We start from the raw sequence: 72,089 nt of genomic DNA, 5'->3' as shown, positions 1-72,089 counted from the left end.
ATTATCTGGCACACGTTCAGATGTTTACAAGTGCTGAATAGTGTTCAGTTATACTTAGCAGCATTAATAATCTGGAGTTTAGGAGAGTCAGGCGGTAGCACAGTGGGTTAAGCACATGTGGCGCAAAGCTCAAGGACCGACATAAGGATCCTGGTTTGAGGCCCCAGCTCCCCACCTGCAGGGGAGTAACTTCACAGGCGGTGAAGCAGGTCTGCAGGTGTCTGTCTTTCTCTTCCCCCTCTCTGTCTTCCCCTCTTCTCTCCATGTCTCTCTGTCCTATCCAAAAATGATGACATCAATAACAACAACAATAACTACAACAACAATAAAACAACAAGGGCAACAAAAGGGGAGGAAAGCAAATTGAAAAAATTAAAAAATAATCTGGAGCTTATTTCAAAATGTGAAACATAAACGCTGCTCCAGAGTGCTTACTTTTTGACCGTCCACAGAATTGGAAGGGTTGTAATTTTCCTATTATTGGTAATTTAATTTAGTTGACATCTTGAAGTTACAATTAAACTTTCAGTTACCCTTCAACAAATAGGCTTATCTCTGACCTCTCAGAGAAGAAATAAAGAAGAACTGATAACAGATGTGCACCTGCTTCACAAAGTCCTAGCATCTACGGTCGTGCTGAACACCCAAGGGGGATGCCTGCCTTCTCATCCACGTTCTGGAAGAGTGTTTCTTGGCATACCATCTACTTGACTTTTTAATTTAATGTTGCAGAGCAATCAGCAGGCCTAGATGCTAAATTTCTAAAAGAGAGAACAGCTTTAGGCCCTATGTCTGCTAACACTGAGCTTCCTCACCAACCTTACCTAGAAGAAGACAGGATCAAGGACAAGCCATCATACAGCCTGCAGGACTGGCCCATTCTGACTTAGGCACTAGCAGGCCTGCTAAGCTAAAGGAGCCTCCCGCTCCTACACTCTTAGGAGCCATGACTCTTCCTTAGGTGAATACCTCTTGAGCCACAGCTGGGCTAAGCTCCCTGAGAACATGGTTCTCTTTACTATGCAATGCATCTCTTGTAATCTCTACAGGTAAAAAGAAAGGTGGCAGACAGCAATGGGTCACAATGAATTCACTCCCAAATTCAGAAATACATAAATGCAGGCTCCACATCAGGAGCCCAGAATGGCAGGAGAATAATTTCTGTCCAGGAAGATGATCTTGGGTCAGGCAGCGGTGCCACTGCAGAAAGAACTGAGGCAAAGCTGGAAGACACTGTGATAACATCCACATTAGTGGGCCCACTGCCACCCATGGGCAATTCAAGGCCTTGGGCATGTAGACAGCTGGGCCTGCACCTCCCAAGTGCCTCCTCCAGTCTGTCCAGTTCAACTAAAGGTACTGCAGCAGCAAAGCCCAACATCCACAGTGGGGTGTGCAGCAGGGGTCAGAGCAGGTCCTCCTGGCACTCGAGCTTCCTGAGGTGAAGCTCCCACTTCTGACTAGACACCTGCCTCAGTAGCATTGTGGCCCCATCTGGGCTTCCCTGAAACCCACTGAGGGTTTTAAAACTTGGGTCTATCATGAATTCCATGGATGGAAGAGGAGATGGAACTGAGCATCTTCTGGTATAAAAGTTTCTGTGGGCTCTAACGTGCCACTAAGGATGGGGTCTCCTGCTTGAGGACCACTATGTGGTCCTAGGGTAGTCTGAAAACTTCAGGGATTGCCATGAAAAAAAAACACCTCAAAAATTTGATAAACTAAAGCACAGATTATTTTCTTTTTAAAAGACTTTATTTATTTATTTATTTATTTATTTATTTATTTATTTATGAGAAAGGAAGAGAGAGAAAGAACCACCAGACATCACTCTGATATTATGTGCTGCTGGGGATCAAACTCAGGACCTCATGCTTGAGAGTCCAGTGCTTTGTCCATTGTGCCACCTCCTGGACCACACACATATTATTTATTAAAGGATGCCCCCCAAAGGGCAGTTTATTCATTTTATTTCATGATAGTTTCACAGAAGACAGAACCTGAGAGAGTAAGAAAAGCCACAGCACCACTCTGGCACAGGGATCAAGCCAGGCCACTTGGGGCATGCAGGGCCTGCACTCTGTCAGCTGAGTTATTTCTCCAGGTGCTGCACCGACACTTTTGTTTTTAATTGCACCAGGATTATCACTGAGGCTCAGTGTCAGCACTATGAATCTACTGCTCCCATTTCCCCTCCCTCTTTCTATTTTATTGTACAGAACAGAGAGAAATTGAGAGGGGAAGGGGAAATAGAGAGGGAGAGAAAGAGACACCTGCAGACCTGCTTCACCACTTGTGAAGCTTCCCCCCTGCAGGTGGGGGCTGGGGGCTGGAACCCAGGTCCTTGTACGTAGTGATGTGTGCACTTAACTGGGTGCGCCATCACTTAGCCCCCTACACCAGCACTTTTAAGGTACTTCTGACAGTTATCTAAAACACCCAGAATTGGAGACATGGCCCAGGGGCCATGGGGCGGGGGGCAGCTGTGTGATTTCTCACCAATGCCTATGCACACACCTTCCCCACACAGTGAAGCAGGCTCATGGATCCTCCTTGAAAGGGTGCACAGAGGGCAGTGGATACAAGTCTGAAAAAATTCTGTTGTCTCCCCAAAATAATGAATAACATTTCAGCAGCCTGTTTGGCTGGTCTCAGGAAGATGCTCTTTTGAAAGAAGCCGTGTCTTGTGCCCTCAGTAATAAGGGTTCATCATATTCACAATAGAAAAAGTCTGGAAACAACCAAAATGCCCTTTGACAGATGACTGGATAAAAAAGTTATGGGAGGGGGCTGGGTGGTAGCGCAGAGGGTTAAGTGCACATGACGCACAGCGCAGGCATAAGGATCCTGATTCAAGCCCCTGGCTCTCCACCTGCAGGGGGTTTGCTTCATAGGCAGTGAAGCAGGTCTACAGGTGTCTATCTTTCTCTCCTCTTCTCTGTCTTCCCCTCCGCTCTCCATTTCTCTCTGGCCTATCCAACAACGACATCAACAACAACAATAATAATCAAAACAATAAAACAACCAGGGCAACAAAAAAAAGTTAAGTGACATCTACTCAACAGAGTATTGTTCAGCAATAAAGGAAAGATGATATTGTGTACTTTGGGATGAAACAGATGGAACTGGAGAAGATGATGCTTAGTGGAGCCAGTCAGGAGGTGAAGGACAACTACAGAATGGTTTTACTCATATGCGGAATATAGACAACTGAATATATGAACATGAAAAAGAATGTCAACCTCTAAGGCTGTGGGAGACCTATAGTAGTTATCTAGGAAAATGGGTATGGGGACACAGACCTTCGGTGATGGAAGTGGTGAAAAGTAAAAAAAAAAAAATTTAAGTACTGAGGATTCAGTAATTCTATAATATTTTGCATATAATATTAAGACCTGACTCAAAATTTTATACAGGGTTGTGTACTTTGCACTCTTCCTACAAGTCTATTCTAGCTCATACTCACTCCTTTCCCTAGAGCTGTACACAACACTCTTGTTAGTGAATGAATATAGCCGTGTGTTGACTCCTAGTTTACACACAAGGGCACTCCTCCATCTCCCCCCAGCAGCAAGAGCACACTGCTGAAGTTTGATTTGCTTTTACAAAGGACAAATTTGAATTCTGCCCACAGCCTTCAAAAGGGAGCTAGGCTCAATAAATACTGGTGAAAAGAACTTTAAAATAAATGAATTTACAAAGTGGAAAGAAAGAAACAAAATAGAAGACTTTTTTTTTATGAAAGCAGAAATATAGGAAATGACTGGAAATTCCACATCAATCAATGGAATAAAAACAAAGGGATAGATGTGTAAGGTACAGAGCAAGAGTCGATGAAACACTTTCCTTTATTAAACAGGCCATGACCTACAGTCTAGCAAGAAAGATGAAAGAGTGAGACCTGGGGGGGGGGGGTCCTCCAGAGGTCCTGCACAGTGTCCTGCCCAGGCTGCACAGCAGAAAGCATGGTCTAAGGAAGGGCAATTCTGCAGCCTCCCTAGACAGCCCTTACTTACCCCATACTCACACAATTCTGAGCAGGGAAGGAAGCAGCCACAGGGAGAGTGTGACCACTAAGTGCTTATTTAAAACTAGTTTCTCTTTTCTCTATCATCATGTCAATAAATCCATACTCAAATGCCTATCTCTGGTATTTCATATAAAAAATATCACCAACTCAGCACCAGCCACATTTAAGACTCACAGAGATGCCAGTCCAACCCAGAAACACTGGAGCTGCCATTTGTCACTGGTCCTGGAACCCAGATCCTATTTTGGTGCGCCTGCCTCCTCAACTGCCAAGTCTGAGAAGTCCTCTGAGTCCAGAGAACAGGGCCAGAAGTAGAGTATCCAGTACCCAGTTGTGTGAACATGTTATCATATACAAGGACCAGGTTCAACCCCCCACCCCCAACCTCCAGACAGGAAGCTTCAAAAGCTGGTGTCTCTCTCCCTTTCTGCCTTCCCCTCCCTTCTCAATTTCTTTCTGTCCTAGATTATCTAATAAATAAAGAAAGAGAAAAATGGGAAAGTAACAGATAGCTGCTGGGAGCAGTGAATTCATTGTGCTGAAGTAGAGTTCTAGTGATAATTCAGATGGCAAAAGAAGGTGAAAAAAAGGAGGGTGGAAAGGAAGAAGCAGCAGAATCATAGTAGTCCACATAACCAAACCTGCCAGTCCTCCCCCTAATAGTGACTCTCAGGGTCTTCCAGGGGAAGTGCTCTGAGCCACAGTACTGGCTGTGTGATATGAGGGCATGGCATGTGGTGAAGGAGCTAAGCCAAAAGCCCTGGGAAGAAAGATGTGAATCAGCATAGCCCAAACCAAACATCACAAAGTGTTCAACAGTCACAGCAATACATACAGGAGGGCACATCTTCCTTTAACTCAGGGGTGGGGGACCTTTTTTTTGCCAAGGGCCAACTGATAATTACATATCTGCCAATCATGCAAAATTATCAACTTATAAATTAGCATTCAACGTTGCTATGAAAAGAAGCTCCAGTTGCCTTCATAGGATCAGACCAAATGACTCTGTGGACCAGAAGCTCCCCACCTCCGCTTTAACTGTTTAACACTAGCACATAGATGGGGTCTGGTGGGGACTGTTGGGGGATTCTTATCTGTAGGGAAGTACTGGCTGCAGACATGTCCTCCCCTCTGGACTGCAGGATCCATTTAAAAATTTTCCTCCAGCCCCGGTGCTTCTTACAATCATTTCATCAATAGCCTTTCCCCAGCAATGGAGGAAATCAATGGAATGAACTGGCCTACCCGATCCCATCCAAGCATCCCTCTCTGAAATCCAGGGAAGGTTCCACGGAAAAAAAAGCAGATGACCCAATAGTGTCCTCTCACTCCCCTTTAGGAGAAGATGCATCCACCTGCCAACTGTGCCCCACAGGGCACCAAATAGCCAGATACAACTCCACAGGCAGGTAAGGTCTATGTGCTGTACCTCTCTGGTCTGTGGACAAACAGAATAGCACAGCCCAGCAATGGGGGGCACCACAGGCCCAGCAGAAACCTGAGCACTCTCTCCTGCTGGAAACACCTGCTTCCTTCTATTACGCATGCATATGGGCCCTGCGGACCTATGAACAAAGCAAGGGAATTCACCCAGAGCCCAAGGCAGTGCCACATCCCACAGAGCCAGCAAAAGAGCACTATCTGGGCAAAGCAGGTGAGCATAGGTACTGCCTGCTCCTCTGGGGGATGATGTCAGTTCAGTTGTAATTGCTAGTGAACAACAGGCTGGGTTCTGACTGTCAGAACCCAGCAAATAAATGCAGTGTGGAACAGGGGGAGGGCCATCACTGGGCAGCAAACACTGGCAGTGGACTTGGCCCTGCAGCCAGCAGGTGGACAGGAGCCAGCCCAGCAGCTGAGCAGTCCTGACTCAGAGCCAGGCCTCTGTGTGGATCCCTCTGTGACCTAGACATGAAGGCATCATAGCTAGATGGCTCTGGAACTTTCTCTGCCCAGCTCACTGTGCATGCAAGCTGAGCAGCCTCCATGGAGAAGAGTCCCTCTCTAAGAGCAGCTCCTGCGCTTCTCAGACAGCTCCTCAGCATGCTGTGCTATAAGCCCTCCCCCAGCCACCCCGCTGGAAAAAAAAAAAAAAAGAGCACATCAAAGCGCCAAGTTATTATGCATTTTTGCTTTGTCTCTTGGCGCCCTGGTTTTCTTCGCTGTTCTTTATTCTCTCACTGCTCAACCGCTCCAATTTAGGAATAAGAACTAAAAAAAAAAAAAAAAAAAAAAAAAGGCAGGCACAGTCAGCTCTGTGCAATTTCCAGGATTCTGCAAAATCTCAGCCTCTCCGTTGCTCCCCTGCTGCTCTGCCCACTCTTCCTTGTCCCTAGTCAGAACAGCCCTGGGGAGAGCAGGAGTCTGCCAGGCCAGAAGAACAGGGGCTCCCAGCTGGACACTGCCTAGTGGTCTGGGTTCCCATTCCTGGATGGCAGTCGCCGCCTAGCCAGCACTGGGCCCAGCAGTGCCGCCGGTGGTCCCGCTGTCATTGTGGGCCGCCAGCATGACTGGGCGCCGGGCCGGCCACAAAGCCAGAACAGCCCTGGAAGACTGCATGCCCCTCCACCGCTGGAAAGCGGCGCGGGCCTCTGATGAAACCGCGGCGCAGGGAAGGCAGCGGTGCCGGTGGCCTGGAGGGTCTGGGCTCTTTTCTCTGTTCATGTGCATCCCAGCACTCCCAAGGACCCGCCAAAGGGATGGACCCCCTCTCCGCCCCGCCCGGTCTTGGGAGCCGGGCTGCCGCACATCTGACACTTCAGCAGGAGCTGGATCCAACTTGTAAGCAAACCGGGAGTCGGGCAGCGAGGGGCCAGGGCCGGGACGCTGCCAGCCCGCTTTGCGCCTCCAGCCCAGCTTCAGTAACTCGAGAGTGGAGACCACCTCCAGCCCCGGGGTGGGAGAAGGCCCTCCCTCCCGGGTCCAAGGCCACGTCGCCCGCCCGCGCCCAGACACTGGGGGCCTGGGAGGCCTCTCCCAGCACCTACCCCGCCCCGCACCCGGGAGGACCCTGTGCACACCTGTCCCCGCGTTCAGCACGCAGATGCCGCCGGGGGATGCCTTCACCCCCAGGCCCCCGGGCGCCCCCATCCTGGCCCGAGAGGGGCAGGCAGGGCGGACAATGAAAGTTGGTGTCTTGGCGCGGAGCGTGGTGGCAGCTGGGAGCCCGAGGCTCTGGCTCGCCATTGCGCGGCCCGGAGACCCCCAGCGGGTCAGACCCCGGTCCGCCCCACCTGCTCGCTGCGCCGGGAAGCGGCCCTGGCGCGGAGCCCGCCGCCGCCCGCATAGCTGGAGGCCTCGAGCCAGGGCGCCGATCCGAGCGAGGCCGGCAGCCCGCAGCGCCCGCCAGACGCGGCGGCTCCCGCAGCCCGGCCCGGTCCCCGGCCCCGGTGCCCCCATTTCTAGTGCCTGGCTCTGGTCCCCGGCTCCTGGTCCCTGTCCTCCCGCCCGCCATGGTCCCCGCTCCAGCCCCTGCCCCTGGCTCCTGGCCCTCCGCCCCCTCCCCCCGCCATGGTCCCCTGGTCCCCGGCCATAATCCCCTGGTCCCCCGGTCATGGTCCCTGGTCCCCGGCCATGGTGCCCTGGTCCCCAGGCCATAGCCCCCTGGAACCCAGCCCTCGCCCCCGCCAAAGTGCCGGCCCCCACCCCCGGCGAGACGGCCCCTCACCTCGCGGCTAGAGCCTCCGGCGGCCGAGGTCGGGGTCATCTGCTCACCCCCCCCCCAAAGCCCCCGAGCCCGGCGGGCAGGGAAGCCCAGTCCCGGAGGGCACCATCCACCTGCGGGTTGGGCTGGCGAGCCAGGAGCCCCTTCCCTGCCCTCCGCCCCAAACTTGCCCAACTCTCGCCGCGCTAGGACCACCAGCGGCAGGTGGCCTCTGTCCCTCGTTCGCGCCTCCGCCTCCGTCCTCAGGGTGCGGGAGAAAGTTGTCCTGCGGCTGCCGCTCCTCCCCGTCCGTCCCGCGCTCCGCGAGTCCGCGCTCCACCGCAGAGCTGAGGCCGGAGGCGGGAGGCAGGAGGCGGGAGGCGGGAGGCGGGAGGCGGGAGGCAGGAGCCGGCGGTCGGTCCCGAAGCAGATGCCGAAGCCGATGCGATGCCTACGCGCCTCCCGCCAGCCGCACAGCGCAGCCTGCCGGGAGCCCCCGCCCGCCTCCTCCTCTGCTGCCGCCTCCGCCGCGCAGCGGGCAGGGATCTCCGCGGGGGCGGGGCGGGCGTCCAGGACACGCGGCTGCCCAGCGCGGGGAACCAGGGCTGCACCCCCCACCGGGGCTGCGGGAGGCGGGCCCTTTACATGTGCGCTCCCCGAGAACCCCGGGCCCTGTGGGGGGCGGGGGGAGCGGGAAGGGAAGGGGCTTTCTCATCCTGGTCGCCCATACGCAGGAAACTCAGCCCCAAGAGCCAACTGCCCCTGGGAGAGCCGCCTGAGCGCCTGTCTCCTATGCTGTGCCCACTCCACTTGGCCCAGCAGGCTCCTCGTCCTCAGTGGGCTGCACACACCACGGGGAGGCGACCTGCACCCCGGGTCACACCCACCCGCAGTGTCCCCCCCAACACAGAACCACCCGGTCACATACTCGCATACACTGACACACACAGCAGGCACACTCACAGGTAGGCCACCTGCCTGCTCACACTCACACTGAGCACACAAACATGCACACTCACCTCATAAATGCACTGGCACACATCGCACACACACCCACAGGAACACTCAGCGCACACACTCAGTCTTGCACACCTGCTTTTGAGCATTCATACACCTACACATTGACTCGAAAACTCGCTTGTGTCACACTTGTACATGCACACCACCACACGCATGCAGGGGACAGGCTGCTCCTGGGCTGCTTCCTGGACCGCTGCTCCAGCCCTGCCATCGGCAGGGAGACTGGGGCCTCTAGGGCAGCTGCAGACATTGGCCCCTCTGGGGCAGTGGGCAGACGTGTGAGGGGTATGGTGCTGGGTCACTGGAAGCCCCTGGGCTCAGGCCTGCACCCCAGGAGGCAGCCGCACAAGGGGCTCCAGCAGCAGCTCCTGAGAGCACCCACAGCCATGCCCTGATGGCCCTTAAGTACCAGAGCCAGTTATGAACACCAGTGGCTTCTGTGCCCAGCAGTCCCTCAGGCCTCACTACCACCACTCCATCCTGACTTTCCTTATAATGCAGCAGTTTCCTAAGGCACTGAAAAGCACATCCCTGTATTCACACTCCACCTACCACCCCCCCCCCCAGGACATTTCTGTGGGACCTACACCTGCAGCTTACTCCATATCAAAGGCCTGATGAATCAGGGCCTCTCTGAGCAAGCACTTGTGTGGGGGTGTGTCGGAGGCTGTGTGGCCTCTGGAATGCCCCAGGAGATGTGCTGGCAGAGGTGGGCCACCATCCTGCCTGGGAAGGTGGCCTGAAGAGGCCATATGGTATCTGCTGTCCAGCTGTGATGCTGCCTCCCTAGCCAGGACCTGCCTTTCCCCCTGCTGGCCCTTCCAATCAGGCAGGGAAGCTAAGCCTGGCCTCCTCCAGCAGAGAAAGGATAGAGCAGCAGAAGTTAGCCAGCATAGCCATGGGGAAGAACCATTACTGGTGACCAACGGGGACACTCCTCTGCTTGTCCTTACTGGTTATAAGTGGCAGACAATTCTGACTCTTTATGAAGTGTCTGCTGTGTGCCCACACAGTGGCAGGCATAGAGTGGGTGAAGCAGAGCACTTCATGGCGGCAGAGGTCTGGGGGTCTTACCTGCATCTCTGTGCCAGTTCCCCACACAAGGACTCATACACACAGTGGATGTTAGTGATGACTCCATGAACATTCAAAGAACAAGAAGAGATCCAAAGCTGGAGAATTCACTGGACAGAGTGGTGGGTTTTAATGTTCCCACAGGAAAGGGAGCCAAGGAAGGGACACTGTGACTAGCTGAAGTGTGTCTGTCTCATTGGAACCTTCCAGACACATTCAACAATATGCTGTCACAGTAGGCCACTAAGGAAAGCAGTGGGATTTCCTTTACTGGAAGTATTTAATTAAGAATAGGTGTTTAGCAACTCAGAACAGAAGTGGATTTGTGGAGAAACTCGGGTAATATGCATTTTTGGAAGCAGATAGAGTCAAGTGGTATTAAGAAAGGGACTGTGGGGAGGTGGGCGGTAGCGCAGTGAGTTAAGTGCAGGTGGTACAAAGCGCAAGGACCGGCACAAGGATCCCGGTTCAAGTCCCTGGCTCCCCACCTGCAAAGGAGTCGCTTCACAGGCGGTGAAGCAGGTCTGCAGGTGTCTGTCCTCTCCCCTTCTCTCTCTTCCCCTCCTCTCTCTATTTCTAATCTAACAACGATGACAATAACAATAAAAAAAAACAAGGGCAACAAAAGGAAAAACAAATAAATAAAATTAAAAAAAAAAGAAAGGGGCTGTGTTGGGTGGTGGCTGGTATCACAGACTCTAGAGGGAGCTGGGTTGGCCTAGAACTTCACCTTCCACATCAAAAGGTATTAACTACTTGGCCATGTCACAATTCTACTAAGTTCCTTCTTATGTGCTATTAGCCCTGCACATGACGTATATGACGTATATCTGATAAAATTATCATGAGAACCTCTCAGAGGTGGGGAGACAGCATAATGGTTATGCAAAAAGACCTTCATGCCTGAGTCCCTGGTTCAGTCCCCAGCATAAACTAGAGCTGAGTAGTGCTATGATAAAAACAAAGCACAATTTAGACATATATATATATATATATATATATATATATATATACACACACACACACACACATATATATATATGGGTTTCAAATTCACCTTTTTGCAAAACTGTGTAAAAATATACATATTTATTTAATAACTTTTAAACATACACACATAATACATATTTACACAGAGAGCTGACTCAGCACTGCACTGGGAAGCCCCTGAGAACTATTCAATGTGCTGGCAGATTAGGAATATATGTGCACACATACATACACATATATATGTTTTTATTTTTACCATAGCACTGCTCAGCTCTGGATTATGATGGTGTGGGGGACTGAATCTGGGACTCTGGAACCTCTGGCATGAAAGTCTATGCATAACCAACCATTAGGCAATCCTCCCCACCCTGGGTAGTTACTTTATATTCTTTGAACTTCAAGTTAGTGCTGCAAACCAGAACAGAATTCAGAATCCAGCACTATCTGTCCCATGCTAAAATTCTGTAATTCTAGCTTAGAACCTGGGAAGACCTCTCGCTACCCACACAGCTGCTGAAGGGAAGCTTTTCTATAGATATAGCAAATGATGTTCCAGATAGCACCCTCCAGCCTATAAAAAGTGTGTGTATAATGGGGTGGGAGACACTAACATGTATATTCTTTTTTTCTCATGTTATACATAAAAATCCTGAGATTTCAAATTCACCTTTTTTGCAAAGTTGTGTAAAAATGACATATATGCTTCACGTTGACTATAGCTCAAATAACTTTATAGAAGCATACTTCCTCACTCTAGTCTCTGTGTTATAAAACCTGGACACACTGCATCCCTCCAGCTCTTTAAGCTTTCCGGGTCACAGAACCCTTTGGCTAAACAGATGGAATATCTTCCTATAACACACACAGGCATACATGTGCACACACATTCTGCATTCTATTTCAGTAATTTCAGACAAATCCTCCCATGGAGCTAAGATTTAAAAAAAAAATGTGTGGAGAATACCTAGTTCGAACTAAAGTTCCTCCTCCTCCTCCTCTTTCTAGTTCTCCTCCTCCCAAGTTTCTGTGACTACGCTGGCTTTACTTTACTAAGTCAGCTGTTTAAAGAAAGGTGTCTGGCCCCTAAGGAACTGAGGCACAACATACCCAAAGTGAAGCTGGGCAATTCCAAACTCTGGAGAGCACACATCACAGCCATGTGTGGGCACATGCCACATACTCCAAGTTCTCTGAATTGACCTCCACTTAGACAATGAGGCTTATAAAGGATCAGTAATTAAAATGTGCTAATTTGGAGCTTACAAACTCCAAATTAAAACTCAACAGTAACTAAATTAAAACAGCGGTAACTGTGGGATTTTCTTTATTTTTTTTTCTTTTCTTTTTAGCAATGTAGACCAAAAATATCATGTTGCAAGGTGACACTTTATCACTTGTGTGTGCTAGGATTGTAGGCATGATGGAGAGTACACCAGCTTTTCCTTTTTAATTCTCAACAGATGGTGCTTTCACCCACCCTATTACTGAACCACTGTCAGAACTCTCCAGCCCAAGTCACTGACTGCAGTTGCAGGGGATCTTTTTTGGACAAAGCTGAAAACTTGATTTGTACCAAATGAACTGTCCTAACAATTGTTCTTATTGTTGGAAAGTATGTCTTTATTCCCTAGTCTCTGGCCATGACTTCCCTTTTTGACTACACAGAAATAAATAATAAAAGCAATTTCAGTCTTTCATTTTTAATGCAACCTCAATGGCCTGTTCTTTTAGGATGTTACACCTTTTCTTTTTTAGTTTGTTTGCTCACTAAAAAAGAAATCCACCTGAGCACTAAATACTGTGCTCTCCACTATGTGGGGGTGGGCTAGACTGGTCAGTGAAGGCCTCTGTGTACCTGCCCATCGTGTCTTTAGGTCATGGATGCACAGTCCCCACCTACCAAGTCCCCACCTACCAAGACCACCTGAAGAGCCTTTACAGTGAGAAGGGCTACACAGGAGCTATCTATGTCATTTCATGACTATTCCACAGCAGGGGTCTTTAATCATTACTTGAGATGCTGAGCGTGCATGCAAGTGAAAAAAAGATTTGTAGCCATACATTTTGGACCTAAAGTTGTAGGTGGTAGGTACATCTATTAAGTTCTACTAGTGTGGGCTCTCTTCATCATCACCACCAGAAGTTTTCATCTGCCCTCCTTATCAGCAAGTGAACCCACCCCATAGTTTCCCATTTAAAACCTCTGTTCAAACAAATGCTTTTGAGTCCTGGGTATTTATTTTCTGCCCCATATTGTAGTAGAGTTCATCAATTCTACTGTTATTTAAATGAATCATTTATGAAGGAGTCTACTTAGACCACCTTCTCTGATCCACTACTGTGATAAGAAAAAAAAAATTCAGTTTAAAAACAAGCAGTCCCCAGACTTAGAGAGCATGGCTTGTTTCTAAATGAATATAATCAAAGGAAAAGTCAGAGGGCCAGGCAGTGGCAAACCTGGTTAAGTGCACACACTGCAGTGTGCAAGGACCCTGGTTCAAGCCCCTGGTCCCCACCCACAGGGGAGAAAACTTCATGTGTGGTGAAGCACTGCTTCAAGGGTTTCTCTGTTTCTTTCCTTTTCTACCTCCCCCTCCCCTCTCAACTTCTCTTTGACTTTATCTAGTAACAAATAATTTTTAAACAGATTTTTAAAAAAGCAAAAGTCAGAAGAATTCTCACTTAATGTACAAGTCAGGCAACTGTTTGCATGTGTTGAATGACATCTCAATGTTGAAAAAGCAGAGTGCACTCTCCTGGAGGTGTTCACCTGGCCCAGTGTCTTAGCTGGTTGTGCTCACTCTTCTGCCTAGTGAAGCTGCATAGCTCTCCAGGCCTGCTGGGGAGACTTGGGAACACTCACTGTAAGAGGAGTTACATTACTCACTGACTAATGCAGCAAGAAAGGGGAGAAAATAAAATCCTACTAAACTTAGAAACCCCAAAACCAAAGAGAAAAAGAAAATCTTTCTATGACAGAAGTAAAGCCGATTTTTTAAAACTCAAACCTTAACTGAACTGGGAAAGTATTACAAATAAAGGCTAGTATATTATCTTAAATTTATAAATATAGACCCCCTATTCATTTTGAGTTCATAAATACATGTTTAAGCCTTATCTTTGGAATATGTTGACTACACAAGTTAATATCCATGTCAATTCATCAAACCAAATGTTACCAAAAATTACATTGAATGTCAATGTAATTTGTCAAAAGCAAACTGTATCGAACCATTTGCATAACAAAAATGTCACTGAACCAACACCTTTCTGCCCTGAGCTGTTGTCAAATGAAGGTGAAAAAGCAACATCTGTTTTCCTATTTGATAACTATGGTTTTTTTTTTTTTACTCAAAAATTATGACCTACCTAATACAGTTGACTTTCAGTAAAAGAAAAGAAAACAGTACTGATTATAAGGAAGTGACAGATTCGGAATTTAATAATAGGATATGGTTTTTCATTTTCAAAGCAGTCCAAATTCAAACCAGATTCTTGGTGAATGAAAATTCTTCCTCTGGCTCTGCTTCAAGCATCAATTTAAAACTAGCTACTTCCATCTGTGTTTGCCGCTTGGTGAATGGGATCACCATGCAGTTCTACTAATCCTAGGAAGGGTTTAGTTAGCATCCTTGAAGCCCTACTGTGAGTGCATACAGAAGCTGCAACTGGAGAAGTCTGCAGCAGAAGTGATCCCTGGCAGGAAGACAGCCACTCCAATGGAGTCCTGCCCTGGCACTCAGGAACTCTGACCTCTCTGCTAAAGACCTTGCCTCTCAGTGCTTTGCTGTGGCACTCACCTGTCCCTTTTCCTGATGCCCTCAGGTCCAGTGCTGTGTCTGTGTAGTGGTGGCACCAGATTTCTGTGTGATGGCCTCCTAGTCTGTCTCATCCTCCTGGTTACCAGCTTTGGTATCTGTCTGTGCTCCCCCAGCTGGGCTCCTCCGGAGAGAAAGATTCTGTCTATTCTGAGGTCAATGTCACATGGTGGGCACAATGAGAGATTCACCTGCTGGGGGAACAAAGACATATCAGTCTCATTGCCTTGAGGTTGCATGAAATGGGAGCTGATAAGACAGCTGGAGGAGGGAGTCAGGCAGTAGCACAGTGGGTTAAGCACAGCTGGCACAAAGCACAAGGACCAACGTAAGAATCCCAGTTCAAGCCCTCAGCTCTCCACCTGCAGGGGAATCGCTTCACAGGAAATGAAGCAGGTCTGCAGGTATCTGTCTTTCTCTCCCCCTCTCTGTCTTCCCCTCCTCTCTCCATTTCTCCCTGTCCTATCCAACAACAATGACATCAATAACAACAACACTTATAACTACAACAATTAAAAAAAAAACAAAGACAACAAAAGGGAATAAATAAATAAATATTTTTTAAAAAGAATGGCTGGAGGAAGCCTCACACTCTGTTAATGTACCTGACCAACAGAAGCTAAATCAGTGGTTCTCACATGTGTTTTCTGCAGGGGCAGGATTCTGGAAATTTGGAGCTTGTGAGAAAGGCCCATTCCTTGCCCAGAGTCAGACCCAGACCAGCACTGCAAATCAACTGCTCCTGCAGCCATTTTATAATTTTTTTTTCATAGGACAGAGAGAAATTTAGAGAGGAGGGGGAAGACAGAAGGGAAAAGATGGACACCTGCAGACCTGCTTCACCGCTTTCGAGGCGACACTCCCTACAGGTGACAAGCTGGGGCTTTGAACCAGAATCCTTGCACTTTGCACTGTGTGTGCTTAACCTAGTTCACTACCACCTGGTCCCCAGGATTTTTCTCTTAAGAGGAGGCTGGGCTTTCCCTCACAATGCCAGGTCTAAGGGCACACTTCCAGTGAGGTTCAGAGTTTAAACAGGAGGTGTCCCCGCCACCCTACAGCTCCCACAGCTTTCAACAGAATACACTCTTCCTGTTTGTGAACTGGCATCAGGTCTCTGGCTATCTGAATAGCACTGCACAGTCCAGAGCCACCTTGAGATAGGAACTTGGAGGCAAGTAACCATAATCAACTTTGCTTAAAAACATTCATTTAATAATGAGTGAGGGAAACAGAACATCACTCTTAACATATGTAACACTGTTTTTTTTTTTAAATATTTATTTTCCCTTTTGTTGCCCTTGTTTTTTACTGTTGTTGTAATTATTATTGTTGTTATTGATGTCATTGTTGTTGTATAGGACAGAGAGAAATGGAGAGAGGACAGGAAGACAGAGAGGGGGAGAGGAAGATAGACACCTGGAAACCTGCTTCACCACCTGTGAAGCGGCTCAAACCAGGATCCTTGTGCCGGTCCTTGTGCTTCATGTCACATACCCTTAAATCGCTGTGCTACCAACTGACTCCTGAACACCGGTTTTTTAACTCAGGACCTCATGCTTGAAAGTCCTGAGTTCTACCAATGAAATCTATCTTCGGTTCTAAGCTTTGGTTTTAAAAAATCAAACCACAAGCCTGGATTCGAAATTTTAGAAAAAGACATGTTTGAGGAGTGCCACAGGAAGTCTTTTTCATTTTCTTCAGTTATGCCTAATTTTTAAAGCTGTTCTGTAAGCATTGCTTTCCAGGAGGTATGTGAAACCTGGGGCTAGTAAATTTGTGTTTGCCCTGAAGATAAAGCTGGCTCACTTGGCAGTCTTCTGCCTCAGGCCAGAGGTCTCCATGTGGAAGTGTTTCAGGGACGTTTGCTTCTCAATGTCTGTTTCTGAGCTGGTGCAGGGCACACTCAGGCATGTGGGCATAGCAATGACCAGGTGCTATGTGGAAGCAGGTGTGGAGCCTTCTGCACCTCCGTGGTCTTCTCAGATCTTGGAGAGAACAGTATCCCTGTCCTGTGTCCTGACAGGGGCAGAGATACAGAGAGCACATCCCAGGCTTTGTCTAGTAATGTTTCAGTGGAAACAAAGCATTTTCCAACATTCTGAGAACTGGCTATCATGAATGGAATATGTGGAAGTGACAGAAAGCAGGAGACACTGGTTTTAACTACTATAACTTGGTTGGTATAGATACGAGTGTTGTGGTGAAGGTTTTTTGATGGCATGCTGGTAATTTTGCACTGAAGAACTCAATAAAAACCAAGACAGAAGAACACTGCTTGTCATTCCTCCTTAGCCCATTTATTTACTAGTGCAAGCGCAAATGCATCCCATAATTGTCCCTGAGCATCTGTGATGTTCCCAAGCTGAGGGTCCAGAACAGACATGACATGTCTCCTGCCTTAGTGCTCCTGTACTGCTCTAACCTGCCAACCTTCCTAAGCAGACAGTCCAGAAGAAAGTCAGAGGGAATCACAGGGCTCAGCCATTATAGTACAGAGGAAAGAGAAGCAACACTTTAAGTGAACAACTACTTGAAAAGCCCCCAGAGCCACCTCTCTTGCCTTTCAGGTCTGTCTCTGCCATGCAGAGGCCCTAGGGGGTTCCTGAAGCTTCTCAATGTTCCCAGTAGTATTGTCTGGAGATAACTGTTTCTTCTGAGAACAGCTGCTGATGAGATACAGCTCAGCACAGACCAAGCTCTTGGCCCAAAAGTAAAGAAATAGCCTAGGATCTGTTTCCTCACAGAGACTTGGGTCATGGGTCAGCTATTCAGTGCCCTCCTTCCACCAGACACAATGAGGTTGAAGCTTCAGGCTGTTCTCTGTGCTCTGCCACAGCAGGAGGCTTCCTCCAAAGTTTTGCCCTTGAGCTGAGTACCAAGACTGCTATCACCAGCTGGCTGACCCAAAGAAGAATTTGGTGTCTGTGATATTCTCCTAGGCAAAGCCAGCAAAGCCCAGGGCCATGTCTTCTCTGACACACTTGTACTGTGTCTGCCCTGAGTCCACTCTGTAGAATATTCAGGGTGTGTGGTGTCCATTGTTGGGTCTACTCTGTGGAATATTCAGGGTGTGTGGTGTCCACAGCAGAGGATGGGGCTCTGTGTGTGTGTCGGGGGGGAGCCTCAACATTCACACCCCATGGCACACAGTCTAGGGAACATCACTAGACATGGCAGGGAGCAAGTTCTGCCCTAGCTGAAAGTGACCCTGATATGATTATATTCACCATGAGAGCCAGTAGTGTGACACGACTACCCTTCATGGAGCCAGTATGTGCTGTGCAGAGAGTAAGAGCCCTTCAGGTACCCTGCTGTCCTCAGCACAGCCACTGAGGGTTGTCAGCACCAGTCTTTTATTCTGCTGTATCACTCATTGATCTATTGGTATTATTGCAAATCTATCACTGTATTAATATTTGTGTGGATTATAAAACAAACACAGCACAAGAGATTAAAGCAAAGAGGCTAGGGACACAGCATGATATTTATACAAACAGACTCTCCTGCTTGAAGCTCTGAAGTCCCAGGTTCAATCTCCCACCACCATAAGCCAGAGCTGGGCAGTGCTGAATTACTATTATCTCCTTCCAGTTACTCAATGGATAGTATTTGTGTAACTTAGCTTGTTAACATTTTTTTAACCAAATCAATTTTTGATGAAATTTCAATTTAAAGGATTGTTGTCATCACAGGGGAACAACTGAGCAAATTCACGTCTCCTCCAAGTAAGTGCCAGCATACCTCACTCTCTACCAAATCATCCTTTCCCTCCACTAAAAGGTACTGGGTCACCCCAGCCCCTCCTGCTTCCCCTCTGAGTCCTTGGAGTCTTCTTTTCTACATCAGTGAGGTGAGACCTAGAACTCCACCCCCATGCACCTCCTATGGAGGCCACACCTTTCCTAACCCAGAGCCTAGGCTGACCCTCCATGCCTAGGGCTGTCTATAGCAGGGCACTGTCAGTGTGCATAGAGTAGTGCTGTGAGATTGTGAATATGTGAAATGCCTGCTCTCAAGGGTGAGGCCTGGGATGCCCTGGGCTGTGTCTGGCTGAGTCCTGCTGGCCCTACAGTGTCCACAGGGCCTTTGTTTAGTGGTCACCTCCTCCAAGCCTTTCTTTCTGTGGGTCCCATGAACCCCATGTCCTGGGAAATGCCCAGATATTCTCTTTACAGAATGGAGCTTTGCTTTTTTTTTTTTACAGGTTGGAATAAAGGGTTCCAGCTAGAAGAGACTATTAAAAATCACTTGTCACTTGCGAGTGTATCCTTTATACAAAAAACTGAGCACTCAGAGGAGGAATGTTTACTCTGCTTGACTGAGGACCCTTCTCATACCACTGTAGGGACTGCAGAATGAGAAGAAAAAGTAACTGCTCAGGGTTCCAGCAAGCTGTCCTGACTCCCAGAGCTTTGGAGAAAGGGAAGGCAGTGGTTGCCCTGGGGTCTGACACACCCAACCCTCTCCTCTGGGTTTTATTTCTTCTCTGGTCTCCTAACATATATCTGTCTTTAAATGTTTGGTCTTGCTCTTTGTTTTAAATCACCATGAAGACATGGCCTCTGTGTGACTACAGAGCTAGCTTTTCCCTCCGGCTGCTGGGCTGGTGCCCCAGTCCTGAGCCAGAGCAATGCTCCTATGCAGGTGAGGTTAGGGTTAACCCTAACCCTAACCCTCCTTTGGATGACTTCGAGACCTGGGCAGCACAATGTGCTGAATGGCACAGTGCAAAGTGAAGAGGCTTTCTGTATGCACTTCTCCCTCCCCTCATTGCTCTGGACTGGTCCCCAGCCTTGGACCATTCTCCTCATAAGCTCACTAGCTCAGTTCTGGGATTGACAAACACTGAGAACAGGACAGCAGCTTACCCACAGCTACCTCTGAACATAGTCTCTACTGTTTAATCACAATGCTAAACACAACAGCAAGACACCTAGGACTGACAACTACCAGTCAACTTTGTCAACTACTGCAAGGGCATGAAAATCTCATTTCTTAAGAATATACTGTGGTAATGATCTGGGTTGGTGCATATAATATTAAAGATAAATAGAAAGTAGGTCATCCAGATTCTCTATGTTCTAATTTTATATGAAATATGCATTTATGTATCATAAGAGTGACATGAAGGAGGAACACTGCCTTTTCACTGCTTATTTCTGGAAGGTGTCATTATAGAGTACTTATCTATTCTTTCATCTTTCTGTAACTTTCCTTATTGTCGGCTCTTAAAATCAGAGAAAAATTCTGGTCATTAGAAGTTAATCTAAAGAATCCATTCACTCAGTGTGTTAGTGTTTTCCCCCCACAAAAGCAAAGTGTGTTTCTGCCAGAAGCTGACCCTGTCTTTTACAGATGAAGCTGGGGTAGTTTGTGCTATGAGTCAATGCAATCAGGAGGTCCTGGAGGGCTTCAAGCCCAGGTGTATGGGAGGTACCCTGAAGGTGAGTGGGGCAGGACACCCAAGGGACAGGAGCAGTGAAGACAATAAAGCTGGGGAGCACCCAGAATGCCCCAGCACAGAGTTGATGGTAGCACTGAGAGGCGGCCTGGCCTCAAGTCTAGATAAGGCATCCTGGAAACTCAGAGGTGGGGACTAACCAGGAGGAGCAGATGTACTCCCCCTGCACTTCCCTGTGCCTGTGGTTAAGTAGGTGCTGCCAAGGAGGCCAGGGGTGACAGTGTCAATCCCCTAAGTCTCCAAAAACCCCTAAAATCTACCTAATGCTCTACCTAATGCTTTCTCCTGACTGGCAAGCAGGTGAGAGAGCCCCCACTGCAGGCCTGGGAGGCATTATACACTGTCAGTCTTTATCATCATATGCCAAACACTTTTCTTCTTCAACAATGAATTAAGAGGACAAGGAGTACAGAATTCCACTGCAAGCCAACCTGTTACCTATTAACAGAGTCAAGGGCTATGCACCAGCTACCAAGATAATCTTAACAACTGTCTATCATCTATCTGCTACCTAACTATGTATCTATACCAGTCCCTCACCCATCTCCCTACTCTCTTACTCATCCAACCATCCATCCATCCAGGATCCATCCCTATCACCCTTGCACCTACACATCCCTCCCTCCCTTAGGTGTCTGACTGCCATTCTCACTCTCCCTGTATCTCTTCCCCAGTCATGTGATGTTACAGTTGTTCTCTACTTTGAACTCAGCAAGAGTCTTGGCAGTGATGCATGAACAGAAGTGATAGCCCTGGCTGATTTATATTTGCTCCCTTGCTCTTCTCCACTGTCAGAAAAACAGCCCCCTAGCTCCTGCACCAAGAATGATGGGAGGTGCTTGGAGCAGAGCCTCCCAACAATGCAAACTGGACCAGCTGGCCCACAGCTGACCCTGAGATATAAAATCACAATTAGGGATTCTATTTTGAGCCATCAAGTTTGGAGTGATTAATTACAGAGCAATGGCTGAGTGACACATGCACTTTCTGTTTCTACCGCCAAAATTCACGTGTTACAGCCCAGACAACTTTGAGCAGAAGGTTTTTCCTCTAGCACAATGGCTGGCACATGATACATGGGCAGTGATATCAGGTGAATGAGTAAGTCCTTGTGGTTGTTACCACCAATCATGTCACCCCTCCCACCCAAGAAGACAGGTTAAAGCCCTTTTCTATTATAGTAAATAAGAATGCAAGTGTATCTGGCAACAGGTTCTTTACAGTTGTAGCAGGTCAAAACAAGGTCTTCAAGGTGGGCCCCATGCTAACAAAACATAAGTCGTCATCAAAGGGGAGATTAGAACACAGGCATTTCCAGAATGAAATGGAGAAGGGGAGCTAGGACTTCAAAGTTTGCACACTCACCGAGGACCACTAGGGCCTCTGTCCATTTCTGGCTGATCTAGGTCCAAGTGGACACCTGACGGGTGGGGGGTTTCCAGAAGTTTCCTCTGTGAGGAAAGACCTGAGAGGTGGTCAAGGGACCCAGGATGGTGCCTGATACATAGCAGTGACTATGGGGAGTCAATGGGGAGCCACAGGGTGGCTGCCCAGCTCCAGGGCCAATCCAACTTCCTCACAAAAAGCAGAGTCATCCTTATCTTGGACCTGGAGTCCACAATGAGCATCTGCTCACCAGCACAGGGCTCATGACTAGGAGGGGAAACATGGAAACTATTCTGGTCTTTCTGCAGAGAAACAACCATGTGCAGGAGTCTGGAGCAGAGCCTAGCATCTCCCTCCATGAGGTAGCCAGGGGATGCTGGGGTGCTAGCCACACCTCTCAGCCTGCATCCTCACTCTTACACACAAAAGCGATGCCTGCTTCCCAAGGGAAGTGAGGACCAAAGAGCTAGCACTTTCTGAGGGGCTGGAGCATGGGAGGTATTCTGAAGTGCCAGCTTTCCTGCCTGAACCCTAATCTAATAATGGTACAACCTGTATCACTGGGACAAGAACATTCCACCTTCAGAGCACACTACCTTCTAAGTGGTAATCACATGCAGTTGTGAGAACCATGAAAGGGCAGAAAAATCTGGGGCAAACTCTCCAGCTCTGAAAAATGTATGTCAGGCTCAGTTCTCTATGTGGTGTTGTAGATGAAAACCTACAAAAATCAGGGTTAAATGAAAGTGGACAGACTCTTAACTGCACGAGATGTCTCCTTTTGTAATGATTTAAGTCCAATAATTCTCATTCACATTTTGTCAGGGTTCATAGTTTTTAACTCCTGGGTAAGAATCACAGTGTTGTACCTGCACTCAGGAGAAAATGTAAACAGTGTATTTATGCATGCCAGCAGTGTTGTGGTCTCATTTTATGTCACCTCCCATTAGGATATATATCTTTCTGTGGTTATTCAAAAATACCAACCATCCTTCTGTCTGTAGAAGTGCTTCAATTTCCATCACTGAAGCCTGTTTGGAGATAATTTTTGTTCTTGAAAATCGTAGTTTATGAAAGCTATCTTTAGATACAGTAAAATTATTTCCACAGCAGCTAGTTTCTTAAAGTCTGTATTTATTTTTACATATTAGAAGAGAGTTTCTGTAGCCATATATCAACTCAGCAACAGGTTGGCAGGCAGAGGGCTCTGGGCACAGCTGTTTTTCCACCAGTTCAGTCCTGTATGGTGGTTCCCCCAAGGAACTTCCCAGATAGAGCTATTGCTCAGACTTAGAGAGGGAGGAGAGGAGACAGCTCTACCCTGAGCACAAATGGGCTGCAAAGAGTTACCCCAAGGCTTGAGTTTTACTGTGTGTAAAAAAGGGAATGTGAGCTTTAATGTCTCTCCTAGCCAAATTCTCCTATTAAACTCTTTAAATTACATGAGGAAAATAAAAGAGGCAGTATAAAAAACTAAATTGTAGAGTATATATAATAAACACCTTTAAATCAGAGGAGCTCATAAAAATAGTATTCTGAAGCTTTTATTAATAATATAAAAACAAAATCACTTAAAATTAATATGCACAGAGCTGTCCTGGTTTCCTTTGCAGTTCTCTGAGCCAAGCTTTAGTTCAAGTGCAGGCATGGAGCACAAACCCAGTTCTCCTGGTCTGAGGAGGGACGCCAGGCATTAAAGGCACCTTAGAGAAACAGAAGCATGTGTCTGAATCTCTCACAGGGCAGCTTATCCCATCTCTGCCCACAGCTCAGAAGGCAACTTTGCTTCCGAGAGTCAGGCCCCTTCCCCAAAGACCAGAGCAGCTGCCATTGAGGACCAGGGCCCAGCATACCCTGGGGGTGCTCCTCCTGAGTCCCTTCCAGGTGGTAGTACCCCACTATTTGTGGGGGAGCCATGTTCATCAAGGAAATCAGAGGCCTGTGCAGATATGTGCTGGGTTTTGTGTTTTTCTATATGATTATAATGTATTACATATGATATAGGAGCAGTGGATGCCATTTATTTAAAAAAATAATAAAATAAAACAGCGATTCATCATGACCTCACTTCAAATGTGGCTTACTGATGGAACACTCACCCATGCAAGTGAACATCACACCTGATGGGTAGAAATGGTGGTGGAGGGAGGAGGCTCACCAAGTGGAAGGGGTCATGGCTGAGGGCAGAGGACAGAGAGCCTTCTCCAGACTTGGGTGAGCTCCAGCAGGGTACACCCACTCACAATGGGAGACTCCCAACTAAGAGTTTTCCACCAACACTGGAAACTCCAACAGGGAGGACAGAGACACCCAGAAAGAGCAGGAAGAAACTGAACCCCAACACATATGGTAAGGAGACACCAGGAAAGAGCAGGTCCCCAAATCAGAGTGGCAAATGCAGCCAGCCAAGAACTTACCCACTGATGTGAATGGCAGAGAGTAAGTACAGGGTTGCACGGTCCACTGAGTCTCAGGTACCATACTCCAGGCTCTATCTCCAGCTTTCTCCACTGAGGGATGCATGGTGGACACATGCCAGGTTCAAGGCCCTGGAGAAGTATCTCTGGTTTCCCAGTAGGTCCAGATTCCTGGGCAGCCGTGTTGTCACATTCAGGATGACTCCACAGAGTAGCACGGTAGGTACAGATGGACCCACATCCATGGTGCAGGAGTAGTTGATGGGCTCATCTAGGCCTTCTACACCATATTTCAGTATTTCCTTTCGGGTCTTGGGAAGCAAGAGAACATTCAGGTTGAAGCACACATAAAAAGCAGAGTTTTGAGAACCAGGCAGCCAGAGTTGGGAGTCCAAACAGTGCCACTTGCCCTGTGATCTGTGGCTTTCTTTTTATAACCACCTGTCCTTCATCTCTGAATGATGATAATCTATCCTAAGGGACCTAATATATAGACGTGAGGAGAGCACAGGACCTGTATGCCGGAGGCTCCAGAGACTAAAGACTCAAGTCTCCAGTGCCATCACATTCTAGAGCTGAACAGTACTCTGATTTCTCTCATAAAAAATATAAAATAAACATTATCAAAGGCTGAACTTCAGTCTACATGGGAACTAGTCTCAATGGCTATACTTTAAAAAAATCAGCACCTAAAATTTAGTATCTAAAGAATAGCACCTCAGGTAATAAGACCTCCTATAGCAACACTATAGGTCCTGAAGCACCTAAATCATAACCTTCTCTGAGGCCACCATGCTCTACCTAGCACTGAAAGGGGCTGTCCGACAGTGGGGACACGAACTCCTGGGGGCCTGTAATGGCAACACCCTGCCTTGGATGGGGAGGGAGGACAGTATTCCCTCCAGGAGAAGTCCTATACCGAGTGCACAGTCCTTGTGCTCCTGCTTGGCCAGTTACTGAAACCTGGTTTGGGGCACATTACTTAATCTCCCCAAACCTCAACTTGTCTAGAGGACAGAAGACAAATGCTTGCTGTACAGAAAGAATGGAGTGCCATGTTTGGGCACTAGATCAGCTTTACCAGGGAGCAACCTTGACCTGCATCTACCACACTGCTGGGTTCTCCTGCAAGTAATAGTAATAGGACAGAGGAGATGGCTCAGGGCTTTGCACAGACTCCTGCAATAATAATAATAAAATAATAATAATAATGCAGGGGAGACAGGACTCTGCACAGACCCCTGCAATAATAATAATAAATAGTAATAATAATAATGGGGCAGGGGAGATGGACAGGGCTCTACAGACTCCTGCTTTGCTTCAAGTGAGAAAATTACTCTAGACCTTAACTGTCCTCACTGCTGGTGACTAGACCATAGGTGATTCCTCTCTACCCCATGTTGGCCCCCATCCACCATAGACTGGAAGGACAGTGCTCTAGTGCAGTAATTCCCTGTATCAGTTGAGTGGCCCTGATGGTGGGAAACAGGAGGCAGGAGGAATCGGCAACAGCACAAAGGCCCCATGGCTCACATGTAACTGGTATGGAAGATTAAAAAAAATGTAATGGGGACTTTGCAATGCTGTCCCCAATTTCCAGTGAGAACCTTAACTTCCTATCTGTAAGGTTCCTCTCATTATTCCATAATTCTAAAGCAGTTGCCTGCTTCTTATAGAAATACACCACATAGAATAATATCTTATCAATATATTTATTATTAGGAAGATTGGACAAAGAAACAAAATGAGGAAAAGTATGTTAGGAAAAACGTTCTCTGGGTGATTAGAAGACAGCCCCACTCTATGCTCTGGGCTTCATCATACACTAAATGCACACAGCCTGGGAGGCCTCCAGTGGACAGTGGACGCACCCCCTCAGTTCTTATGAGGAGACCATGACCCGGGGAAGTCCAGAAAGAGCAGAGAGAAAGATCAGAGAAAGCAACTGGCTAAGGAAGATGAGCCCATGAGGGGGAGAGGGTGGGTACTGCAGCTGGTTAAGTACACATAGTGAGAAGCACAAGGACCTGCACAAGGATCCAGGTTTGAGTCTCCAGATCTCTACCTGTAGAGGGGTCACTTTGCAAGTGGTGAAGCAGGTCTGGGTATCTATCTTTTTCTCCCCTCTCTCTTCCCCTCCTCTTTCTATCCTATCCAACAACAGGAGCAGTAACAACAACAATGGAAAAAATGGCCACCAGGAGCACTGGATTCATAGTGCAGGCACTGAGCCCCAGTGATAACGCTGGAGGAAAAAAAAATGAGCCCACAGTAGTGAGATGGATGGTGGGATCTACTTGGGGAAGCACCAGGGCAAAGACAGAGCCTGAAAGCAGCTCCCCACAGCAGTGTACTTAACAAAAGGGAAGAGTAATAGCCACCACAGTGTAGCAGCATACCCACAGTTGCATGTGCTCCTGTTACACATGGTGGGAGCTTCACATGAGCCATTGAGTTAGGATGTTGCACTGTTCTCACCTAAGGTCAATCAGAAGTTGCAAAAATAGAGGGAAAAGACATACCATGTCACTCCTAAGTGAGCTGCAACTTCTTTTACCTATAGAAACCCCTATTTTCAAACAGTAGTTAAATACTGCCATTACTTTGTTATACATAAATTTGTGTATGAGAAATTATGGATGTCCACAGCAGACTCCTCCCAGAACCATGTGATCTGGAGTTTGCTTGCTACCTTTGGCCTTGTAAAATGAACAACTTTACATCTCCATTGCTACTGCATGTGAAACATTTGATTTATAAGGTTGCCAAGTAGAGAAACAGAGAGCTCTTTCTATAATTAACAACCTCATTAGAATGTGCTTCTTACTTTTCTAAGTTAATGGCAGAGATGTCACTTGGGAAGATTCATGAAGGGCTGTGTGAATCACAGTTATTTCAAAGCATCAGATTCAATACAGGACGTCAGCTCACCACCAAGGAATCCTGGTAGATTTAGGTGTGACTCAGTTTTACCTGTAGCTTTTCTATAATACAAGGTTCTCTGCTCTGTCCCAGTCTCTCGGAAACCATGGTGACAAAGAGCTGTGTTCCAGGCTCCTCACAGCTGCCTGGCAGTTAGGCTGCTACTCACACCTCAAAGGCCAGAAGCACCCTCTGCAAGACTGGCATATGCAGCCACATTGGCTACCAGCTGCCAGCCAGGCTTCACACCTCTGAATCTGAAAATGTTTACAAATCTCTTTGAGTCAGCTAGGCACCACATCTGGCAAAGCACACAGGTTAAAGTGAGCAAAGACCTAGGTTCCAGCCCCAGCAGGAAAGAAGCTTCATGAGTGGTGGAGCAGGGCTGCAGGTGTCTGTCTCTCCCTCTCTGTCCCCCTCCCCTTTCTCGATTTATGTCTCCATCCAATAAACAAATCTATTTTTAAATATATTTTTATTTTTATTTATTTTATTTTAATGAGAGAGTGAGAAAGACACAGAGAACCCAGCACCCTGCTGAACCCATGGCTGCTGGTGGTGCTGGGGGTTGAACCAGGAGCCTTGGAGCCTCAGACAGGAGAGACTTTTACAAAACCCCTGTACTGTCTCCCCAGTCCCATCATTATTATTATATCTTCATCATCATCATCTCACCCAGTGCCCTGCTGAGCTCTGGCTGATGGTGGTAGGGGTTGAATCTGCAGCCTTAGAGCCTCAGGCAGGAGTCTATGCAGTGCCCTGTGCAGTCTCCCCAGCCTTATCATCATCATCACTATTATTATTGTCTCTCCCAACACCCTGCAGGAGTCTGTGCAGAGACTTGAGCCATCTCCCCAGCCCCATCATCATTAGTATTATTATTACTATGATTATTATTATTGCAGGAATCTGTGCAGATCCATGAATCATCTCCCCAGCCCCAATATCATTGTCATCATAATTTCACCCAGTGCCCTGCAGGACTCTGTGAAGAGTCTCCCCTGCTCCATTATTATTATAGGAGTCTGCAGAGGTCTGAGCCATCTCCTCTGCTGTATTATTATTATTGCTGTTGTTGCTGTAGAAGTCTGTGCAGAGCCTTGTCTCCTCAGCCCCACTACTATCGCTATTGTTATGATTATTATTATCATTATTATTGCAGGATTCAGTGCAGAGAGTCCTGTCCATTTCCCCTGCCCCATTGTTATTATTATTATTATTAGTAGTAGTAATAGTAGCACTGCAGAAGTCTGTGTGGAGCCCTGTCCATCTTCCCTGCCCCATTATTATTATTGATATTGTTATTATTATTGCAGGGCTCTGTGCAGAGCCCTGTCTCCTCCGCCTTATTATTATTATTATTATTGCAGGGGTCTGTACAGAGCCCTGAGCCATCTCCTCTGTCCCATTACTATTACTATTACTGCTGTTGTTGCTACAGGAGTCTGTGCAGAGCCATTTGTCTCCCCAGCCTTAGTATTAGTAATATTAGTATTAGTATTACAGGCGTCTGCAGAGCCCTGAGCTGTCCGTCTCCCATGCCCCATTACTATTACTGCTCTCTTTGTTGTTGATGCAGAGCTGGTCTGTCCATACTGCAAGCACACGCATAGCTGGAGCTCACGGAGCCAAATCTCAAGGGCCGAGCCCCGGAGCCCTCAGTCTTGGGCCGGTGGGCCCTCAGTCTCGGGCTCTGCCTCTGTGGGCTGCACTGCGCCCAGCTGAGCCCTGGCCCTGACCCCGGCCCTGACCCTGACTCCGGTCCCGACCCTGGTCCTGACCCACTCCTGCCCCGACCCTGGTCCTGACCCTGACTCGGGCCCCAACCCCGGCCCAAACCCTGAACCCAGCCCTGACCCCGACCTCAGCCCTGACCCCGGTCCTGACCCTGACTCTGGCCCCGACCCCGGCCCAAACCCTGAACCCAGCACTGACCCCAAGCCCAGCCCTGACCCCGGTCCTGACCCTGACTCTGGCCCCGACCCCGGCCCAAACCCTGACCCCGGTCCTGACCCTGACTCTGGCCCCGACCCCGGCCCAAACAGTGAACCCAGCACTGACCCCAAGCCCAGCCCTGACCCCCGTCCTGACCCTGACTCTGGCCCCGACCCCGACCCAAACCCTGAACCCAGCCCAGACCCGGACCCCAGCCCTGACCCCGACTCCGGCCCGACCCTGGTCCTGACCCTGACTCGGCCTGACCCCAGCCCAAACCCTGAACCCAGCCCTGACCCCGACCCCAGCCCTGACCCCGCCTGCGGCCCCATCCCCGGTCCTGACCCTGACTCTGGCCCTGACCCCAGCCCGGACTCGGGCCCTGACCCCGGCCCTGACCCTGACTGGCCCTGACCCCGGCACTGACCCCAGTCCTGACCCCGGCCCTGACCCTGACTGGCCCTGACCCCGGCACTGACCCCAGTCCTGACCCCGGCCCTGACCCTGACTGGCCCTGACTGGCCCTGACCCCAGTCCTGACCCCGGCCCCGACCCCAGCCCTGACCCTGGCCCCGACCCCAGCCCTGACCCTGGCCCTGACCCCGACTCCGGCCCTGACCCCGGCCCCGACCCCAGCCCTGACCCCGTCTCTGTCCCTGACCCGGCCCCCCATCCGCACCCTGGCGGCGCCCTGTGCTGCAGGGAAGCCAAGCCGGCCTGGGCCATGCGGGGACAGCTCACCGCCGCCCGCCCGCCTGGCCCCGCCTCACCGCTGCCCGCCTGTGACTCCTGACCCGGTGCCTCACCTCGCCGCTCGCCTCTAGGCGTCCTCCCCGCCTGGCCTGGAGCGCCACGCCTCCCTGCTGGCTCCTCAGTCCACCCGGCCGCATGGCCTCCGGGCGCGTTCCTCTCCACAGACACCGCGACTCAGGGCGCGCTGACGCTCACGCACTTTTACGACACTTTACGGCAGGCAGGTAACCGCGTGACGAAGGCTTCCGGCCTTCTCCGTGGGCGCCTCGGGTGTGACTATAGGTGTGAGGCACGTGAGCGGCTGTGACAGCTGGTGTCATAGCAGTTGTGAGGAGGGACTGACGGTGAGTGTGAGGCAGCTGTGACAGCGGTGTGACAGCGGGTGTGAGGAGACCTTGACTGCGGCTGTGAGGCGGGAGTGACAGCGTCTGTGACAACGGGTGTGACAGCGGGTGTGAGGAGGCTGTGACGGCAGGTGTGAGGAGGCCGTGACAGCAAGTGTGAGGAGGCCGTGACGGCAGGTGTGAGGAGGCCGTGACGGCAGGTGTGAGGAGGCCGTGAGGCGGGTCTGAGGAGGCCGTGACGGCAAGTGTGAGGAGGCCGTGAGGGGGTTCTGAGGAGGCCATGAAGCAGGTCTGAGGTGGCCGTGAGGCAGGTGTGAGGAGGCCCTGACAGCAGGCCTGAGGGCAGGTGTGAGGTGGCAGGGGCAGGTGTTGGGGCTGGGTTGAGTCCCAGGCACTGAGGGCAGGTGTGCGGCTGTGGAGATGATGGTGCCTGTACCACTGCCCCGGGAGTAAAAGGCACCTGACTTATGAGATGCTTCTCCTTTGCTTTAAAGACCAGTGATGATGGTTCTCTTTGCAGAATTCAGTCAACCTTGGATGGAGGTGCTTTTCTGAACTGCCATGAATGGGGTTTGGGGCTTACCCCCAACAACTGGAGCCAGGGATGTCTATCCCAGTCATCAGAAAACAGCATCTTCAGCAACCACAAAAAGTAATGTAAAGAATTCTTCCTGTGGGTTATATGGTTACCTTAAATTGTAATCCAGAATCCTAGTAGGGTCTTTTAAAATATTCCAGGTAGATTTCAAATTAATAATTCCATATTTAGAGCTTGTTTATTATTCCTTGATGGAAGAATTAAATGTTTTGATGTTTTGCACACAGTCAGTCAGTAAATAGTGTATATGTGCTTTCTTTTTTATTTTTTTATATTTGTTTATTTCCTCCAGGGTTACTGCTGGGGCTCAGTGCCAGCACTACAAATCCACTGCTCCTGTGGCTATTTTTTTCTATTTTTCTTTCTTTTTTGGATAGGACAGAGAGAAGTTGAGAGGGGAGGGGAAGTTAGAGAAGGGAGAGAAAGGTAGATACCTACAGACATGTCTCACTGCTTGTGAAGCGACCCCCTCCAGCAGGTGGGAGAGCCGGAGGCTCGAACCAGGATTCTTGTGCTGATCCTTGTGCTTTGAACTAACCTGGTGTGCTACCACCCGGCCCCCAACATACTTTCTTCATCTTAATTTTAAAATTCAACAGAACCCACTGGGATTCTTTTCTGTGCAATGTAGACATCCAAGAAAACTGAAATCATGGGGCCAGGTGGTACCACACCTGGTTAAGCACTCACATTACAGTGTGCAAAGACCCGGGTTGAAGCCCCTGCTACCAACCTCCAGGAAGAAGTTTCACCAGTGGTGAAGCAGAGCTACAGGTGCCTCTCTGTCTCTCTCCCTCTCTATCTTCCCCCTCAATTTCTCTCTGTCTCTATGAAATAATAAATAAAAATTAAATATATTTTTTAAAAGAAAGAAAACTAAAGCAAAAAGAGAGAGAGGGAAGATGAGGGAGAGAGAGAATGAGCTAATGCATACATTTCTATTTTAGGTTCTTCTGATCTAACATATAGTGAATAGCCCCTGCAGTGGTGTACACACACACACACACACACAGACACACACACGGTTATGGAAAGTGAAAACAAAGCAGGGGACCAATGAGAGGAGAAGGAGAAGTTACAGCAGACACAGTAGAGCAAGCTATTAGGGTTGAATAGAGAACAGTTTTGCATGAAGCATGATAAAGACACAGGCCACACTGTGACTGGTCACCTTCTTTCTGTCCCTGCATTCTCTCTCCATGTGTACCAATTTCTTTGTTTTAGAGAGGAAAGAGAAGAAAGAGACAGAGACACTGTTCTGACTCAAGGTGGTACCTGCAGCCACTGGTATCTTAGCTATCAACTTGGTGCTCTAACAGGCTGAACTATATACCCATTCCTTTTTTTAAGATTTTTTAAAAATGTTTATTTATTTTTGTAAGAAAGGGGGACCAGAGCACTGCTTTGCTCTAGAATATGACTGTGCTGGGGACTGAACCTATATCTTCAGGCTTGCACTTTGGTGCTGTAACAGATTGAGTGGGTGGTTTTGGCCAGCAGGAATTCTGAGGCAGGAAGAAGGAGAAGAGTCTGTGCCCATTCCCTGGATATCTCTGTGGGCTCTCTTCAGGTTGAGTGTCCATCCCTCAAACCCAAGTCACTGATGCTCATATTTCTTTAAAACAAAAAAAGTTCTAAAGGACTGGGAAGACAGCATAGTGATTAGGTAAATTACTTTTATAGATGCCCTAGACTCTTGAGTCCCCCTGTTCAATCTTCAACACCATCATAAGCCAGAGATGAGCAGTGCTTTAGTAAAATAAAATTAAAAAAAGGTAATGGCTGAATGGTGGCTCATCCAGTAGAGCACACACATTACTATACATGAAGACAAGAGTTCAAGCCCCAGTTCACCCTCATCTACAGGGGAGAAGCTTCACGAACAGTGGAGTAGTGCTGCAGGTATCTCTCTTTTTCTCTCCCTTCCTTTCCTCCCTCCCTTCCTATATCTTCTTTTCCACTTCTCTCCTTCTCTGTCAGAAATAAATAAAAATAAAAATAATTAATTAAAATATATCTGCTTCTAAAACATATAGAGTAATATCTTATTCTGGTCTTGATTTTATACTGACTTTTTTTTTTAAATAGAGACAAAGATGGCAGCAGAGCAGGGAGAGAGTTAAAGAGGTCACACAGCACTGACGCTTCAGTTCAGACTCAAACTTCGGTCTCACATATGGAAAAGCAGCACACTACCCAACCAAGCTATTTCACTGGTGCTTTTTGTTTTTTTTCTACTAACTTATGATATTGAGTGTCTTTCCATGTACTTGTTTATAGTTTTTATATCTTGTTTGATCAAATTGCTTTCAAATACCTCTATTATTTCATATTAAATTTGGAGAGTTTTTAAAAAAGATATAATCTGGCTCAAGTTTTATAAATTATGCAAGTTTCAAGATTATGTGATTTATAAACTTTGTATGGGATATATGGTTTGCAAGTACTTTTTCCTTGTCTGCCTGTGGATTGTGTTTTTATTATTCTAACACTATCTTTTGAAGAGCTGATTTCTGTTCAAAACCTTTATATCCTGCGATATTTCCAAAATTTCCCTTTAAAAATTCCCTAAATTGTTTTGACTATTCTAGCTTCATTACTTACTAATATAAAATTTAGAATTAATTTCACTGATAGTCACAAAAATCCACCTGGAATTTTGTTGTGATTATATTGAATTTATGGAACAATTTGGTGAGAATTGACATATTAACAACTTTGTATCTTCCATAAATATTTCCATTTAAGTCTCCTTAGATTTCTTTTTACCAATTTTATGTTGTCTTTTCATATACATCTGACACTTACTTGTAAAATTATTATATTAATATTTTAAATTTGACACTATTGAACATGGTATTTTAAAAATATAAAGTTTCTGATTATTCACTGCTAGTACAATGATTCACAGTTTACAATAGTTCCGCTTAAAGATATTTCTACTTCATGAAACTTCAAAAGTGTTGGCATGCAGATGAAACCATTGTTTGATCTTTGGTTTAGTCTTGGGCTAAGGAATCCCTCACCACCCCTTCCTGGACTCTGGAAGTGAAGCCCTGGGTCCTTGTCCAACCCACAGGGGCTGAGGTGTACTGTATTAAGGCATTTTGGGTGGGGATATCATGTTTTTGCATCTGCATTCCACCCTACATGTTTCCCACTGTCAGATAAGTATTCAGAGATTACACTGATTATGTGTGAGATGATTCTGTCCAGCTGCTGGCTAATGCAAGTGTCTGAGGACTCCAAGGTGGGTGAGGCTAAGCTGTGATATTTGGTAGTGCAGGGGAGCAAATGCATGTCCACATAGGATGGTCTTTGTGGCACCTAACCCAGCATGAGTCAGGGGAAATATCTATATAGAAGTAGGATTACACTTATATATTGATATCAAGTCCTCCAACCTTGATACAGTCATTAGTTTTAATAGCTTTCGGAAGCTTCTCTGAGGTTTTCTACACTAACATCATGTCATTGTGAGTAGAGACAGGTTTATGCCTTCCATTCCAATATGTGTCCTTTATTTATTTTTTGCATAATATATATAATATTACTTTACCCTCTCAGGAAATTTGGAATCATGAAACCTAGTATTTTCACAGTTCATTAAAATTGTGCCACATTTTTCTTTTAAAAGATGTAAACCAGATAGATTTTGTACAAGAAAACAAAACAAAACAAGTGACTTCTTGGGAGAAATTTCTATCACACATAAATGTGAAAAAGTGGTATAATAGACACCTTGTACCTATCACAGAACTTTCCATGTTCTACCTGTATCCCCACTGACTCTCCCCTCTCAACTGGGTCCTTTCAAAGTATATCCTAATAGAAATGGATTTCACAGTGTATCACCCATTTATTCTGGAAGTATTCCAAAACTGGACATGGGGTCTTATTCACCATTTTATGTCCATTGTTCTGCCCTGCATCTCACACAGGAAGGAGATAGATGTTCAAGAAATTTTATTGAAATCAATATTTGTGGAAACTCTCTCTTACTTTAGCTTAGTTCTAGAACTCCCTTTCCTTTTGTTCTTTTAAAACCCAGGTGTGCTTACTTTGTGCTCACTATAGTTAATTGTTTAGACCATCTTCTTGTATAAGATGTGCTTTATTTAGCACGTGATAAAATCTAAGTAGTGCATATGTAAGTAGTAGAGCTTGGTAACACAGTATATACTAAAACCCCGCTTAAGAGCCAGAATCCCCTGACCCAAAATGTCTAAAGTCACTGCCCTTCAAATGCTAGACCCCTGATCTCATTTTTGAGGCTTATAAAATACTGCTGGGGCTCGGTGGTGGTTCATCTGGTAGAGTGCACATGTTACAAAGGAGGATCCTGGTTCAAGCCCACTTCCCTACAGGGGGGAAGCTTCACAGTCAGCAGAGCAGTGCTTCAGGAGTCTTTCCTACCTGTTTTTCTTTTCTCAATTTCTTTCTATCAGCGTCTACCAAAAATAAAGTAAAAGGGAAAAAAATCTACTGGGAATGGTTGAGCCTTGTAGGCACTGAACCCCAGCAGTAGCCCTGGTGGCAAAAGAGAGAAGTGCCATCATGTGGTAGTTGGGCTACTGTGTATTTTAAAAGAGGATTTAGATAATCTAGGTTTATACAGTTATTGGTATAGTTTGATTTATGTATGCCACCATACTTTTTTATTTTGATTATCTATTTTTTCCTGCTTTGGAGAGCATCTTTTGGTCCTTGTTAAGTTTCACCATGCTTGACTGACCTTTCCAGATCTAAAGAGAAAGGGACAGAGAGACCAAGTACTAATGCTTTCCCAAGTGCCTTAGGTGTGGTGTAGTGAATGCTTGGACCTGGCTCACATACACCGTGATGCAGGTGCCTTCTCAGATGAACTAGCTCACTAGCCCCATAGTTGGATATTTCATTATAAGTCCATTTTATCTACACTTGATTTCTAAGTTGAATCTCACTGTTATAATTCTTTTTTTCATTTTTATATTTATTTATTTATTCCCTTTTGTTGCCCTTGTTGTTTTATTGTAGCAGTTATTATTGATGTCATTGTTGTTGGATAGGACAGAGAGAAATGGAGAGAGGAGGGGAAGACAGAGAGGGGGGGAGAAAGATAGACACCTGCAGACCTGCTTCACCGCCTGTGAAGCGACTCCCCTGCAGGTGGGGATCCGGGGGCTTGAGCTGAACCGGGATCCTTACGCTGGTCCTTGTGCTTTGCACCACCTGCACTTAACCCACTGCACTACTGCCTGACTCCCATTGTTATAATTTTTTTGGTAATTGCTCTGAGTTTTACAAAGTATTTCTTTAACTTATTGTAGTCTGTGTTCAAATTATAATGTATTGCTTCATATGTAGTATGTGAACCTTATAACAGAACATTTGTTTACTGCCTTTGACTCTTTCTTTATACTTTTTAAAAAATTATTTATAAACAGGAAACACTGACAAAAACCATAGGATAAGAGGGGCACAACTCCACACAGTTCCCACCGCCAGAACTCCGTATCCCATCCCCTCCCCTGATAGCTTTCCTATTCTTTATCACTCTGGGAGTATGGACCAAGGGACATTATGGGGTTCAGAAGGTGGAAGGTCTGGCTTCTGTAATTGTTTCCCTGCTGAACATGGGCATTGACAGGTCGATCCATACTCCCAGCCTGTCTCTCTCTTTGCCTAGTGGGGCAGGGCTCTGGGGAAGCAGGGCTCCAGGACACATTGGTGGGGTCGTCTGCCCAGGGAAGTTGGGTTGGCATCATAGTAACATCTGGAACCTGGTGGCTGAAAGAAGAGTTAACATATAAAGCCAAATAAATTGTTGACTAATCATGAACCTAAAGGCTGAAATATTGCAGATGAAGATTTGGGGGTCTCTGTTTGTAGATCATTTGTAGGCCTATTTTAGTTATAGTCCAAAGGGGCCCATGACTGTACTAGGGTTTTTTTTTTTTTTTTTCCCCTGAGTCTGACATCTGATATGCGGGTGGGTCCAAGTTATTGTCTGGGGAGATGATGTCATGATGTCATGGCTGGAAAAGGGGCTAGAAATCTGGATCAAGGAAGAGAGTAGCTCCCAAATATGGGAAAGCTGTATAATTATTGTTGACTGTAGACCCCATTGATTTGATCTGGGGCCCATATTCAGCTTAGGATCCTATGTAACCTCTGCATCCCTGTAGGTCTGAACTCACAATCTGTGGTCATGAGTAGGAATGTTCCAAGCTGCCCCAGTTTCAAAACCCATCTTGCTCAGGTTGAAGATAAAGTATGTTGTCCCTGCAGGAATGCATTGTTACCATTTATGCTTAGACAATAAATTTTCTTTTAAGGTAATTAAAAATACCACCTGGGGGCTGGATGGTAGCTCTCTTGGTTGAGCACTCATGTTACAATATGCAAGGACCTGGGTTCAAGCCCCCAGTCCCCACCTGCAGGAGGAAAGCATCATGAGTGGTGAAGCAGTACTGCAGGTGTCTCTCTGTCTCTGTCCCTCTCTGTATCCCCCTTACCCTTGATTTCTGGTTATCTCTATCAAATATATAAATATAATATTTTTAAAAAGAAAGGTAATCTTTTTATTCATTCTAATTTTATCATTTCTGATATTTTTAGTTTTGTCATGCTGATCAAAATTTTCATTTGATATCACCCTCCTGCCTAATGAACTTTGTTTAAAATTTATTATTGTCCAGATTTGTTGACAGTAGATCAGACATTACTTATCTACAAATAATGATTGTTTTGTCTTCTTTTGCTGATTTTGGTTGAGTATAGAAATATGGGATGGCAGTTTTCATTTTCTTTTTGAATTCTGTTTATGGTGCACCACCATATTTCAGTTCACAGAGTTTCTGTATGAGAAGTCCACTCTTCTCATTCAGGAACTTTCACTAATACATGTTAGGGGGGTTAATGTTGATTCACAATTTTTTAAGTTATTTTTAATTTAAAAAATATTTATTCCCTCTTGTTGCCCTTATTGTTTTATTGTTGTAGTTATTATTGTTGTTGTTGATGTCATCATTGTTGGATGTAACAGAGAAATGGAGAGAGGAGGGGAAGACAGAAAGGAGGAAAGACAGACACCTGCAAACCTGCTTCACAGCTTGTGAAGCGACTCCCCTGCAGGTGGGGAGCCAGGGGCTTGAACCGGGATCCTTTCTCAGTCCTTGTACTTTATGCCACCTGTGCTTAACCCACTGTGCTATCATTCAACTCCCTGATTCACAATTCTTAAGGCCTTTCTTTGATTCTCACTCTCATCTTTGTCTTTGTGTTTGGAAGCAGTGCTGCAGGTATCCTCTCTCCTCTTTTTTTTTTAATAACTTTATTTTATTTTAATGAGAGGGAGATACAGAAAGAAAAACCTAGAGAAAGTGCTCCCCCACACACCAAAAGAAAAAAGAAAAAAATCAGGAAAAACTACTATCAAGAAATAAAGTTATAAATAGAACCAAACTCAGAAGCCATTCATATGTTAGAGCTATCAAAGTGAGACTTTAAGATAATTATAATCAAAGTGATAAAGATACAATAGAAAGAGCTGATAAAAGAAATGGAAATTTCAGCAAAGAAATGGCAAGTATTAAAAATGTCAAATAATCATTTATAAATAACTTGATGTCAGAATACTTCTTTCAGCAGACTATCAGTAGGTTGGCTATGGCTAAGCGACAGATCAGAGAACTGGGGAGCAGAGCAGAGGGTTCCTAACCAGAATATAGAGCAGCAGACCTCCCGTTCAGTCTCATCCCTGGGAACAATGGCTTCATCTCTGCCTTCCCCATGATGGTTGCAGAAAGGATCAAACTTTTTCTGTGGTAGCATAGGTCTCTACTCTGTTCTTAATCCCCTGTGACCTAGGTGGGGACACTGTGGACTGGGGGATTGCTGCCTTCTAAATGTGACTTTTTGTTTTATGTTTTTAGAAAGTATTAATTTCTGTTTATGAGAAAGAGGATGACAAGATCACTGCTCATCTCTGACATATGATGGTGCTGGGGATTGAATCTAGAACCTCTCGGGCCTCAGGCATGCATGTGGTACTGAGATAGCTTCCCATCCCTGGCTTGTTTTTCATGAGAGAACAGTCCAGGGAATTAATCTTGTGCTAAGTCCAGGCATCAGTTTCTCACCTTCTGTAAACCTGCATCATCCAGGTATACAGTGAGGTTCTCTTCACTTCTGATCTTTCCTGAGATTCACTGAAGTCCTGAAAAGAAGCGCTGATTTATGTTTGAGTGTGAACTCTGTTTTCTGGGGCTCTAGTTCTCCTGACCAGATCACCTAATGCACATTTGACCTTAAAAATGTTTTAAAGGGCCCAGATAGTAGTGCACCTGGTTTAGTGCACACATTACAATGTGCAATGACTGAAGTTCAATCTCCCTACCTCCACCTGCAGGAGAGATGTTTCATTGGTGTTGAAGCAGTACTACAGGTGTCCTTTCTCCACTTTTTTTTTTTTTTCAAATTTTAATTATCTTTACATATTTATTAGAGACAGCCAGAAATCTAGAGTGTAGGGGGAGGTAGTGAGGGAGAGAGAGAGAGACACCTGCAATACTGCTTCACCACTCACAAAGCTTTCCCCCTGCAGGTGTGGAATGGGGGCTTGAACCCGGGTCCTTGAGCATTATAACATGTGCACTCAACCAGGTGTGCCACCACCTGGCCCCCTTTCTCCACTTTTTAAAAAATACTTTATTTAAAAACACTTTATTTTATTTTAATGAGAAAGAGAGGGAGATACAGAGAGAAAGACAGAAAAAAACAACAGAGCACTGCTCAACTCTGTTTTATTGTGGTGCTGAGGATTGAACCTGGGAACTAGCAACCTCAGGCATGAGAATCTTTTGCAGAACCATTATGCTGTCTCCCCAGATACTCTTTCTCTCCATCTCTCTCTTTTTAAAATTTTATTTATTTTATAAGACAGAAAGAACTTGAGAGGGAAGAGGGATAGAAAGAGAGAGACACAAAGACACCTGCAGCATTGCTTCACCACCTGTGAAGCTTCGCCCTTGCAGGTGAGGAGCAGGGCCTTAAACCTGGGTCCTTGTGCATGGTAATGTGTGCACTTAGCCAGCTGAACTACCACCCAGCCCCTCCCTTACTCTCTTTCTATTTCTCCTTCTCACTGATTTTCTCTCTGTCCTTGTAAATAAATGAATGAAATAAAAATATATGAAGAAACATTTAAACATATTTGCATATTTGTCTTACTTTTTTCCAGACTGACCCCACTTTCTTTTGTGTTCTGTCAAAGGTACAATATTTTCTGTGGTTTGCCACTCTCAGGAGGGTTCCTCTTTTGGAAATTCAATTCTGATGGTTACCTTATGACCTTCGTTCCCTGGGGATTTCAGGAAGACTTATGGCCCTATATATTATCTGTTTTTGTGGTGTTTATCAGGATGGGGACCACATTCTCTCCCAGCTTGCTGCAGCTTGGGAGGAAGTAAGATTGATGCTCCTCACTTTCTTTACTCAGCATTACATTTTTAAGATTCATTCATGTTGTTGTGTGTAGTTGTAGTTCATTTATTCTCCCTGATGTGGAATATTCTATTATGTGTGTATACACCACAGTTTTTCCACTTTCCTGTAAATAGGCACTTGGGTTGTTTCTTGTTATTTATTTTTATGAACTGTATTGCTTGGAGCCCTCTCAGTTACTCATGTGAGTGCAGCTTTGTCAGTTTCTTGAACTCATCTATCTGCAAGGAGGCTGTGGATGTGAAGGGGCATATATATGTTCAGCAGCAGCCTCACAGCAGATACTTTCAGTCTAATTCATGTCTCTGTTCCTCCATAACAAGGAGGAGGTGCCCACAGCATTATGAGTCTTCTGCCCTCTGAGACATCAGAAATGTTTACCTTGTCTTCCTTTCTTAGTCCTGAGTTCCACTTCCCGCTATTTGCTTGTGTGAATCTTAACATGCTTTGGCATATGACCAGCCTTCGCTCTCTGGTTCTGGTTTTCTGACTCTCAGTTCTTTTTGAGATGGCTGTGTGTGTATGTTTGTATGTGTGTGCATATGTGGGAGGTGAGTATGCTGGACACTTGAGGCTGCGGTAAATTCATAAGGCAGAATCCTTGAGGTAGACTCAATTTCACTCTAGAAACAGTTTTAACTAGCTAACTGGTAACAACTCCTAGCATCATTTCTCTGCTCCTTTGTCTTCAAAGATACTAAGAAAGATGAAGTCAAGATTTGTATATAGTTCAGAAGCAGTGAATTTTCTCTCTCAAACTATAGGTTTCCCATAGAGCTGGCTTCATAAGGAACAAATGAAGAATTTTCCCTGCTGCTTTGTTCTCTTTGCAATGAATCTATGAGCCAGAATTAGGGTGCTCATGGGAAGGCATTAATTCACAGGCTGTAATATGAATGAGGATGGATATAGTGAGAGATTCAGTGTTTATGCCCCCAATGTCAATTTTCTGGGAATATATTTTATGGTAATAGAAATATAGGTAAAGAACAAGAGAGAAGTTATGAGCAGAACTAAATAAAGAAGTCCTTATTTTCTGTATGCTGTAAGTTTCATTTTCCCTGGGGAAATATTGATTCAAAGCAGCTCTGAAGTGCATGGAATTCTCTTCCCCTGATAGCTATAAAATTAGGGGGAAACATGGTCTGTGTTCTCTAGGAGACTGGAATTTAACAGAGATTAGTATGCCAAGCAATACCAATGAAGGCATTACTAAACACATGGTGAAGAGCACATCTAAATAGGCATAGATGCTCTGAAAGCTGCCTATAACTCAGAGTTAAGAGACAGCAGGATCAGAATAGACAAGGCAAGGGTAGTTCAAGAATGAGCATCACATCAAGAAGAGAATGCAGCATGAAAAAACATCTCCTTATCCAGAGGTATATGTATTTATATGTATGTCCTTACATGGTGCATTCTTGTCACAGTGTATACTGGCTGAGTTAAAGCCCTACTAAGATGGTCTTCCTCAGCTGAGCTGTCCTAAGGCAAAGGGCTCAAAGTCCCTTGGTCCAATGATGTAGAGTGAGTTTCAGGAAAGCACATTAAGTGCACCTGGAAACTTGTCCGAAGTTCAGACTTTCAGATCACACCACAGAATCACTGGACTAGACACTCCAGGGTGGGACCCTAAATACTATGTTGCATGAAATGCCAGACTATAATTTCTTTCTTTCTTATTTATTTTATTTATTATTATTTTTTGCCTACAGGGTTATTGCTGGGTATCGGTGCCTGCACTATGAATCCACTGCTCCTGGAGGCTTTTTTTCCCTTTTGTTGCCATTGTTGTTTATTGTTACTGTTGTTGTTATTGCTGTTGTCATTGTTGGATAGGACAGAGAAATCGAGAGAAATGGGAAGACAGAGTAGGGGAGAAAAAGATAGATGTCTACAGACATTAAATAAAGGTTTATCAGAGCAAATCTTGCTTCACTATCTGTGTATGTTTGATGCTACAAGGATACTACTGAGTAGTTGCAAGAGAGAATACCTGTTCTTTTGAAGAAAAACTCTGTGGGCTATTTTTCTGAATCCTTCCCAATTCTAAGACCTAGGGTCAAAACTGTACTCCTGTGTTCCCTGTCCCTACTAGATCCTCTCTCTATTTTGATTCCAAATTGCATCCAAATCTCTGCCCAGGCTCAGCTCCTGACAAAGGGACTTGGCACATCTACTCAACTGTTCCTTTATTTTCTGCCACCTTTTGCATACCAGTGCCGTCCTTAGGGGAGCCGTGATCTCCAGGCTGACATAGAGTGTGTCTCAGTAGGTCCCCAAATGGTTGGTATCCTGGGAGAAGTGCTTCTCTTAGAAAAGGCACAGTTCTCATTTCTGCAACTACCTTCTGCCACCACCTCTTTATCACTGTGACCTGCTCAGGAGTCTCTGGCATGATTATTTCACTAACATTTATACATTTTAACTATATAAAGCTCCAGAGGTCCCTGACACTCTACCACATGATGTATGATGTCAAGGACCTCTAACAATACAAAATAGAGTAAGATTGGGCTGGCAAGACAGCTCACTTGGATGGAAGCTTCAGTGCTGTGGTGTCTTCCCCCCACTGTCTTTCTGTCTATAAAAGTTGACCTGGAGTGGTAAAGCTGGAGTGATGATGATGATGATGATGAGAGAGAGAGAGTGAAAGAGAGGGAGAAGTGTCCATTTTAATCCAGTACTGTGCTGTTTTAATTACTATTGCTTTGTAGTATAAACTGAAGTTGGGAAGCATGATAGCTCCATATTTTTCCTTTTTTCTCAGAAACACATTGGTAATTTGTGGCCTTTTGTGGTTCTACACAAATATTTGGACAAATTGTTCAATTTGCTTGAGAAATGCCATTGTAATTTTGATAGGGATTGCACTGAAATTGTGCTTTTGATAGAATGACCACTTTAATAATGTTTATTCTTCTAATCCAGGAACAAGGAGTATTCTTCCATTTCTATGTGTCCTTCTCTATTTCCTTTTTTTTTTTTTTTTGCCTCCAGGGTTATTGCCAGGGCTCAGTGCCTGCACCACGAATCCACTGCTCCTGGAGATCATTTTTTCCCCTTTTGTTGCCCTTGTTGTTTTATCATTGTTGTGGTTATTATTGTTGTTGTTGCTGCTGTAGTTGGATAGGACAGAGAGAAATCGAAAGAGGAGGGGAAGACAGAGAGGGGGGTAGAAAGATAGACACCTGCAGACTTGCTTCACTGCCTGTGAAGGGACTCCCCTGCAGGTGGGGAGCCATAGGCTTGAACTGAACTGGGATCCTTACTCCGGTCCCTGCGCTTTGCACCACATGCGCTTTAACCCGCTGCCCTACCGCCCAACTCCCCCTTCTCTATTTCTTTTAACAATGTCTTACAGTTTTCATTGGAAAGTCCCTTCACTTCCTTTGTGAGGTTCACCCCAAGGTATTTTATCTTTTGGAGTTCAGTTGTAAATGAGATTGAGTCTTTTACTTCCCTTTCCTCTGTTTCCTCTGTTTTCCTGTTACAGGAATGCTACATATTCAAATATATTGATTTTGTATCCTTTTACTCTACTGAATTTATTAATTATTTACAGTAGTTTTTTTGGTGGAATGTTTTGGTTTCTGTAGGTATAATATCATGTTCAACAGCAAATAGTGATAGTTTGATTTCTTCTTTCCAATCTGTATTCCTTTGGTATCACTTTCTTCTCTGATTGCAGTGGTGAAGACCTTACGGTTGAATATGAGTGGAGACAAGTGAACATCCTTGTCTTGTTTCTGATTTTAAAATGATGTTAGCTGTGGGTTTGTCATAAATAGTCTTTATTGTGTTGAGGAATGGTTCTTCTATCCTCAGTTTCTGGGAGGATCTTTATCATAAGTGGATGTTCAGCTTTTTTTAAAAAGCAGGCAGCTACAATCTACCTCTCAAACTGCTGCCTTTCTTAATAATGAGACACACTGGAAGATTTCCTTTATAACTATGTTTTTATTATGTGATACTTCTTTTCAATATCTGGAAAGATATCTGTGTTTTTTTTTTTCTTTCTAAAGGTAGAGACAAAGACACAGAAAAAGAGATAAAGACCACAACACTAAGGCTTACTTGAATGCAGCAAGAGCTGGGTTCAAACTTGGTTTGTAGACATGACAAAGCAGTACATTATCCAAGTAAGCTATTTCACTAGCCCCATTTGTGGTTTGTAACACATTGTTTTTTTGAACATTGTGCTAGGGGAAGTAAGGCTGACACAAAATGAAAAAAAATACAATTAGTATCAAGAGTTGAGACAGCAAAAGTTCTTTTCTGGAAGGTTAAGGAGTTGGACTGAGAAGAAAGAGAAACTTATTAGTCAAACTGAATGGAGCATGAAGAGGATGCACATTGATACTGGCGGAGGATTCTGACTGTTATAAAGAGAGAAGGGACTGTTCCTTTCTGTTGTAAAGACATGAAGTCTGGGTTGTTTCTCAGGACACTGGGAAGGAAATGTTCTTCTCATCCTCTTCTATGAAGTACCTGTTGCAGATCAGAGAGGCCTTCTGAAGGATTTTGAAATACATGGCTTCATATGGTTGCAGGAAAATGCTGTATGTGTGGTCTAAGAATAGTTTCTTTACAATGGGAGCTTTATGAGTTGAGTTTTAATTTAGAAGATCATCTGTGGACGAGTCTCAGTGAAGTATCTTACATCCTAGGGACTGTTATGAAAGCCCCCTTTATCTTTCCAGTTGATTAAAGATCATTGTTGAGTACTTACAGTGGGGAAAGTGGAACACTCAAGATTTCGAATTACATACTCACAACCATAAAATTACAATATAGTAATCCCAGCCTTGGTACAAGCAGTAATGGAACAGTAGATAATAAAACACTTCACATCTGCATAGCATTTACAATCTCTCCTAGAGCACTTTCATGCCTTTAATTTTATTTTACCCTCACAATAATACTATAAGGAGGTACTTAATCATTGAACTAAAAATAAAACTCAAAATAAAAAATTGTGTTCATTAGAGTCTTAAAGAAGAGCATATGCTCTGGACAAAGGCAAAAGAACTGGGTGTGAATGGCAGCTCGGAGCCCTGCCAGCTCTGTCATACCGACTTAGCTTTGTGATGTATCTGGACATAATCTTTAAACAGACTATGTATAGCATCACTGAATAACACCCGGGCTTATGAAGGTGAACTCCGCAGTACAGAGTTATTATTCAGTGGGTTTTATTTCCTTTTCTGCTTATCTTCAGCTATGTCTCAAAAAATGAAAAAGATAGAAAGTAGTTTCTCAGTGAAACAGCATGGTAAATGATAGTTTATGAAAACTGTCTAAAAACAAACAGCAACAAACAACAAAATAGTACAGCAATCCTAAAGAGAGTTAATGTCTAATATCTTATTTATTTTACATAAAGACAAAGAATAATTGAGAGGGAAGGAGGAGATAGATGATAGATTGGTAGATAGATAGATAAATAGATAGACAGATAGACCTATAGCATTGATTTACCACTCATGAGGCATGCCCCCCTGCAGGTGGGGTCCTTGTGCCTGAGGAACTTGAAGTTGGCGCTCTTTTATAGGGAAACAACTACCTCACCTACATATACTGCTACTTCGTAAGATACTGCTGAATGGATATGCACTCAACCAGCTGTGCCACCACCCATACCCCCAGGAGAGTTAATTTCTATGGTATGTATGAGCTTCATTGCATGAAAAAGGAACCCTCATGAGTGGCCTCATCTTTACTAGAGACAAAAGAAAACTTACATGGTGACAAACACACCTTTGTTTGGAATTAAGGGAAATTAGATGAATTTCTACAGACCTTCAAATCTAATGTTTGCAAGCTCAGTGAACACTGTCTGACTACAGCCTTAAAAAAATAAAAGTAACAGTGATAAGACAGTTTTAAAAAAATATTTATTTTCTCTTTTGTTGCTCTTCTTGTTTTATTGTTATAGTTATCATTGCTGTTATTGATGTTGTTGTTATTGGATAGGACAGAGAGAAGTGGAGAGAGGAGGGGAAGATAGAGAGGGGAAGAGAAAGACAGACACCTGCAGACTTGCTTCACTACCTGTGAAGTGACAACCCTGCAGGTGGGGAGCCGGGAGCTCGAACCGGGATCCTTACTCCTGTCCTTATGTTTTGCAACATATGCGCTTAGCCTGCTGTGCTGCCGCTGGACTCCCAATAAGACAGTTTTGATATCAATCCTCTGAAGAGGCTCATATGTCATCATTCAGCTGAGATATGTCTATTGAAAATGTAGATAATTTGATCCAAGGACATAATTTCTTGATGATCCTGCTGAAAATGCAACCAGTTTGGAAAATGTAGAGTAAAACCTATTTAGCATGCTCACTAGAAGGTCTTTCTCAAGATCAGATCTTTTTTGTTTGTTTGTTTAAGTTTTTATTTATAAAATGGAAACACTGACAAGACCCATGTGAGCTCAGACCTACAGGGATGCAGAGGTTACATAGACCCCTGTGCTGAACATGAGCCCCAGATCAGATTGATGCAGTTTATAGTTAACAAGACCAGATATCTTAAACCAGCCTTTGGAAGCTGCTATTTCATAGACTCATGATAACCTCTACAACTGCCTACGTGAGCTCCTGCACACTGGTGTGGAAGCCACAGGCATCACATACCACACGAGAGAGCGGCAGAGTGATCATTATGTGTTGAACATTAAGGGCTTTGTTGGTATCTTTGCCAACTCTGAGGGCAGACCCACTCAGCAGTATCTTCGGTAGCAGGCGTACCTGTAGGTGAGGCAGCTGCTTAGCTCTGCTGACTGGTCCCAAGTTCCTCAGGCAGTCCTTGGCTGCATTCCCTTCCTGTGCCTTGTCTCATGTTAGGGCAGTGCTATCTATCTATCTTCATGTGGCAGGAGAGTGGTCTCCTTGAAGCTACAGCCAGCCAGCCAGGCATGGCTAGAACTTTGATTTTGAGCCCCTGGATAGAATGTTTAACACAGCATTTGAGCAACTAATGCAATCTAATCATGACTCTACTAGGACACTCTGCTTCCTGATTCCTTCTGGTTCAGTCCATTGCAGTTTAAATTATCAGTAATCTTGTCTTGTGTCATAAAACTATGCTTTAAAAATGTGACCCACAGATAAAATTTTTCATACTCAGCTCATTGCCCTGATATCAGTGTGTTTGTAAGGACTTTGGCCCATCCATGGAGAGTAGATCTGATTAAAATATGGATATCTCTCTCTTTATCTCTTTCTGTCTCTCTCTCTCTGTCTCAAGTTATTTATGTTGCTCTTACAGATATTTTCATGTTTTTTATGGGTCTTTTAAGAGTCTGTCTTTCTAAGATTTGGAGCATGTGCCATAAAGTGAATAAGCAGCCCCTTTGCTCACTTACATGACTCATAAGTGGGATTCTGTCAGCCCAGGTGGCTCTCTTGTTGACACATTAAATTGATGTTTGTACAACTATCTGCTCACTTATCCCTAAGAGTTCTTTACTGAAGACATAGTGGCTTCCATATGCTACCCTTTCTCACCTCCACACAAGGGTGGTGAAGGAAGGACAGAGGAACTTAATTTTTAATCCTAAATTTCACTTGGGCTTTTGGTTCATGCTGTATTTGTATATAATTACCTGTCTTTTGTATGGGAATATTTCACATGATGAGAAATAAATTGTCCTAGGCCTCATCCATGGCATTAAGCTTTGGAATTGAGAGTTGATGTTAAAGCTCAGCACTTGCATGCCTGGGTGTTAGAGACCCCAGTTAAATCTCTCACGCCATATGCCAGAGGTGAATAGTGCTCAGGTCTCTCACTTTTTTCTGTTTCTCTCATAAAGTAATTGAAGAGAGATAGGCATAGTTTCTATCTTTACTGAATTTTTAGTGTGTAAAGAGTCTAAGTACTGATATATTTCAATTTGATAAGTGGATTCCACCATTCCCTATGGTCTACCATAGGAACACACTTGAAATGCATCCCTTTTGAACAATATTGGCTAATGTTTAGTCTTAGTTACTTAAGTGTTGATCACAAAAAAGAGGTGTATAAAAATATATTGATACAGTAGATTGCATAAAAATATCTTATGATCTTACAGGAATGACCACTTTTTCCCTAGGAAGATGAGTGTTTATTGAAGCAAAGAAAGTTTATAAAAGATAGAGAAAGATATACATTATAGATTCAAATTGGTCCTCAAGAGTATTAGGCCCAGTATTTCCTGACCCTCCTACTTAAAAAAAAGTATATTATTAGTTATATAGTATTGATTTGCAAAATTATAAGGTAATACAGTTATAATTCCACACCATTCCCACCACCAGATTTTTGTGTCCCCATCCCATCTAATAGAAACTGCAGTGGTTGTCCCAAGGTCACAGATAAGGGTTATATCTATCACTATCTACCTCTATCTATATTTTTGCCCATTCTTAAAATTTTATTAGTGACTTAATAGTTTACAAAATTATAAGATAATAGGAGTATAATCCTGCATGTTCCCACCACCAGAGTTCTGTATCCTCATTCCCAGTATTGGAAACTGCAGTAGTTCTCCTAAGGTTGCAGATATGGGATAACTGTTATTTCTTTAGCTACCTGTCTATATTTGTATATATTTATCCTTTTTGACCTATGGCTCTGTCTTCTCTTCCTTTTTAAAAAGATCTTATTTATTTACTAGTGAGAAAGTTAGGAGGAGAAAGAGGAAGAATGAGACATCATTCTAATACATGTGTTGCCATGGACTGAACTCAGGACCTCATGGTTGAGAGTCCAGTGCTTTATCCACTGTACCACCTCCTGGACCACTCTTCTCTTCCTTTCTTCTTTTTTTTTTTTTTACTATTTATTTATTTATTTATTTATTTATTTATTATTGGATGGAGACAGAGAGAAATTGAGAGGGGATGGCGAGACACAGAAGGAGAGAGACAGACACCTGCAGCCCTGCTTTACCACTAGTGAAGCTTTCCCCCTGTAGATGGGAACCAAGGGCTTGAACCTAGGTCCCTGTGCACTGTTGTGTGTGCATTTAACCAGGTGTGCCACCACCTGCCCCCTCTATTCCTCTCTACGTCACACCTTCATCTAGTACTACTTCTGAATGTTCTTCTTTTTCTTTCCAGGTTCTGATGGAATTGCAGTTCCTCTGGTCATCTTCCCCTATCATTTCTTGCCCTCTGGGAATATGGATCAAAATTCTTTATGGGGTGCAGAAGGTGGAAGTTCTGGCTTCTGTAATTGCTTCTCCACTGGACATGGAAGTTGATAGGTGGATCCATACCTCCAGCTTGTTTCTATCTTTCCCTAGTAAGGTAAGACTCTGGAGAGGTGAGGTTCTAGGACACATTGGTGAGATCATCTGCCCAGGGAAGGCAGGTTGGAATCATGATAGCATCTGCAATGTGGTGGTTGAAAGGCAGTAAGATACAAAGCAGGACAAAATGATTAATGAACAGGAAACAAAAAGTAACAGTAGAGCAGATGTGAATAGGGATCTTAGGGTAGAAAGAAGCTCGGAAGTCCTTTCTAGGCATATTCCAAGTGGGGCCTATGATTTTCTTAGTTTGTACTTGAGTTTGATAATTAACTTGGAGATGGACAAAAATATCATCTGGGAAGATGGTGTCAGAGTTGAGAAAAGGGCTAGAAAGTTGGATTAGGGCAGAGAGTAGCTCCCAATCTTAAAGACAATCTATGAACAAAATTAACTGTTTACTCTATCTACCTGACCCAGAGCCCATATATACTCATATATAGCACAGGAGCCTGTGTAACTTCTGAGTCTCTGTTGGTCTGAGCTTACAGTCCATGGTCACAGCTGAAAACATTCTAGGCTGTATTCATTTCAAGACCTGTCTTCCTCAAGTGGTAAGGTAGAGTGGCGGAGCCTCTTTTCAGAAAGTGAGGCAGTCCTTACCAATGACTGCTGTTCAGCATAGGCTTTGTAATACTGTCTGTCTAATTGCTAAGCTGTGGTTACAAAGCAATACAACAGGTCAAAGTCATATTGAAGTGTACTTTTTTAATATTTATTTATTTATTTACTTTCCCTTGAAGTGTACTTTTTTAATATTTATTTATTTATTTTCCCTTTTGTTGCCCTTGTTGTTTAACATTGTTGTAGTTATTGATGTCGTTGTTGTTGGATAGGATAGAGAGAAATGGAGAGAGGAGGAGAAGACAGAGAGGGAGAGAGAAAGCTAGACACCTGCAGACCTGCTTCACCGCCTGTGAAGCGACTCCCCTGCAGATGGGGATCCAGGGGCTCGAACCGGGATCCTGCTAACCTACCTCCTGACTCCCTAAAGTGTACTTTTTAAAGGGAAGAAACAAGCCCCTCCATTCTAATAACTGTCATCCCAGGGCCAGTGAGGTTATTAACACATAGTTTCACTCTTATTTTTTCCAGACTCGCTCTTCCTGCACAAGCAGATACAGACTTCTAGGGGAAAAAATGAAGTGTGTGTGTGTGTGTGTGTGTGTGTGTGTGTGTGTGTGTGTGTGTGCCTCAGAAGTTTAGAGAAGAGGCGTATGGTCTTTATCTTCATTGGTAATCTTGCATGAATAAAACACTTGCATATTTCTTGTGCTCTGCAAACACTTTTGCAGAAACTTTGTGTCTAGATTTTTCTGTGACTCATTTCTGCCATCTCAGAAGAGGTATTGGACAGATGTAGGGGCATCTCCATGTCTCTGTGGCATGTCCCTATAATCTCAGCAGAGAACCCCAGTCTTCTGGTCACAGGACAGACCTACAAGGGTGACTTGGTGACTCTGTGACATGCCTCCACACCCTCAGGAGAGGACTTCAGCCTCTGCATCACAGGACAGACCCATGGGAGAAGCTTGGTGACTCTGTGACACATCCCCACACTCTCGGGATAGGACCTCAGTCTCTTCAGCACAGGACAGACCCTTGTGGGCAGCTTGGTGTCTCTTTCTCTGCAGCACAGAACAGATCCCTGGGGGCAGCTTGGTGACTCTGTCTCTGCAGCATAGGACAGACCCATGGTGCATGCCATGACCATGCAGGCAGCTGTCAGGTAGGACCCTCATCCAGTCTACTTCTTCCACCTGGCATGTTGAAATTGCCTGACTGAATAGTCTTCTATGCTCCAGCAGACATGTGTTAGCTGCTACACTGTGTTTTCATGGGTCCCAATGCATGAAGAATCTTTGATTAAAACTGCAGCTAGTTTTCACTTATCCAGAGTTAGTCCTTTGTAGTAGGGGCTGGTCTCCTCATTCATGAGGATGTCCCTATGCCCCAACTCTCCTGACATGTTGTGGTCCCTCCACAAATCATGGAAAGAATATATATGCAACACATGAATAGGTGCTTATCAGCTCCTTCTCCCATCCCTGGCTCTCAAGTCTTTGTTAGCTGTTGGCTGTGGACAGCAGTCCACTTGAGTGGGCCAGCCTGCTCTCCTAAGCTTGGTTAAGGAGTCACTTCTGTGATTCCCTTGAGAGGAGAGCATGTTTCAGACGATGGAACTAGGGTCTATGACCCCACACTCTGCTAAGCAAGCTCACTAGGCACTGGGCAGAATGCCTCCAATTTAGTCACTATCCCAGGGTCTTAGTGCTCTCTCCACACTTTCCAGTTGAGGCTGTGCACATACCTTGTTTCACTCTGCACTGTGGTTAGAGAGCTAAAATGTATCTACTGGTCTCTGCCTGGCTCTGGCTGACTCTCCTGGTCCTGAAGATCCAGGCCCCAAAGTAAATCTGGGAGTTTTAATATCTGCCACACTGGAAATGTGGTTGTGAGGTTTCTTCTTATTCTTGTTCATATACTAATTTAAAGCAAGAAGCAGTGTGCAATGTTTAATATTTCTGATGAATGGGGAAGACTCAGGCATTTTTATAGTTGGAAGTTATGTCAGGAGTATCAGGAAACCACAGGTATGTCCTTTGTTCTTCTCTTGTCTGTAAGCAGAGAAAGCAAAGACAATCTGGTTTGTTAAGTCATATTGGGAGGGTGTCTTAACTTCTCACACTGGACAGACATGTGCAGTAGAATGTAAAATATAGCAACGTAGAGCTAAAGAAATGGAGGGAACAGAGACCTTCTTGAGCTTGATGATTTCTGAAATTAGTTTTTAAAGATCATGAAAACAGGGAGAAGGGAGAAGTATAGTTATGGGAGTCAGTGAAACGAGTTACGGTGCAGATAAGCACAAAGTAAGATTAGAGCACTGTGAGAACTGTAGCTAAGTGAGGGCTGGCTGAGAATTAAACCATATCTTCCTCAAGAGAACCTGCATTGAATGCAAATGTCTTCATTCTACCATTATGGCCATGGCACTGTGCTAGGATGCTAAGAACATACCTTAAGGATGATCCTTGCCTACAAGGCAGATAGGCACATGCAGAAAATACTGAGTAGCTAATAAGATGATACAAAGTGTCCCAGAGGAAGAGGAGTAGGAACTCAACATAGGTTGCCATTAGGCTGGGGCTTATTACAATAGATCGTAGATAGGCATTTGTTAACTGACAAGTCCAAAGACCATTGCTTCTTTCTTGACATTTGGTGAAAGAGAATACATCAGGTAAGTCTTGCAGGCAGCCCTTCCAGAGTGGCATGCGGACACTAAGAGCAGCTCCCAGCCCTCCGGGCCCACTTCGTACAGGTATGTGCTTATCTCCTCAATTTTGCTGTTGTGCCACAAGTGTGCTTTTAGCTTTATGTGCTATGAGGTATGATTTGATAAGTGATATTGGAGCATATATCCATATCTATTTACATATCCATACAAATTCCTGGGAATTGCCTCTGCTTTGAGTCATTTGTCTTATCAGAGTTTTCACAAGAACATGAGTTTTGGTTGTGGGCTAAACCTGTGTATCCTGTGTGGTGGCAGAAGGCTCTCTTGAGAAGTAGACATGGGGTTAATTGTGGAAATACTGAAGGCTAAGACGAAGAAATAATACTGAGTAGCTGTTCCCATGGTTTAAATAACAGAGTAAACACATTTTGCCATACTATGTAGAATAATGAAAGTGCTTAGCTATGTTGGGGTGGAAGCAGAAAGCTGTGGAGGTATTGGGGTAGAGATTACAAGGGAGTCAAGGGCCACTTCTTATCATTCTGCTTAGGAATTTGACCTGTGTTGAGGGTAAAAGACAGGACTCAGGTGTTTCAACATGGAACCCTACATGGGTACAGATACACCATGTGGTGGCATGTTGGAGCAGAGACTCCAGAGTGAAAGTCATGGAGTGACACTGAAGTTTCAGCTGAACACATGAGTGTAGTACTCAAGGTAGAGGGATAAAAATGCAGAGGGATGTATATAGGCCTTCAGCGTCTAGTTTCTAATTGCCAGAAAAACCTTGTTTTGTACATGCATATATTAGACATTTGTGTCTTGAAATATTTGTACATAATACATAACTTAGTATCTATATATTTTTCTTTGTTGAGGGGATTAATGGTTTACAGTCGACAGTAAAATACAGTTGTTTGTACATGTGTAACATTTCTCAGTTTTCTACATAACACTTGAGCTCTCCCCTACCCCTGCTCGTCTTCCTCTGCTATCATGTTCCAGGACCTGATCATCCCCCCACCCCAGAGTCCTCTACTTTGGTGAAATACACCACTTAGTATCTATTTATTAAATTAATATAATATTACAGAAGATATATACAGTATACATTATATTAAATTAGCACATTATATATCAATAATGGTATATTTACATACTAACCTAATAAAATATTTATATAGTTGTATTTATATTTAAGGACTCCCTTGATTGAACACTTTTCAGAGGTCATCACAGCATTTAAAAACCCTGATACAATCTGAATTTGGGCACTAGTATTTCATCTCTGTCACTTCTGTGGTTATGGGTCAAAGGATGGAAGCAGTGACATTGCACCTTGCAAGGAATATTATCTCTTTTTCATGTACACACAAGATGAAGTTTTCAGGACAAGGAGGCTCTGAGTGTTGAGCTCACACAACTTCACAGTTTCTAAAACCTACAAAGAAATGCAAACTGTTTGGAGATTAGGACTTTAACTGTTCTATAGTAATCCAGTAGTCCTCCTTGGCTCACTAGAATACACTGAAGGGAGATGTCTAAGTGGAATTGGGATCTTAGCAGGTAGTCTAGTTCTGCAGCACACTCTAGCACACTTGCCCAAGGACTGTGCAAATCAGCAGAGCTGGAGTGCTGACACCTCTTAGCCCTTCATTATGGGGAGGCAACTCTGGTACTTGAAATGGTGCCAGAAAGGGAATATTTCTTTTCCTTGAAATTTACCTATTTTCCCCAAATTCTTAGAGCTTCTTGGAACATCTATTAATATTTATGTACATTTAGCTATAATTCTAAAAAGGTATGGCTTCTGACAAAAGCCCTAAGCCTCAGGGATGACCAGAAGCCCTCAAATTGCCCTTGGGAGGATTAACGTTAGATTCTGAAAATCCTGGCTTCCTCCCAAGATGGCTGTCTTGACACGGCACCCTTGAGGAGGGGGTTATAGAATTCTCTAGAATGGTGAGTTTTGCAGTCAACTATGTTTGTGTTCTTTTGTGTTTATTAAGCTCTGTGTTTAAGCATACTGTGAGGCTCTGTGTGTAAAAGTCAAGGAGATCTCAATGCCTACCCTGGGAGACTCACTGCTTGGTGGGAAATCAGGCTATAAATACCTGTCTCCCAACCCAGCATGCTGAATTTCAAAAGGGAGATGTGAACAGCTTATGTGGGAACCCTGATACATGGTCTGAACATGTAAAGATAACAAAAACTTTGCATGTGTGTAGTGTGTGTGTGTGTGTGTGTGTGTGTGTATTTGTGTGTGTGTGTTTTCATGGCAGCATGGAAAGGATGAAGCTTGATAAGCCCCCTAGATCCTGAATTATGAAGGTGACACTATATCAGATCACAGGTGTAGTGTGTTGGATGGGAGAAATAGATCCACCCTAGGCAACTTCAGTCAGACAGTTGGCCTCCACTAGTTTCAGCTCCCTTGACTCTGGGGGAAGATTGAAGGAGATTTCAGACATGTGTGACTGTAAGTTGTGAGCAGTGTCTGAAGCCACCATGGAGCTGTGAGTGGTCCAACTGGGGCCTGACACCAGCAGTTCTGGGTGTCACTGTGAACCCCATAGTGGCCCAGGATGGATCTTTCAGAGCAGGGCCCTGTGCTCCAGACTTGTAGCCTGTACTTGTCTGTAGCACAGCTCACACTTGGTTTCTTTTCTGTGGGGCTGCTTGACCACCATGGCAGGGGCAGTGTGCTAGCTGTGCTTCTCTCCCAGTAGAGGGGATGGTGTACATGGTGGGTAATTTTTTTCCCTAATGATAAGTTTAAGATGTGCCATTTGCTAAATAAGCAAATAACTTTTTCATACTCTTATCTAACAGTTCTTCTCTCAGATATCTTAAAAGCATACTGTCCATTTTTAAATTTGGATAGTTAAAAAAGCAATACAAGTAGCTGAGTGTATGTTGGGCCTTCCCCTTAAAGTATTCTTGTGATCTTCCCTTGGAAACCAAGAGTATCAAAATCATAAGAGCTATATTTAGATGGTGAGGGTGTCTGGATTTAAAATGAAAAGAACAACAACAACAAAAAAAACCATTTGTTCATAATGGTCAACTTAACCTAGTTGGAGCAGTGTTGGGTAATTTTATGTTTGTTTGGTGAGAGGGCACAGTTGAGCCAATGGCAGTCAGTCCTGACTCTCTGCCTTGGGTATCAGAGAGGGGACAGCTCAGTGAGAAATGGGTAGAGTTGGTGGCCCCAAGACCCTGTGCCAGTTCCTGGGAATTGTTACAATACACTACATTATCCTGAGAAGACTAACACCACGTTTCCACTCTCCCCAAGAATGGGCTCACCAGGTAGCACAGCAGAACCTGGGCCAGCAGCTCTCAAGGCTTCTGCTCTCAGCACTGACCATGGTCTCCCACTTGCTAGGAGGCGGTTAGGGCCAGAGGTAGGCTCCACCAGGGCCGCTCCTACAGCTGGATTCTTGGCCCTATCTGTGGGTGGCATCAAGGCTGGGAGATGCCACTCAACCACTCCAGAAATTCAAACTCCTCTCTCCTCTGCCTCACTCCTTATTCCTCTCTCCTTCGCCTCATTCTTTATTTGACTCATCCTTCCTTTCTTTCTTTCTTTCTTTCTTTCTTTCTTTCTTTCTTTCTTTCTTTCTTTCTTTCTTTTGCCTGCACTATGAATCCACTGCTCCTGGAGACTTTTTTTCTCCTTTTTGTTGCCTTTGTTGTTTTATCATTGTTGTGGTTATTATTATTGTTGTTGATGTCGTTGTTGGATAAGACAGAGAGAAATGGAGAGAGGAGGGGAAGACAGAGAGGGGAAAAGTAAGATAGACACCTGCAGACCTTCTTCACCACTTGTGAAGGGACTCCCCTGCAGGTGGGAAGCTGGGGGCTCGAACCGGGATCCTTATGCCGGTCCTTGTGCTTTGCACCACGCTACTGCCTGACTCCCTCTGCCTTTATTTTTTAAAAATGATCTTGCTACATTACATGATTTGAAATGGGTATTTTTGAAGAAATAGGAATAGATTGAGTAGCTTGGTTTGGAACAGCAGACTTTGGGATTCTACTAAAAGTAAGGATCATGGGCAAGAGGAGTAAATGCCTTCCTTTCTTAGATTAGCAAAATGCTGACCAGAGGAAGGCCACTGACTTACACCATTCTCTCAGTTACCTGGAAGTCAGGCCCTGAGTCAGGGGCTATGAATTTCACCTCCTATAAATTGCTTAGAGATCCCAAAGGAACCTTCTTCCCTGTAGCTCTTTCTCTTTTGCAGTGTTTTGTTTAAAGGAGCTACCACTGGATATTAACAAGGGGATAAATCTAGCACTTTGACTCTTGGCAGTGGGTACTTTCATTGGGAATGCACAGTTGATAAAGATTTGAAAGTTTGGAGATTCATGGTAGCCTGCCTAGGAGAACTGTACTGAGGCTGTGGTCTTAGGGCATTTAGGCCATCATTGTTCTCACTCTGAGTCACTTGTGACTTCTGTCACTCCTGGCATCAGGTGTCCTAACTCAAGAAATAAGACCCTGCATTGCCAAGACATTTTTCTGATGGATGCTTGGAAAAAGGCCCATTAAAGTGGAGCACAAAGCTAGTATTTGTTTGCTTTGATGAGATGGCAAGGAAATAAAGTTGCAGACCTGCTGGACTACCTCTGAGTGTATCTGCAGAAAAATCATAATGCCACTAAGAGTGTGTTTGTGTGTGTGTGTGTGTGTGTGTGTGTTCATCTACATGGTGTTTCAGAATGTTGATGTGAGATAAAAAAAAAAATACCATGGGTACTCAGGAGATAGCTCAGCTGACTGGAGCTCAAGATTTGCTCCACTATGCTAACACTCTAAATTTACACTCAGTCTAATTATATTTGAAAATTTAGCAACATTCTGCGCTCTCTCTCTCTCTCTCTCTCTCTCTGTGTGTGTGTGTGTGTGTGATGCCAACAAATCAGATTTCAAAAAGAAAAAGAAAGAAAATCTAGTTCTAGAGAGAAATCACCTGGTTGTGTATGCACCTTGCCATATTCTCAATCTAGGTCCAAGCCCCAGAACACATGAAAGCTGCTACAAAAATGGAGGGAACTTTAGTGCTATGATCTCTCTCTCTGTCTCCCCCCCCATCTAAATGAAAGAATGAATAAGAGCAGTGAAACTGTGCATCAAAAACAAAGGCAGTATAAAAGAATGATTAAAAAATGTGAATTCTGATTTCTTTCGTGTAAGAGGATTTTAAGTTAGAACACATTGCTCCTTTACTTCAGGTCTTTGTTTTGCTTTGAATAAAATCAGGACATAATTGATTCACCCCTCAGTATCTGGGGTGTACCTTGAATACAGAAGACTGCAAAGGGCCCTGTGAATGTATCATGGAATAGAAATGCTTATCATCAATAATAACAGTAATGAGTGTAAGAAACTCAACCGAGAAGTCACAGGAAGACATTGTTGTATTGCTTCCTTAGGATTAAAACCTTTGTCTTTTTGTGTACCTGACACTGTCAGTTATACTGGAGAGAGGGGTTCTCATGCAACACCTGGCTCTCCCAGCAATTCTCTGTGGAGACAGACTTCACAGGAGTCTGTTGTGTCACTCACTGCCAGAGTCCCAGTGTTCAGATCTTTAGAAGTTCATTTGTTTATCCTTAATGTGACTTCAGGCTGAATTCCCTCAGGTAATACTGGGGGAGGGGGTTGTGGGGGAGGCATTTCACCCAAAAGCAGAAAATATACCTGAGAGTGCTTGCTATGAGCTGGAGCACACTTTTCCTTGTCAAGAAATTAAGTCCACTTTTGAAGCTGATAAGGTTCCCTGATACTGAAGGAAGAGGTTGTCAGAAGGCACAGGAGAAGAAACTGACTGTTACATTGAGGAGTGTGCAAGGGGGTGTTATATCCTCCAGACAGTGCATGGACTCATGGCCTCTTGTTACTGTACTCAGCAAAAGGCCTCAGCTTTCCACTGTATGCACCAGGTCCTGAAACAATGCGCGTGCGGGGGCGGGGGGGGGGTGTTCCGGTCCCTTTACCATTTCATCTTCAGTATTTTATTTGGTATACATGCTTTTTAAAGTATATTAAATTGCATATATGACAATTTTTAAAGTAATGTGTGAATGATGGCAACGGGAGAATTAACACTTCTTTAGTTACAATGTTTTTGGGTGGGTTTTCCACATGGAAATTAGAAATGCAGTCTTCATGGTAAATTAGTTTGACTTAGCAATGTTCTTTCAGTCTCAAGGCAGCCTCAGTGCAGGAAAATACATCTTCTGAATAATTAGAGGTTGGCAGGCAGGACTCAGACCTAGCGAGATGCTGCTGAGAGGTGAGGCAGGGCCTAGTCTTCAGTCCCCAGGAGGAAGAGAAGTGGCTTTGCATTCTGAACTGGAGTGTGGGCTCCAAGTGCTGGGGTCCAAGACCAGTCTTGATGAGGATAAGAAACTGTGCTACCCCAGAGACATTTTGCTTTTGTTTTTGTGCAGATGTTCACGGGACTTCAATCTCTGTGAAACAGCAGCACCAGGGAAACATCACAGGCAAGAATGTTTCCTGTCTGTTACAGCTTAGACTGGTTAGGTAAAGAATTACTGATGATTTGGAAATTTCCAGAACTCATCTGATATCAGGAACACTGTATGCTAAGGTCAGAAAAGTGGCTTGAAATATCTGGGTTATGTGTGTGTGTGTGTGTGTGTGTGTGTGTGTGAAGGGGGGAGTAAATTACCCAACTAAACCACAGATGTTTTATTCAAACCCTGTCCCAGGCCTCCAAGGGACTCCCAGAGAATGACAAGGCAGTCTCTTTTTCAGAAGAGATGCATTTATTTGAGAGAGAGTTCAGTAGTGTATAAAAAATTAATGGGACAAAGCCATGTGTGCAAAGTGCCCAGAATAGGTGAAGTAAGGTTAAGAGGAGGGATGTGAATGAGTTTGATTCTTGGATTCAACTCTACAATAGTGCTCTCAACTGGAGTAAAGCCATTGATTTGGGGGGAGGGCATACCTGTTTGAGTGCACACATTACAATGTGCAAGGACTTGGGGTTCAAACCCCCCAGCCTCCACCTGCAGAGGGGAAGCTTCACAAGTGATGGAGCAGGACTGCAGGTATCTCTCTCCATCTCCATTTCCTCCTCCCCTCTCAATTTCTCTGTCTTTATCCAATAAATAATAAAATTTAAATTAAAACTTTTTAAAAACAATTGATTTATAGACTCGGAAGGGCTTCAAAGAACTTTCTCAGAATGTGTAGGATCTGACTCAGAGACTGGGGGAGACCCAGCTTTGGGGACTGAGAAAGCAGGTTTGCAGAGTTGTCCAGAAGGCTGAGGTGCCTCTAGACCAGGTTTTGGGGAAATGATGTGCTAGGTGTCTCCTGGGTGTGGATTTGGCACTTTTCTTGGGTCACCCAGAGGTGTGGAGATGCTTTGAGCAGTGGGCTTGAGCCAGTGCAGAAACCCTTTTGCCTGGAGAGGAGGGGGTGAGGCATGAGAAAAAGCTCAGGTTGGGAGAGGAAGTGGGAGCATGATGATGGAGTGCCTGCTAAAATTATCCACTGGCAGCAGGAGCTGTTTGGAATGCTTAGCAGGAGTCTGGTTTGGTAATAATAGCCCAACCTCTTAACTTTGCTTTTAGCAGTGCAGTGGTGGGATTTCAAAGAGAATCATTACCACCTTCCTTACTGCTGAAGTTTTTGGGTTCAGGGTCTATTGTGAGCTGCTTGCTTCCTTGCAGGGCTTATAGCATCCTTCTCTAAGGAAATGCTCTGCAAGACTCCCCATGTCCCCAAGTCACAGGGAGAGGTGTGAAAACGCATCCCCTAAGGTCCCATGAGGAGGAAAGCCTGCTGGTGGGAGTGGGACTCCACCTTTTAATCCAGGTCCTCAGCTAAGAACTAAAGCCTCAGTGTGACCCAGAGACAGGAGCAAGGATCTCCAAACCCCTCCTCTCCCTCCCAGTCCATCTCTCAGCATTGAGTACTCATTGATCTTCCATTGTGTGCAAAGCACTGAGAAATGCCTCCCAGACACTGCAGACTCAGACATACCTGACTATCTCGAAATATAGGTTTCCACTGTACACTGGCAGAGAACTGGCACTATTTCTGAGAAAGACATTGAACATTTGCATTAAGTAAGGCAGGTTTTGATTTGCAAACTTGTTAGAACTGGAATTAGGAGGACCTGTGGATTTTCAGTTATAGATAAAGGGAGAGCATCTGACAGAACCAGATGTTGGGGTCAGGAGAGTGCTTCCTCACCTCAGATCAGCTCAGACCCTGGGGAGCTTGTGGGCAGGTGCTCAGAGATCTCTCTGCCCTTCCCATTGCTGTGAAAGGAGGAGCTCCAGATAGCAACTTTTATTCAGCATACCTGACACTCTGCAGCTCTCATCCACTATTCGTGGGTCCTCCGTTACTGGAGCACTACTTCTTACAGCAAGCTGTGAATGGGTGTTCCCCTTCCTGCCTCCTGCCCCTCAGAAATGAATGGTGATATGCTGGGCAGAGGAGAGGCAGCAATGAGGGAAGACAGTGCTGATCCTGCTTTCACACTGTTCATCTCAGGCAGGTCACTGGCTGTCTTTGCTTGGTCATGAAGCTGACACATCTATATATGGAGCCCACATGTGTCTGGGCTCCGGAACAGTCCCTGCACCTGGCAGGTGTTCCAGGTTCTGGGAGAGGACACGTGAAAAGGGTGTGGAGTCCATCAACACCATTCATGAGGGGTAGATGGGGGGCAGACTTGGGTAGCCTCTAGACCTTTTTCTGCAGATGTAGTGACACATGTGACTTAGCACACTGTCTGTTTGCATGCTACACTCATTGACGACCTGGGTCGCCCTTCGGTGGGCCCAGCTCTTGTCTGTGCCAGGATGTTGGGGAGGATTCGTTGAGGCCTTGCATGTAAAACATGAGCCAAGCAGATCTCCTGAGTGCCCCTTGTTGCTTTTATCCTCCAACACCAGGCCTCTACATTGCAGAACAAACAACTGGTTTCTGGGGATGCTCTTGCCTTGGGTGAGACCGTGCATTTAGGAGGCACCTTTATAAAGAGAAATTCTGGTGTGGAGGCAGAGCCAGGTAGAGCTGAGGACACCAGCCTTTTTCTCTCTGTCATAACCAAACCTCGTGAGGACTGAGAGCTCTGTAAAACTACTCTCTGCCTCCTCACAATGTTTCTGTTTTTGGAGCAGACTGATACAACTCATGTCAAGTCTAAATGGGTGCAACTCGGGGTCACCCCATGTGCCAGAGACAGCCCTGCTAATTCCAACCACTGAGGGCAAATATCACCCATCCCCTATAAGCCTTGAGGCCATGAGAGAAGGAGTGTGAGCCTTTGTCTCTGCACAATACATGTCTGGTCATTAGACTTCCCCTAACCAGAAAGATTTCCGTTACTAATGTGAATTCAACTGTTTTCTGGGCAGAGAAGCCTGGTGACAAAGCTTCTCTATCCAAATGTGAATAACAGGTCAGTGCAACATCATTTGATGGGAGACATTCCCCTGCTTGGAGTTCTGAAGCTCTGAGCTTTGCAGACAGCAGCCAGGCCATGAAGCTGAGCCCAGCTCAGTGGAGCTCCCAGTGGGAGCCTTCAGCTTCCACTCTGCCTCTTGTAGTGTACTCTGTTCCTCTTTATGCTTGGCCACACCCAACACAGCCTACATACATCTCTGGAAACTCCATCATTTTGCTAAACACCTTACAGAGGGCACTCACACTTCTGTGAGTAAAATCCAGACTTACTAGATGTGGTTTCCAAGGCTTTGTGTTTTTCAAACTTTGTACCAGTTCTGGACAAAGAGTTCACAAATCTGTAGGACAAATGAGTAAGAGGAGGCCAGATGATGGCACACCTGGTTGAGTGCACATCTTACAATGCATAAGGACCCAGGTTCAAGTCCCTGGTCCCCACCTGAAGGGGGAAAGTTTTGTGAGTGGTGAAGCAGTGTTGCAGGTGTCTCTCTTTTTCTTTTATTTTTTATATTTATTTATTTATTGCCTCCAGGGTTATCTCTGGGGCTTGGTGCCTGCACTATAAATCCACTGATCCTGAGGCTATTTTACCCATTTTTGTTGCCCTTGTTGTGACTTTGTTGTTGTTGTTGCTACTGTCATTGGATAGGACAGAGAGAAATTGAGAATGGAGGGGAAGACAGGGAGGGGGAGAGAAAGACAGACATCTGCAGACCTGTTTCACCGCTTGTGAAGCGACCAACCCTGCTGGTGGGGAGCTGGAGGCTCAAACCGGGATCCCTATGTGGGTCCTTGTGCTTTGTGCCATGTGCGCTTAACCTGCTGCACTACTGAGCAACCCCCATGTCTCTCTTTTTCTATCCCTTTTTGTCTTCCCCTTCTCTCTTGATTCTAGATGTCTCTATCCAATAAATAAATAAAGACAGTTCTTAAAAAATTTAAATGAGTAAGAGAAAGGGAAAGCTGCTTTTTATAAATCCAAGTTGATTCAAGTATCACTGTAGGTGGAGATTTTCTTTATTTCCCCCTATCAGCGCTCTTCTCCTTTTTCTACTCTTCTTTTCCCCTCAGCACTCACCCCACCTACATGGTGCCCCTACCTGCTCACAGCCCACCTGAACACCTCTCCCCTTGCTCACCTATGCAGAGTGGGGGTCACCCTTCAACAGATCTGGGAGCCAGTTCTCCATGCACTCTGGAGGAAAAGTACCTTCCTAGAGTTGGCTTTTTGTTCTTTACTGAGATATAGGGCTCCTAACCCCATGTAACCCATTGCTAGACTATTAAAGGTGAGAGGAGGGAGGTAGCTGGGCAGTTTGGGTGCTTGGGTGTGAGAGCAAAAGGGATCAAGCCCATGTCCGCTATGGTGGCATCCAAGGGAGAGCTACCTTGAGCCCCTGCCAAGATGTAGAGGGCATCTGCCTTCAGGGAGATGGAGTAAAACTGGCCAGGAAGGGCAGAGCCAACTCCTGCCAAGGGTATCAGGATGCAAGATCCCAAGTCAATTACAGACTTGAGGAAAGGTGCCCAGGGAGACATATAGAGCCTTTTTAAGATGCACTGAACACTTATTTTGGGCAAAGTAGAAAAAATTATTCTAATTTGATTTTAAGTTTTAAAAGGAAATATCCCTTATGACTGGTCTCTTCTAAACAGGGCTGTGGGTATACAAAAATAAATCCAATCATATTTTCCACAGTATCTTCCTTGAAAAAAAGGATGCCAATAAACTTGTAATACTGCCAGGCTCCCAAGGAACAGATGAAATAACCAAGATTATACATTCAAATGTCTTCCCATTGAAGTGGCATTTGAATTTCCTTCCCCAGAGAACCCTAGGGAATGTCACTTTCTTTAGGACTTATTTTCTCTCCTCCCCCTCCTCCTCCTCCTCCTCCTCCTCCTCCTCCTCCTCCTCCTCCTCCTTTGAGTGTTGGGTTTGAGTTGAAAGAGATACAAAGTACAAATACTTAAGTCTATTTAATGTGTGCTCACTTTGAAGGCCAGGGAGATAACTCAGTGTTAGGGCACAGGATTTTCATGCCTTAGACCTCAAGTTCAGCCAGAACTGAGTGATACTTTGTTCTCTCTTTCTCACACACACTCAGTAAATAAATAAATAAATAAATAAATAAATAAATAAATAGCTTAAAATGGAAGTCACTTTGGGGGCACACTCCATCCCCAAATTGGGACAGTGTCTGAATGTGAAGATGAGAAAGCCACTAAATGTGGATCATAGATTTCTGGCAGTGCACTGAGAGTCCTGCAAAGACCGTCTGCCTAGTTCTGTGTGTGCTGTAAAGGAGCCTGCATTTATAAAAGTCTGCTTCTCTTTCTCCCTGTTGTAAATTTCACTAGCCCACCTTCCCAAGTGAATGCTGTGAGTGGAAGTTCAAGACTCAGGAGTGGGGGTAGATAGCATAATGGTTATGCAAAGAGATTCTCATGCCTGAGGTTCTGAAGTCTCAGGTTCAATCCCCCACACCACCATAAGCCAGAGCTGTGCAATACTCTGGTATTTCTCTCTGTGTCTTTCTTTCTCTGCATCTCTCTCAAAAATAAAATAAATAAAATACTTAAAAAAAGAAGTTCAAGACTCAGGTTTCATTTGGGTCTTGCACCCCAGTTGATCACTAGTTGTGTGACTTTGGACAAATTTCTTCATGGCTTTGAGTATGAAGAATTCAAATCCTCAACTCATGTTCTGGAGTCTTTGCTCTTGATTGGCCCCCACATGGCTGGGATGAGGCCCACTGGGCCACTTTCTGCTCAGAAATGGAATGTGCTCAGTGACATTTGGATAAACCACAAAAGCCCTTCCAAGAGACCCTACACTCACATGGAACTGTGTGGTCCTGGCAGAGGTCAGCAGAACCCTGACAAGGCCTCATCTCCTCTCACTTGAGCTATGCACACACACACAGGGGTTGAGTGAATTCCAAAGAAATGTGCTATCTGTGGTAGTGCTTCTTGCCCTCAGAGGTGACTTCTTGTCCCTGTGCTTTCTTCCCTACCCTGAGCTTTTCCTGGACACAGTCAGAGCCTAGCTCCTGCAGATTTGGGAGGAGTGCCGTGAGGTTAGGAAGGCTCTGCTGGGTCTCAGAGAATGCTAACACCAAGAGGGAGGGTATTCCTTTGCTGGGCTGGCTCCAGTACCCTGGAAGGGCTGGCCAAGGGTGTGCTCGAAAGCTTCTGGAAAGAGGTTCTCTCTGTCGGATCCCAACCTGCAGACTGCTTGGGAGAGTGGCTTCCTAGTCTTTGTGTGCTTCACAGATGTGTGTGCTCTTCTCTAGAATATGGACTGTAGAAAGAAGGTCTGGGCTTTTGGCACAGGCAGCAGTGAGAGAATCATGCCCAAGGGTGCTGTAGTGTTAGTGGACAGCCTTGCAGCCTGCAGCTCCACCCTGCTATGAGCTGCTGAGTGAGTGGGAAGACGGCAGTGGGCAGCAGATGTACCTTCCTGGGAAGCAGGAAACTGTGGCGGAGGCTCAGGTGAGCCATGAGAAAGGGGAGAGCTCCAGATCACATACAAGGGACTGACAAGAAGAGAGACATTCCTGGGCTCAACCACAGATACTCTTGGCACTTTCTTGCTGAGCCTGGAAGCTGCATAGGAGACCCAGGAGCAGAGGAGGTCTGGATCCAGGACCATGCAGACATGCTCACTGCCCCTCCTCACCTTCTCAGCCTGCTGCTGCTGCCACCATGGCCACTTCTCAAAGGCCCTCAAAGGCCCCCAAAGGCCCCCAGTTCCTGGCACTGTCCATAGAGTTACAGACACGAGGTCATTTACCAGGATTCCCTCATCAGGAGCTGGGGAGGAAGGCAGGCTCCCCCTGCAGTGCTCCTCCTGTGGACAGGTGGAAGGGAAGAAGCACCGTAAGCTGGTGTTTGCAGAGCAGCCCCACTGCCCACTTCAGTACAAGCTGGTGTGTGCAGAGGCAGCTCAGTCTCCAAGCTTCTGATTATCAGGGAAACTCCAGAAAGCCATGGGAGGCTGTGTAGCTTCTAGCTGTGGCATTAGGGAATGCTGAGGTAGGGATGCCAACATAGGGACCACCTGGTCCTCAGCAGCTCTCAGACCTCAAGGTGCCTGTGTGCAGGACAAGCAGTCAACGATTGCAGTTATGCACACCCTAAAGAAGGAAGGGTGTTTCCTGTGGGGCCAGGGGTGAAGAGACCTTGCTCAGTGTCTGTGGGAACCCCAGAGCCAGCCAAGCCTGAGGGGTCCAGCACTGTCTTTGCAGTGACCTGGCGACATTAGGTGGGTCTTCATTCTTCTAGGCCTGCTTCATTCTCTGCAAGATGAAGAAGCTGTGTTAAATCAGTCCTGTGGTCGCTTCACCACTGCCACTCTAGAGGAAGTTTAGGAACACAGAGCAAGGACAGAGGTGATATTGGGCAGACTTTTCCTTTATATGGTTTAAAAAGCTGAGGATGTGGGACCTGGGATGATGCAGAGTAGGCTGAGTTCAGGAAGAATTACAGAACAGAATCTGCCAAGCTGAGGAAGTGAACTCTGCTAAGACTTTCCAGAGTCTAAGAGGAATAAAGAGGCTGCACTTTAAAAGCTATTTTTGGCTTCTGTCGAATACAGTAACCACATGGTCCAGGTCCCAGTGCCAAGCACTAAAAGCATCAGAGGGATTTCTCCCCACAGAGCTGCATGAACATAAGCTTGTGGCAGCAGAGCTCTCAGGTCAAAAAGCTGAAAGAACTGTTTCATAAGTTGCTTGAGAGAAGTAGACTTTAGTATTTAAACTTTTATATGTGTGTATAAGTATCAATGTAGTGTCTGTGTGAGGATGTCATTACTTGACCCCAGTCTGACGCTTAGTAGTTGTTGAATAAAAACTTAAGAGCAAATAATGAAGCCCCATTGGGGTATATATGCTTCCCTAACACCTTCCATCCCACTCATACTCAGAGGCCCTTGTTTGGATTATCAGCCCCTGGAGCAAGGTTGTCACCTGGCAGGCACAGAGTTCCTTCCTGCCCCCAGGTGTTCTTGCTGCCCCTAGTTGGCATCCTGAGGAGCATCCCTGAATCACAACTATAGATCAGGCAGAGGAGTCCCTGGATCCTGTCTCCCAGGCAGTAAGTCTCCAGGCCCAGGCTGGGCCGCCTTAACGGCAGAATACACCTTTAGATAGGCCCATCCCCACTTTACTGTAGGCACTCCTGCTTCCTCTGTGTATCAGCTATTTTGTGCTTCTACAGATTGAAAGTCTGTGCCCTCCCCGTGTGAGGAAGGCATCAGCATGTGCTCGCTGCCTGTCTCCAGGGTGTGTTTTATTAATCAAATACTTTGATTTTGAGACACACCATATGTTAATGGCACATTTAATAGATCACAGTATCAGCATTGCACTTTTCCCAGATCCTGTTATTATCCTGCCTTTAGTACAACATGTGGAGCCATCCCTAGTCTCTAGGGTCACTCTGACAAGCTTGCCCACTTGTCCACAGTCCACAGCACCCAGAGTGCTGTCATATGGACTTTTATGGTCTTCCATGGCCCAGTCTTCTTTGCCTCACTGGAACTGATAGTTGGTACTGCTCAGCCATGCTTGTCCAATGAGAGACCCTCTGTGGACCCAAGTCCCCTCTCTCAGCCTCCTATGTCCACTTGACAAGACCCACAACCCCAGAGGTCCATTTTCTCAAGGCAGAGGTGCTGGATCCTAATTGATGGTGTCAGTTGGATGGATCTCCAGCTAAATTGTCTGTAGGAGACCCCCTCCTGCTTCTCCCAGCTTCTGTACTCGACACCTCTCCCTGAGTCTCCAACCCCTCTCAGAGTCCTACACACCCCCTGTGAGTGACCGTACCTAACTCTCTCCATGTCTCCCCCTTCTAAAGAATGACCATAGGACTTCTGATCAGTAACCTTGACTTCCTACACAATCTCTGCAAAGAGGTTTCCAAATAAGATCACTCTCACAGGCCTCAGGTGTATGGCATGGTAACTGGGCTCACATCATGCCACTTGTGGCATTAGGCTATTAATGACTACACTTACCCTCTCAAGAAGCTGGAGTGATGGGGTTACCATTCTTAGCAGGAGAGATCTTGAGTTTAAGAACATTGAAACCACAACAGACACAATGTAAGTCGTGGATTTAATTTAGAAATTAGAGGTCAGGCGGTGTTGCACTGGGCTAAGCACACACTGTATGAAGCATAAGGACCTTTACAAGGATCTAGTTTGAGCCCCCAGTTCCCCACCTGCATGGGTGGAGGGGGTCCTCTTCACAAGTGGTGAAGCAGGTTTATGGTTGTCTTTCTCCATCTCTATCTTCCCCTCCCCTCTCAATTTCTCTCTGTCCTATGCAAAAAAAAAAAGGCCACAGGAGCAGTGGATTTGTAGTGCCCACACAGAGCTCAAGTGATAATCCTGGAGCCAAAAAGAAGATATTGATGTTATTTTTGGGAGGGTATCTCAGCTGGTAGAGCTTCTTGTGGCCCCCCAACTTGATGCCTAGTGCTGCAGTGGCACTCTGGTCTCAGGGTCTCTCTCTCTCCCCCTCACAATAAGCTTTTTCTTTTTCTTTTTTAAATATGTATTTATTTTCCCTTTTGTTGCCCTTATTTTTTATTGTTGTTGTAGTTATTACTGTTGTTATTGATGTCATCATTGTTAGATAGGACAGAGAGAAATGAAAGAGGAGGGGAAGACAGAAAGAGGAGGGAAAGATAGACACCTGTCGACCTGCTTCACCGCCTGTGAAGTGACTCCCCTGCAGGTAGGGAGCCTGGGACTCAAACCAGGATCCTTACGCCGGTCCATGCACTTTGTGCCACGTGTGCTTAACCCGCTGTACTACCTCCCAACTCCCCAAGAAGCTTTTTTTCATATGAAATAAATAAAATATTTTGTGGGTGTTTTTGTTTGTTTTGTTTTGCCAATTTCGGGTTTTTTTTATTATCATCATCTTTATTGTGGATACAGTCAGAAATCAAGAGGGGATAGAGGGGAGGAGAGACAGAGAGACACCTGCAGCACTGCTTCACCACTTTTTGAAGCTTTCTCCCTGCAGATGGGGACCAGAAACTCAAACCTGGGTCCTTGCTTGCTGTAATACATGTGCTTAACCATGTGCACCACCACCTGGCTCCAGCATTTCCTTTTTAAAAATTTTTTATTTATAAAAAGGAAACATTGACTAAACAATAGGATAAGAGGGGTACATCTTCACACAATTCCCACCACTAGAACTCTGTATCCCATCCTCTCCCCTGATAGCATTCCTATTCTTTATCCCTCTAGGAGTATGGACCCAAGGTCATTGTGGGATACAGAAAGTTGAAGGTCTGGCTTCTGTAATTGCTTCCCCACTGAACATCATTGACAGGTCCATACTCCCAGCCTGTCTTTCTCTTACCCTACTGGGGAAGGGCTCTGGGGAAGCAGAGCTCCAGGACACATTGGTGGGGTTGTCTGTCCAGGGAAGTCTGGTTGGCATCATGGTAGCATCTGGAACCTGGTGGTTGAAAAGAGAGTTAACATACAAAGCCAAACAAATTGTTGACCAGTCGTGGACCTAAAGGCTGAAATAGTGCAGATGAAGAGTTGGGGGCTCTCCATTTTGTAAATAGCTAGTAGGCATATTATAGTTATATTCCAAAGGGCCTGTGGCTATACTAGTGGTTTTTTGTTTTGTTTTTTTGTTTGTTTGTTTGGGTTTTTTTTTTTGCCTGAGCCTGAAATCTGATATGCAGGTGGATTCTAATTATTTTCTTAGGAGATGATGTCATGACTGGCAGAAGGACCAGAAAGCTGGATCAGGGAAGAGAGTAAGTCCCAAATATGGGAAAGGTATATAAATATTGTTGACTGTAAACCCCATCGATTTGATGTGATCTGGGGCCCATATTCAGCTTAGGAGCCTATGTGACCTCTGCATCCCTGTCGATCTGAGCTCACATTCTGTGGTCATAAGTAGGAACGTTCCAAGCTGCCCCAATATCAGGACCCATCTTCCTCAGGTGTAGCATAGAGTATGTTGTTGTACAGTCTCCTTTCGGAGGCTGGAACATTCTCTACCACTGTTGATCCAAGTTGAGGGCAAGGTCCTCTGGGGGCCCACAAAGGGATCTATTGTTTGTTCCTGCTAGGAATGGCCAGTAACAATGGAGAGAGGGATTTATTCGAGGTATAGACCCTTCATGTCTGTTTGGGAATCTCAGGACTCCCCGAATAGGGCCCTAGCTGATGGGGTGGCCTGATAGTGACTAAAGAGTCATCGTTAAAGTATGCCAGTCTCTTGCCTTTATTCAGCTTTTGCAGTCCTTGCTTGGAAGTAGGTGAGGAGGGTATCTAAATCTAAGTAGACACTATTTCGTTAGGAACTTTATACTGACTTGTTACAGACTATTGTGTATTTTTGCTTTCAGGTATATATTTTGCCCTAATTTATGGATATATGTGAGCATATTCTCTATCATATGGGACCTGGTCTATGTCTAGGTTTTGGGATTTTGTTAGGAAGTGAATCTCCTGGAATGGAATTTGAGAATACTATGAAAGGAAGGTCTCACCGGAGTAATGAGGATGAAGGGTTGATATTCCATTCCTGATGTCTCTGGACACAGTCTGAAGTGAAGCATGCTGAGGTGGTACTCCTTGTGTTGATTAGGTTGGGATCAGCAGATGCAGTATCATTTGGTATGAATTGAGAGAAGCATTCAGGAAAGTGAGCCCCACCCTAGAGGTTCCAGGACTGGGGGAAATATAGGCTCTATAGAGGAAGTGGGAGGTTCCTGCTGTCTTAGGGTTTATGAAGATAATAGATAGTTATTACTATAATCACATTATTTGGCAATTGGGTTAACTTTGAAATATCCCTTTGTTAGGATTTGCTGTACCATACACAACATCACCATAATTTATGTCCTTTGACATTATTTGTATATAGCTGTGCCACCAGTTGCTTCTGTTCTCCCTAGTCTAAGCTTTTAAGAGAGTCAACATATCAAAGACTCAGCCTATGTATTTAAAAGATTCAGTCTGTGATTTAAAAAGTTTAGACCTTCAATTTTCCCCTGCCATATTAATTAAATAGTGATTTATATGACTACAAATTGATAAGAGTGTACATAAACACCATTCCCACCACCAAAAGACTATGTCCCCTCTTCCCTCCCCTCTCCCCCGCCCTGTGAAGCTGAACATTCACCCTCACCCTCAACCCAGGGTTTTTACTTTGGTGCCCTACTCCAAATTCAGTCAAATCCTGCTTTGAGTTTCCCTTTCTGTTATTCTTTCTCAACTTCTGTTTATGAGTGGGATCATCCCATACTTATCTTTATCTTTCTGACTTAGCTTACTTAACATAATTCCTTCTAACTCCTTCCAAGAGAAGGTGGGTTCATTGTTCTTAATAGCTGCATAGCATTCCATTGTGTATATATGCCACAGCTTTCTCAGCCACTCATCTGTTGTTGGGCACCTGGATTGCTTCCAGGTTTTAGCTATTACAAATTGTGGTGCTATGAACATAGGTGTACACATTTCTTTTTGATTGGGTATTATAGAGTCCTTGAGGTATATTCCTAGGAGGGATATACCTCCTAGGTATAGTGGATTAGTGGATCATATGGAAGGTCCATGTCTAGCCTGTGAGAGTTCTCCAGACTGCTCTCCACAGAGGCTAGACCAGTTTACATTCCCACCAGCATGCAGAAGGGTTCCTCTGTCCCCAAACACTCTCCAGCATTTGTTGCTGTTGTCCTTTTTGATGTTTGCCATTCTCACAGGGGTGAGATGGTATCTCAATGTTGTCTTTATTTGCATTTCTCTGACAATCAGCGACCTGGAGCAATTTTTTTTTTTTTGCCACCAAAGTTATGTCTGTGGCTTGGTGCCTGCATGATGAATCCACTGCTCCTGGTGGCCCTTTTCTTTCCTTCCACCCTTCCTGATTCCCTCCTTCCCTCCTTTATTTCTTCCTCTATTTCTTTCTTTCTCTCTTTCTTTCTTTCTTTCTTTCTTTCATAAGACAGAGAGAAATTGAGAGAAGAAGGGGAGATAAAGAGAGAGTAGAGAAATATCTACAATACTTGCTTCCCTGCTCATGAAGCTTCCACCTTGCAGCTGAGGAGTGGGGGCTCGAACCTGGGTAATGTGTGTGCTTAGTCAGGTGCACCTCTGCCCACGCCCCAGTAAAATATATCTTTAAAAATAAAGACTTAGTGTTCATAAACAT

The 72,089-nt window shown here is 45.2% G+C and overlaps 1 protein-coding gene and 1 long non-coding RNA gene across 5 annotated transcripts in view; one reads left to right on the top strand and one right to left on the bottom strand.

Annotated features, from left to right (window-relative positions):
• FAT3 (FAT atypical cadherin 3) overlaps positions 1 to 7,818 on the bottom strand; it is a 362,716-nt gene extending 354,898 nt beyond the window's left edge. For all 4 annotated transcript variants that reach the window (XM_060179643.1, XM_060179646.1, XM_060179644.1 and 1 more), the window contains exon 1: positions 7,698 to 7,818. The gene's annotated coding sequence lies outside the window, so the exon portion shown is untranslated. The remainder of the gene's footprint in view (positions 1 to 7,697) is intronic.
• Positions 7,819 to 30,196: 22,378 nt separating this feature from the next.
• LOC132534894 (uncharacterized) lies at positions 30,197 to 50,336 on the top strand. The gene is made up of 3 exons (XR_009546656.1): positions 30,197 to 30,448; positions 48,984 to 49,172; positions 50,270 to 50,336. It is a non-coding gene; the product is annotated as an uncharacterized LOC132534894 (long non-coding RNA).
• Positions 50,337 to 72,089: the final 21,753 nt, after the last annotated feature.

The sequence above is a fragment of the Erinaceus europaeus genome, chromosome 20 (genome assembly GCF_950295315.1).
Source record: "Erinaceus europaeus chromosome 20, mEriEur2.1, whole genome shotgun sequence".
NCBI lineage: Eukaryota > Metazoa > Chordata > Mammalia > Eulipotyphla > Erinaceidae > Erinaceus > Erinaceus europaeus.
This window is presented reverse-complemented; position numbering and strand designations above follow the sequence as displayed.